The 72089-nt window shown below is 38.0% G+C and overlaps 4 protein-coding genes across 4 annotated transcripts; all 4 read right to left on the reverse strand.

The window, feature by feature from the left end:
• Positions 1 to 1290: 1290 nt before the first annotated feature.
• Positions 1291 to 1861, reverse strand: LOC116567434 (keratin-associated protein 26-1). The gene has a single exon (XM_032302490.1). The coding sequence runs from the start codon at positions 1840 to 1842 to the stop codon at positions 1291 to 1293; it is 552 nt and encodes a 183-aa protein (XP_032158381.1). The 5' UTR covers positions 1843 to 1861.
• A 19928-nt stretch (positions 1862 to 21789) lies between these two features.
• LOC116567442 (keratin-associated protein 27-1) lies at positions 21790 to 22542 on the reverse strand. Its single transcript, XM_032302501.1, has one exon. The coding sequence runs from the start codon at positions 22535 to 22537 to the stop codon at positions 21920 to 21922; it is 618 nt and encodes a 205-aa protein (XP_032158392.1). The 5' UTR covers positions 22538 to 22542; the 3' UTR covers positions 21790 to 21919.
• Positions 22543 to 29985: 7443 nt separating this feature from the next.
• LOC116592324 (keratin-associated protein 13-1-like) lies at positions 29986 to 30558 on the reverse strand. The gene has a single exon (XM_032345581.1). It carries the CDS (start codon positions 30511 to 30513, stop codon positions 29986 to 29988), a length of 528 nt encoding a protein of 175 aa, XP_032201472.1. The 5' UTR covers positions 30514 to 30558.
• Positions 30559 to 49880: 19322 nt separating this feature from the next.
• Positions 49881 to 50471, reverse strand: LOC116567451 (keratin-associated protein 13-2-like). Its single transcript, XM_032302511.1, has one exon. It carries the CDS (start codon positions 50469 to 50471, stop codon positions 49881 to 49883), a length of 591 nt encoding a protein of 196 aa, XP_032158402.1.
• Between the last annotated feature and the right edge of the window lie 21618 nt (positions 50472 to 72089).

Raw genomic sequence — 72089 nt, forward strand, 5'->3', positions numbered from 1 at the left:
TAACAAGACAGTAAACAACGTGTGTTGGAGAGGATGTGGAGAAAGGGGAAACCTCTTACAATGTTGATGGGAATGCAAGTTGGGGCAGGCACTTGTTGATGGGAATGCAACTTGGGGCAGAAAACAGTGTGGAAATTCCTTAAGAAATTAAAAATAGAGCTACCCTATGACCCTGCAATTGCACTACTGGGTGTTTACACCTAAGATACAGGTGTAGTGAACAGAAGGGTCATCTATACCCCAATGTTCATAGCAGCAATGGCCACAGTCACCAAACTGTAGAAAGAGCCAAGATGCCCTTCAACAGATGAATGGATAAAGATGTGGTCCATATATACAATGGAGTATTATGCCTCCAGCAGAAATAATGAATACCCAACTTTTATATCAACATGGATCGGACTGGAGGAGATTATGCTGAGTGAAATAAGTCAAGCAGAGTCAATTATCATATGATTTCACTTACTTGTGGAGCATAAGGAATAACACAGAGGACATGGGGAGATGGAGAGAAGTGAGTTGGGGGAAATCATAGGGGGAGACAAATCATGAGAGACTGTGGACTCTGAGAAACAAACTGAGGATTTTGGAGGGGAGGGGGTTGGGGGGTTGAGTGGTGGTCATTAAGGACATATTGTACAGAGCACTGGGTCTTGTGCATAAACAATGAATCTTGGAACACTGAAAAAAATGATAAAATTACAAAAAAAAAAAAAAAGAAAGAAAGAAGGAAAGAAAAGGGGATTTTGGTGGAAGTATGTTCACTGGATGAGAGAGATAAGGAAAATGTTCCTCATCTTGTCTTCTCAAAGTCACTTCCACCAAGGGCTTTTTAGGTCTCTTAAATAACTAGGATCAGAGATCTATAAAGAAGTGTAAGGAATAAACCATCGAGCTATTATGCTACTGTGAGATAAGGACATACGGCTGCATCTCCCATGTCCTAGTCACTTATCTTGCAAGCAGTTGAGGTTGGTCATATCTGTGTTCAAATGAAATAATGAAAGACAAAATGAAGACCCAGATTCTTAATTTTGACTTAATCCCATTTATTGTAACATGAATCAAATCAATTCTTTCCACACCTGAGTGACACTGAAGAGCATGGTAAATCAAAAAGTTTTATGCCAAGGAGAGATAAAAAAGAGATAACAATAGGAAAGGAGCAGCTTGAATTACATCAGACAGAGTAAGAGCAAGAAAAGGCACTACTAGGAAAGAAGCACAAGTCCATAGACTTTGAATTTTTGTCCTGAATCCTTGGCGGGATTATTGACTGGAACAAGGAAGCTACCGGCCTCCCAGCGCAGAGCAAGATCCAGGGCACGTACTGAACACATGGCTCAGAGGCTGGCATCCAGTGAAGACAGGACGCAGAGGTCTGAGGCTACTAGGCACCATACTCAGTGGTTGAGGACCACAGGGCAAACAACCCAAGGGGCGGCATCCGTAAGTGAGGAGGCTCAGGGGTCGGCTGCTGCTGGACACATAGCTCAGAGGTCTACAGGATACGGGGAGGCAGGAACCAGAGATGTAAGAAGCAGCAGGAAGAAAAGTGGTCCCTTGGCAGGGTCTGGACACATAGTACGTAGTAGGAGGGCAGCAGGATGTTTCATAGTTGCTGGGTTCACAGTGGGCTGGCTGGCAGTTAGTTGGTTCGCTGCAACTCTCTTGACAGTTGTCCAGAGGCCGGAGATGGTCTTGACAGTTACTAGGCAAGCAGAGGACATCACCACAGCTCACACCTGGAGAGCAGAGGGCAATGGAGGAGCTGAGAGGAATATGGCAGGGATTTCTGAGGGATCCCAAGCTGTAGGTCGCAGGGCAGTTGTGGCAAGACATAGTGAGGCTTCAAAAGCAGGTTGCAGTTGAATGAGAAGAAGCGAGTATCTCCCCTCATTTGGCTCGATCCCTTATATATCCCTAGAAGGTGGTGATTGTGTATACAGACTCTTCCTCCTTGTGGGAAGCTGCATCAGAACTCTCCATTATAGCCCCGGAAGTGGTGCTCCCATGTCCCATAAACCTGGATGTTCTTTCCATTGATTGAGTATATCTACAAGGAAGTGTGACTGGATTTTAATAGGCTCTCTCCTTCTTAAATTATCCAATGAAAACAGATACGTTTGAAGGTTCATTCACGTAATCCAAGCATAACCATCACTACGTAAACATTCCTAGAATTCCTCTCTTGGAATTGCCTTTAGAAGTTATAGCAAAACTCTTTGGAGGAGGAAAAAAAAATTGTGGCAAAATTCTTTGAAACAATGACAAACTTCTCTCTTTGAGGGGAAATTCTATTCTTTTTGGAAATTGTCAATGGTAAGCAACTTGAGAGTAAGTATTTGTAAAAGATGGTGAAAATTCTATAACCTATATGACTCCGGGCAGAAAAAATTTAAAAGCAGTATAATATGAAAAATTTCAATGTGACCAAATTTGTATGTTGCTTTATTTTAGAATGTTGGTAGAAAATGACTTCCCACAAAAATATTTTTATTTTATATTGTTTTTTAGAAGGTTTTAATTTTTTTTTTAAGATTTTATTTATTTATTTGAGAGAGAGAGAATGAGAGAGCATGAGAAGGGGGAGGGTCAGAGGGAGAAGCAGACTCCCACTGAGCAGGGGGCCTGACATGGGATTCGATCTGGGGACTCTAGGATCATGACCTGATCTGAAGGCAGTCACTTAACCAACTAAGCCACCCAGACACCCCCAGATATTTTTATTTTAAACAGCCATACTCATTTTATTCATTTCAATAAACAGAGTCATGATGGAAGCTTGGTTTATATTTAAAATATTCTTAATATAGATCAGTAAGATGGGCTCAGGTAAAAATATGGATACTACTGTGAAAAAGCAAATAAATAAAACCCCTCAAAGAAAGTTGAACAACACGACAGGTTTGTCTCCCTCCCAATCCCATCTTGTTTCATTTATTCTTCTCCTACCCACTTAAGCCCCCATATATATTCTTAACAGCTAGTATAGGTTTACATATTCGTGCTTACTTGTGTTCCAATCAAAAACCAATGTTCTTGGTAAACAACAACAACAACAAAAGAATAATGAATAAGACTTGGAAATGGGTTTGGTTTTGCTTCTCACATTGGTTCTGATGTCAATTTCCAAAAAAACAGCTTCTAAACCAATTTACATGGGAAATTGTATCAGAATAAATGTACAGTTTTTCTAAGCATTAGTAATTCCAAGGTTATTTGGGATTATATTTTCTGGTAAAAATTGGTTTAAAAATGTTTCATAATGTTTAGCCTCTTCCACTGTATTTTTATGTCCCAACATATCTAGTGGCTCCAGTGGCTACTTTAATGGGAATTTTAATTACCTTGATGGATCTACTTTCCAATTCCCTTCAGCCAGAAATTCTATGTAAATCACAACAGTTTCTTCTATTTTAATGTGCAATGGATACACCCACTCTTAATGTCTCCCTCTGTGCAGGAGGAGCCAAATCTCTCTAACAGAAGATTGGTTTCTCTATGAGCCAATACAGGACTATTTTACCACCAAGGATAGAAATGCGAAGAGAAAATGATATAGTCTCAGAGGTCCTGTACTAACATGTCGAACTTATCTTAGTACTTTAGGTCAGAGAACATTACCCTTTGATGACTTATACCTGAGGAGTTCGAAGAGTTCCTCTAAACCCCATCTCCACCCCTCCAGCTTTTGTCACCTGACGCTCTCTGTACACACATTGCTAGAGTCTTCTTGTGAAATCCTGGATGCATCAGCTGAATGGCGTCAGTAGTAAATATAGCCACCACATTCACCTGAATGCTTATCACATTTATATGTTGATGTTCTTGATGCCTCTTCTCTAAAGTAAGCAAGAGCCCAACACTCGTATCATTCGTACATCAGTTTGTTTGTGTTTATACATGAACATGTATTGTTTATGCTGTGTGTATATATGAATGTTTTCCCATGAAGTGAAGGAGTGTGGAATAAGAGAAAACTGGCATTCATTTAGTGTCTCCACTGGGCAACACTTGTAGTGTGGATACACACATGTGTCACATCACTTTATCCTCACAATGCCTTACAGTCAATTTTACTATTTCAAGTATTCATATGAGAAAACTCAAAATGCAGAAAGTTATAGTAATTGATATGAAAAACATTTGAACAAAGGGGGTTCAAACATTTGAACATTTTTTCTCCCATTATCCAATATGGCATTATTTAGAAATATATTAGTAGCATCATTTATTAATCCTCTTCGATTAGCACAATTCCTCTGATTCCCAGTCTCTATTGGTAATAATATTCTATTTTTCAATCTCGTTTTTTGGATGCATTGAAATGTAAGAAAAACTTAAAACGTTAAACTGCAAGACACTGTACCAGAATAATTTATGTTCTTGCTTTGGCATTCTTAACCCATTCCAAAAAGTACCACCTTGAGTTTAATGAGTTTAGAACACTACCACAGATTCTCTCTTCTTTTTTTTTTTTTTTTCTGTTATGGGTAGGTAACACTGAAAAAATATTCATGACATTTTAGAAAATAGGATGCCCGGAATGTAAGTTGTACCTTAATTTAGCAAATGTAGAACTGCTGTTATTTGGTCGTGACCAGAGAGTTCATGTGGGCACAACAGCAGGTATCTCATTAGCAGGCTCCTAGAAACTATAAACAGGTCTCACACTCTTCTTCTAATGTCAAAGTTGAGGGATATATTTTCTTTTTTTTAAGATTTTATTTATTATTTATTTGACAGACAGAGATCACAGGTAGGCAGAGAGGCAGGCAGAGAGAGAGGAGGAAGCAGGCTCCCTGCGGAGCAGAGAGCCCGATGTGGGGCTCAATCCCAGGCCCCTGGGATCATGACCTGAGACGAAGGCAGAGGCTTTAACCCACTGAGCCACCCAGGTGCCCCAGTTGAGGGATATATTGAGGAACTAGGCATCCTGTGTGCTTCTTCAGAGTTACCCACTTTCTTGCTTTTTCTTCAGTGAACCAGGGGTCCTTACCTTTCTTACTCTATAGGAACAATCCTGAATTTCTCTTTGTCTCTGGCTCAGACCCAAAGATTCCTCAGAGCATTGCAACAATATAGTTAAGCCGGTAAATGACTAGTCTGCATTCATTTAGTCAATAAATATTTATTGAGCATTTCGTATGTGTTAACATAATGATAGATACTCTCAGTAACACCAACATACTACTGATTCCTGCTCCCAAACACATCCAGTCTTGTAGATGTGATAAGACAAGCACCCAATCCAGGCCAGTGTTTACTAAGTTCTATAAATGGTATCCAAAGGAAGGCTAACGTTGCTTATTGGCTTTGCCTAGAGTTTGCATTTGATATTAATTTCAGAGCATGGGAGGAGATGTCAGGGGGCTTGGAAAGAGGAGACACTTCAGGCTATATGGTGGCAAATGGTATAAAAGCAGAAAAAAGTGACCACACAGTGCTTTCGGTGGAGAATTCTTAGAGGCAAATAGTAGCAACTACACTTAGATTCACATGCTGAATTGAATTTAATCATCAAAGAAGCAGTTAAGGTTTTGTTCTACAGGCATGGTGCTCTAAGTAACTGATTTTGAGAGGAGAGTGCTATGATTAAATTGAAGACTATATTGGAAAGAGGGAAGATCTATTGTAATGCTTTTCTCCCTTGTTCCACTAAAATTGTGTCTTTTCATCCATTTCCCTTCCTGTTATCACTGCCATCACTCACGTTGGATTTTGTTCCCCACTGGTGAACACATATACTTCTTATTGCCATCTTGACTCATAATCGCTATTGTCTTCTCTTTAGCTTGAATACTGTATTCAGATTAAAACTCCTCAAATTAATTTCATCATATAACTCTTTGTCAAGAACATCAATGACTTCTTTTCGTCGACAGAGAATTGTCCAAACACTTGATCACTCCTCCTCTACTTCCCAATACGGATTCTCCTCTGTATTGGGCATTTTCTGTTCATGTAACTCCACATCCCTCCTCATTTCATATCACCTCCTCACCCATCCTACCCTTCCTCTCTTTTGAAATAATTCTTTGATTTTATCCATTACCCAGACCTCAGCTAAATTAGAACCTTCTTGGGACCTCTGGGTAGCTCAGTTAGCTAATCATCTGTCTTTGGTTTAGGTCATGATCCCAGGGTCCTGGAATCAAGTCCCGCATCAGGATCGTTGCTCAGTGGGGAGCCTGCGTTTCCTTCTGTCTGCTCCTCCCCACTTGTGTTTGCTCTCTCTCTCTCTCTGTGACAAATAAATAAATAAAACCTTTAAAAAATAAATAAATTAGCCTCTTCTTTGTAAATATCTTCCTTCCAACATAAATCTCTCTGGCCTTAAATCTGTATGGCTATCATTATCTAATGCACACACGCGTGCACACACAAACACACGTGCATACACACATTCCTTTACATTGCAGACAAAACATTCTTTGTCTATGTGCTGTAGTGTCTTATATTTTGACTACATTACAGAATCCTTATTAGCTACTATTTACAATGTCCTTATTATATATCAGACACGATTCTATAAGTTTTACACGTATTTACTGATTTAATTCTCACAACATTCCTATTTGAGTAGGTGTGATCATTATTCTTAATACATGTGAGGACACTGAGTCAATTCTTAATAACTATTTGCTGACTAACGTCATAGCATTCACAAAATATAACATAGATTTTTCTCTATCAAATATAAAAGTTGACCTTTACTTAGTCAACTCAATAATCTCTTTTATATACTTTTCTCACCATCCATCCATTTTCACCAGGGTAAGTCAACTTTCAAGGAATATAAAAGAATATTAAGATAGAAAGAGGTGCAGGAGATCGGAAACTCTTCCTCAAGTTTTCCTCTTGCCCCTTTTATGATCCCTGATTAGTACTTCTCTTAGCAAGCCTTAGAGAAGAGAACCTATTATCAGGAGTCAGTCCACTTCAACCTACGACCTAATGAAGGGGCCTGATTATAGCACCCCCTGGTGGAATCCATGTGTAAAATTATTTAAATTATAATCAGAAGAGCAAAGTTAATTCACTGAACAGTAATATAGAGTCTTGGATAACTAATAAGGCTGTAATCTATTTTCAACAGAATTCTTATATATTATAACATTCTTGAGTGGAAACTTGGTTTACACATGAGTGGAACAAAATTTGCTCCGTTACATTCCCAATTTATTCTTATAAAAGAACTTCACCTATTGATGTTAGAAAACGGTCTTCTAGTAGCATATCCTCTCATCTGTATTGAAGACAGTGGAGGTGGAGGCATCCCTTCCACTATTCATAGTTAAGCCCTTGAACTGTGTCCTTTTCACCTTTACAAGGTCTTTTTCAACTTCCTTCCTTTGTTTACATATTTTATAAGCTTTAATGAAGTAAAATTGATACAATAAGCTGAACATATTTAAAGAGCACAATTTGTTATGTTTTGGCATTTGTGTCTATCAAAAATCAAGGTCATAATCATATTCATTTTCTCCCATCATCTCTTCATGACTGTTTGTAGTCATTCCTCCTATTCTTCTCCATATCACCCTACTCTTACCTGCATCCCCAGGCTACCACTGATCTTCCTTCTGCCATTTTGGATTAGTTCGCATTTTCTAACATTTTACTAAGTGAAATGAAATGATACACTATATACTCTTTTTTTTCTTCCTTCTTTTACCCAAGTATGCTTATTTTGGGATTCATCTAAGTTGTAGCATGTATCAATTGTTCATTCCTTGTATTTCTGATTTGTTTGTTCATTCATCCACTGATGGACAATTGGGCTGTGTGCAGGTTTTGGGAATTACACAAAAAGTACTATGAACATTCATGTACAAGTTTTTTCTAAAATATTTTATTTATTTATTTATGAGACAGAAGGACAGACAGAGAGAGAGAGCATGAGTGGGAGGGGAAGAAGGAGAGGGAGAGAGAATTTTAAGCTGTCTCTGTACTAAGCACAGAGCCCAATGTCGGGGATCAGGGGGCTCAATCTCATGACCCTGAAATCATGACTTGAGATCATAGCCTGAAATCAAGATTTAGATGCTTAACCAACTGCCAACAGTCACCCTTTGTGTACAAGTGTTTGAAAGCACATATAAAATCATTTCTCTTGGGTAAATACCTATAAATGGAATGATCTGATCACATGATAGGTCAATGTTTAACTTTTAAGGAATTGTCAAACTGTTGTTTAAACTGACTGCATCATTTTATATTCCCACCAAAACTGTATGAGTTCAAGCTCCTTTGTGTCTTTCAACATGTGGTATATTCAGACATTTGATATAGTCAGATTGTTATTCTGTGTCAGTATTTTATTGTGGCTTTAATGTGTTAGTCATTGATGATACCAAGCATATTCATTGCTTATATTCCATCTGTACATCTTCTTTAGTAAAGACACTACTCAATGGTTTTTCCTTTTTTTTTTTTTTTTTAATTTAGTGTCTGCTTTCTTATTGTTGAGTTTGGGGAGTCTTTTAAATATTTTAGATATATTTTTTTAATTAGATATAGAATTTGCAAATATTTCCACCAGTCGGTGGCTTGTCTTTATTCTTGTAATAATGACTTTTTTGAGGAACAAGTATTTTTTTAATAATTTTTTTATAAACATATAATGTATTATTAGCCCCAGGGGTACAGGTCTGTGAATTGTCAGGTTTACATACTTCACAGCCCTCACCATAGCACATAACCTCCCCAATGTCCATAACCCCACCACCCTTTCTCTCCCCCCCTACCCCTGGCAACCCCCAGTTAAGAGCAAGTATTTTTAATTGTGGTGAAGATCAAATTATCAATTTTTAAACTACAGATTGTATTCTGTAGCTAAGAAATTTTACCCAACCTCACTGATGTCTTAAAGGATTTTTTCCCTATGTTTCTACAACCATATTTTTGAAATCTAATTTTTATCCTCACCAGTATTTTCAGCTGTGACCTTCAAGATCACTGCAATGGCAAATTTTGCCTTAGCCTTAACTCCATGGCCGGCAACATTGCTCTCCACACTCTGTATTTTGATAACTTGTCCTATTTTTATTCAGCAATACTCTGATTTCTTGATTCTGTTTCTATCATTTCTATCATTCTATCCACCTCCTTTTTCTCCTTCTATTCTCAATTCTCTTCTGCATTCTCCTTAATCTGCATTTCATTAATCATAAGGGTTTAGTTAATAGCTATAATAAATTCCACAGTATTTCTAATTACAGTCTTGCTCTCTTTCCTGATCTGTGTTCCTGCATTTGCAGTTATCGGCTAGATCATTCCACTGAGACAACTTACCCTTCACATTAAATATTTACATATAAATAGTGCTTTCTCTAAAGTTGGTTTCTCCTCCCACGCACTTTATGTCTACTTATGGTGCCATATTCTCTTAGTCACATAGGCTTAAACAATTATAAAACGATCCTCAGAAAAACTTCTATCTTTAGCGTATTCTCAAGGACAAGATTAGTAGTGAAATACAGCCCAGGTAATGTCTCTCCCTTGGCTGCAGTTATCTTGAATACCTCTCCATTGTCCACAGAATAAAATCAAAGGTCCTCAAGCTCTCACTCCAAGCTATTCAGAATATGGATTCTCCATACATGGCCAAGCCCACGTCCTTCAGGTCCTCTCCATGACCCTATTGGCCATTCTTGGTGAGCATCTCACATTGCTGGCTTCCTATTTGCTGTCTTACCTGCTTTCCCACCCTCTCTAATTATGCCTATCCTACTTATTTTTTTACAGCTCAAGTCACAATATAATGAGTACCAGGAAGCTCTCATTTCTGCCCAACCAGAAGCGATTCTTTTTCTTGGAACTTGTTCCCACTTTACATGTCTCCTATTGTACAGATCATTTCATACCTTTTATTTATTCAGTTTACATCTAATTTTTCTGCTCAGTCATAATTATATTAAAGACATTGTAGCCTTATTTCTATTTGTGTTGCTAAATAGGCCCAACATACTCTTTTTGGAAATATTTATTCAAACAATGAATAAAAATACTTTGGTCACTGTTTTCCTCTATTTAGTTCAAGATTTTTTTTTCTTTTACTTTATCTCAAGTATTTCTCGCATCCGATGAAGACTCATGTATTTCAGTGTATGTGATGGTAAATGGCTGTTGAGAAGGATTGATCAGAGACTGATAGATTCTTCCTTAATTTAAGTCATTAGGTCAGATAGTTCTTAACCTATTCACTTGTATGTACATGTATATCTGACACCCTTTTGACCCTTAGTTTTATAAACTAGAACCAATTTGTATTTGGTTCTTTGAGAGCTATTCACAGCCAAGGCAAAGATTTACTATAAACCTCCTAAAGAAAAGGAAGCCTGGGTCTATTATAGTTTTTGTCCTGGGTTTTTCACATAACACACTTTACAGCCCGTGGAAGAATGCAGTTCACCTTCAGGTCACAGAGGATCCTTGTTCAGTTATTTCCTTGCATAGCAAAAGCACCTCTCCTGGCCCCTCTTTACTCCAGACTCTGTGGGCACACCAGAACTCTAGGGAGAGTCTTTATAATAAAAAATATCATTTTAGAGTATAAAGATTTTCTAGGTTTTTTTTTTTTTTTTTTTAATAGAACATGAGATCAAAATGTCAATGCTATGACTTGTCAGCAACTCAGCAGTCCCACTGAAATCAATAGGTGCCCTTTGGGAGTTTGGCCCTAACAAACCCTTATCTTGCCACATAGAACAGAACTTAGGGCCAAACGAAGACTCCGAAGTTGCCTGAAACATTTATTTCCCCTGAAGCATTATTTTATAACATTTCAAAAAAGATAGAGAGTCACTCTTCTTCCGTCTAAAGACTGACATTTAAGGAATTCAAGTCTTTATCTTGATCTTTATCACGGGCTACTCCTAAATTCTGATGGAAAGTTTTTTTTTTCCCAAATGGCAGAGACCCTACATCAGGCTCCCAGCTCCATGGGGAGCCTGCTTCTCCTTCTCCCTCTGCCTGCTGCTATCCCTGTGTACTCTCTTTCTCAAATAAGTAAATAAAATCTTTTAAAAAATATCCTAAACCAGCATGTGTCTTGAAAGTGATGTGAAACATCCCTAATACTATAGAATACTTAACTTTATGATTTGAAAAATAATTCCTGTCATAAAGATCATCCACTGTCTAGCATTTCAGTATTGGGCTTGAGAATGAATGAACTGACTTTAGGTTTTAATGGTCATGTCCTGCATAAAATCCAGAAACCAAAGAGGCTGAAGTTGGAGTGACCCTGGGTCTTTCAGAGCATTTACCTTGCTTGCTCAGTGATGAGTTTCTTTGGAGGTATTGACTTGGAATCAGAATATTGAGAAAATAAAGTACTGCCAAACCTAATATCTAAATCAGAAGAAGTGGCTGAGTTATTCCATGAGAAATTTAAATAATTTTCCGTCAAATAACAACAACAAAGCAAAAACGAAAACAGAGAGTGGGAATGAGTTAGATGTTTTAAGTAGTCACAAGAATGCAGTAACTACCCAGGATCATTTACTCATTTGATATGAAGAATGAAGGCAAAAGAAATAGAAAAAAAAAATCCTTATAACTTACAACCCATTGACAAGTGCTTAAGACACGCAGAGCGACATTCCTCAAGGAGCTTTATTATCTCAATGCAAGTATTTTGCTAGAGGCAAAAGGCAACCTTAGCTTTAAGTTAGCACAACCTCCAGGATCCTATAAAAATCCCTTTGGAAATTTCCTTTGTCTGTAACCCCGCAAGATGTGTGTTAGCAGCCATCCTCCAAACATCTGAAGGATCTCATGATCAGGGTTTTACTAGATAGTAGTAAATGAACGTTTCTTCACAATAGCTAGCCTCTCCAGGTACTGGAAACCTTGCTTCCAAATTCCTTAGAGACTTACCCTATCCCTAATTCCCTCCCAACTTAAAAGTATATTATCAGTTGTTTCTCACAACCCCAATGTAGCTCTCTCTGCCCACAGGTCCTGTGTTTTAACAAAACCACCCTTTTTGCAGTGAAGACATTTCAAGAATTCTTTCTGGACAGTTTGTTTGCTCCCAGAACCCAGCATTTCACATCCCATTCATCTGTTCCATTCCCCATAAACATTCATCTACATTATCATTTTCCTCCTGGCAACAAGACAGGATGTTAACAGAAATACAGCTTTCAGAAGAGGGAAGAACATGACCTCACAGGTTGAGAAATAGAATTTAAAGGAAGCCCATTGGAATCAAGTAAACATGTTGACCAGCTTGTATGGCTAATAGGGCAGTATTTTATTGTCTGTTAACTGTCTGTTACTTAACACTTTATTGGCAGTTAATAAGGGGGAATTGGGCAAGCAATTAAAGGCCAACTCCAGGGAAACAGACTCACAAAGAGCTGACCAATGGTGCCTGATCTGAGCAGGAAGAAGTTTACTCAGGTAGTCAGTCCCAAGTTCTCTCTAATACAATCACCAGTGCAAAGATTCAGCTAAGTGGGCAGAAATTTCCACCCTCTTTCAGATGACAGTTATAGAGATGTGTACCTACACTGAGCTTGAAATGAAGAAAATTCACTAATGCTATGATCAGAAACTGGCTAAAATGTTAGAACCTCTGCTGGTTCTGTTGGGGGGTTAGATGATATTCTCTTTCCCATGAAGGATGAGTGAACAGTGGACCAACTACCAGCTCAGCACCTCCTCCTGCAGCCTGACCACTTGGAGGTGTAAAGTCAAAGAGTTTTTAGAGTGTGTTCTCACTAGAAGGAGGCCTTGGTTTTCTCAAGGAAATTTCCACATAAACTCCTGTGGGACACCCAAGATGAGACACTGAGTGGCTTGAACTGGGTTTATAATGATGATAAAGGTGACCCACTGTAGAATGAAAAACTGACTTTAAGAATTCTAGGTGAATTCGTATAGTCCACCCACCATGTTGGAAATCTCCTTTAGCCCTTGTGTTAAAATTGGACAAGTATTAAAGAGGTGTTATTTTAATAATGGGGCAGTAGAGGCCCCATATTAAGTTGTACTTCTTAAAAACGAGTTTCTATTATGTGTCTCAAATCTGAGGGAGCCAAAGCTATAAACCTTGTGATCCACAGCTGGAAGCAACCTGGCTGTGACTGCTGAGCCAAGGGATTCCCAAGGTTTAAATAGATAGAGTGAGCATGATGATATTGTTGCCCAAAATAGGGCATTGGATGTACTAAAAACATTAGAAGATTGTTTGAGCCGCTAGCTGGTGTCTCATTGCTAAAAATAAAAAATAAAGGCGCCTTGCTTACTGGTACTGAAATACATTTTCTCTTCTCTTCATCTCCACACCTGATGTTTCTTCCCTCCTCCATACGCTGACATCAGTCACTTTGATGAGATACATAATTTAGGGTAGGATCCATAGGACCTATGCCCCTCTTTCCCCAAGGAAGACAGAGGCTCTTATGAACTCCTTCCAATACATGTGGAACTTCTGGAAAAGAAGGACTCACACTATAGCTCTTCTTGATACAGATGCCCAAGCCATCTTTCTAAGCAGTCCAGGGGTTAGTGCTTGGATTCAGCCAGTGAGATTTTGGAAGGATAACACAATAGGGAAGAATAGATAATGTGACCTTTTGGGTGGGACTTTTGGGGACAATTCTATGTACTTTTGTTGTTACAAGGGTCATTGATTTAATCTTTTCCATTTCATAAATTCCAAGGGGGATTCTCCTGATTGTGAAGATCTATGTTTATAGAATTGTTAATATTTGGGAACTGTTTTGAGCTACACATCTCTGTGACTGATGATTTCACTGATTGGAGCCTTTGGGAAAGGGAGACAACCTCTACCCACTGAATGCTACTTGGAGACTACTGATAGTAGGTCTTAAATACTGACTGAGACATATTAAATAGATTTGGTTGCAACTTCAGACTAATAAGACTGATCGAGTACACATTGGAGTGCTATACTCCAAGGGAAATTCATCAGAAGCAGTGCAGTGTAGACATAAGGATTAGATATTGGGTGAGGGAGATGTTCCCTATAGGGTTTTAGTATTTCTGCGTGTCTGGAGGATAGAGTTACTGATTCCTTCTGTTCTATTTTTTTTTTTTTTTTTAGCCATGTTTGTATAGTAAAGAGTTTTGGAAAATAAATATAGTATTTTTCTCTGAGGCAGAAGATAAACATGCTTACCCCCCATTATCATATCCCTGACCCAGGCTTCACAATCTCAAGGTTTCTCTCCTGTGAAACACCTCACTGCAAATGCAAGTGTTATGTGGCTTCTTGTTGTACTGTGGGAATTGAGGGTCAGGGAATTGGTGCAAATGCTAATACTTTGGCTTCTGCTATTACCATGAATAATAAAACCTTTGTCTCTGAACCAGGGGTGCCATGTCTTCTGCCAGCATCCATGAATCTGAGCTAGGCTAACTTGTTAGCTTGCATGTAGGGTTAAAGCTCATACTTTTCATGGTTCTCATTATCCTCTTCCAAAAATTTCTGTTTCCTAGTTGAAGTTGTGGCATTGCAATGCCATAACTAACTCTATTTGTTTCAACGATCATTTAATAAGGCAGAAATTTTAGTAGAAGTATAATAATTATAGTGAAATAATGATGAAAAATTAGACATTTATGCAGCAGTCAGGAGCACAGATTGATCAAATTTATTAGAAAATAAAGAAAACAAAAAAATAAAAATAAAATAAAGAAAACAAATTGAGGCCATATTGAAAACATATTTCAAAACATATTTCAAAACCTTAAAGGGCATTATAAGAAGAAGAAAATCAACAAACACAACAAATATAAACCATGACTTAATTAATAAATAATCTTAAGTCTGAATAGTAAAGCGATATATGGGTATGCTAGACTTTTCTTTAAAACAATGCAGCCAAAGGGAGTCTGAGTGGCTCAGTAGATTAAGTATTTCAACTCTCCTTTCCAGCTCAGATCATGATCTCAGGGTTGTGAAATCACACTGCACGTGGGGTTTCACACTCAGCAGGAGTCTGCTGGAGATTCTCTGTCCCTCTCCCTCTCCCCCTCCTCCCTGTTTGCTCATTCTTTCTTCCTCTCAAACAAATAAATCTTAAAAAAAAAAAAGCCATATAGCATAATATTTTTTTTCCATTTTACTTTATTTTATGTATTTTCAGTGTTCCAAAATTCATTGTTTATGCACCATACCTAGTGCTCTATGCAATACGTCCCCTCCATAATACCCACCACCAGGCTGCCCCATCCTCCCAACCCCCTCCCCTCCAAAACATATAACATAGTATTCTGAAAGACTGTCCTCCTCTCCCAACAAGGCCAGGTAGAAATGTGGAAGTACTTTATTGAGGAATCATCACCTATGAGGGATTACTCAAAATACCTCAAGGTATGAGATATGGAACTTAAAGACAAAGGTGTTGAATATGTAGCTCATTTGTTAACAAGAAAAACACTCCACTAGGGGTCAGCAGCTGCTACAACCAATCATGGATGAGCCACAAAACCTGTAATCCTAGGACAGTAATTACTGTCCTTAAGGTCAAAGTTTTGAGTGTAGGTTGCTGGGTGGTAGGGACTAAAGACTTTGGAGAGTAGACATAGATGATAATTACGTGGCAGGGTCTGGTCATGCCACAAATGAAGAGATGTAGCGGGTGGTTCTTGGGAGTCGGGCATAGGCATGCTGGTTGGCATCTGATGGTTCCCTTCTGGTTTCTTGGCAGTCCTTCAGGAACTGGTTTCTGTCACAACTGCTACTGGCTAAGCAGAGGTCACCTCCACGGCTCATGTGGAGGTAAGAGTTATTTGAGGAGATGACAGAAACAGCAGTAACCCCTGAGGGAATCACAGTTGTAGTTTGTAGCTGAGTAATTATTAAAAAAGACAAGATGACCTTAGTGTAGATTCTAGGCAAAGTACCCACACTTTGTGCTATCCCCCCTTTTGTACTGTGATTTCTAGAACTTTTTAAGGAATGAGTATTGGCATCTAATGCAGGCTTTATTCTGACTCACAGTTCCAAAGCTGGTGATAAACATAACTCAGTTATTTAAATGTCAGGAAAGATAGCTATTTACAGCTAAATCTCCAAACCAAGGGGCCTATAGCCTTATTTACCATTCAACAAGCCATGCATTTAGAAAAACAATATTCCAACCTTCTTTAAAAGATATTTGAAATTCTGTGGATAGATTAATGTTTATTATAGTTGGCATATTAATTTAAGATAGGTCACATTTATGGTCCAATAAAAGTTTTTATGTGTTATGTGCGGCCTTTAATGCACATACAGGGCTCATTAAAAATTATCGTGCTTAGTACATTTAAATATTTTTAATAAACTTCTCATGAGGGACACTTTGGAGTATGGTCAGTGGGGCACTGGAATGGGAATCACTAGATTTGAGCTCTAGCCGTGACTCTGCTTGAGTAAATCACATAACCTTGGCAAGTATATTTGCTCAACTGTATAATGAGTGAAGCTCACTAAAGATCCTTACGCACTGAGAAATAATTATGATTCGAAGAAGATGTAACTATAATAGAAATGAGGGGGCATAAGAAGAACCATGTAAGAATGGTTGGCTGGTCTTTGCCACAAATACTGTGGCCACCAGCACTTTGCTAAGCTACCTGAAGGACGTTATGGGAAACACTTGACTCTGATTGGACATCTTTCAGAACAAACACAATTTTGGATGATATTTGTCCTCCAGAGGAAAGTTCAGTGGGCTAGAATGTATCACATTGTTTTTTGATTGCCTAGCATTTCATTTGTAGTCAAGGGCCCTTGACAACTGGCTTTGCATTAGGAACCCCTCCAGGACCACCTCAAGATGAATTCGTTGATTGTTAGACTCATTCACAGTAGAAAATTAAACCAGATTCCTGGGGACCAAGCCACCTTCAGCTGCAGGCCCGGGGAGGCAGGACTCAGGAAACAAGGAACAAACTGCCTTTGAGCAACGTGCTGAACCAATCAAGACTTCAAAAGTGATAGAATGGCACTTATGCCTGTTTTTGTTTCCTGAGAAGCATTTTTAAAGAACATTTCCCTCATTAGTCATGGATGTTCTTTTATCTGGTAAGTACACTTGTGGTCATTCCAAACCTTGACTGTGATTTAATATAAATCTGGTCATTAGATAAATACATTATAGCACTTGGAGATATCAATATGGCTAACATCTAAAATTTATTTAGTTCACTCTGTCCTACAACCTAATTTAATAAAATATGAAGTCTAGAGGAAGATACTTTGTTCTTGAGACTTTCAACATGTATTATTATATTGGTTTCCTAACCCAGAGAGTGTCCGAGTGACTGTAGCTCATTTCAAGGGGAAACAAGAACAATTAATAACCCTCCTGTAAGGGTTGACAGGGTTTATGGTGGAGAGAGCTTTTTAATCCAGATGTTCCACTCTGCACATTCAATTTAAATAAGTAGTGTGCCACTTTCCACAAAGCCCTGATGACAAGACAGTGCCCTGATAAGGGAAGTGTTAGACTTTTCTTTGGTTTTCTGTCTCCTTTGTCTTTATCTTCATCAGTTAGTAGTTACTGGACTCCTGCAAGGGCATCAGCCCTGCACTCGAAGAAATACCGTATTGAGTGATGGAAGAACAGCAATGGACTTAAACATTTCCAGTTTTCACCTCTGAAATTCTTTTGTTCTTGTGTCTGGATGCAACTATATTGGTTTTGCCTCTGGGCTCCAAGGAATAACTCTCTCTGAATCCCATTAGTGAATCTATTTCCATGAAGCCAGAGAACATTATACAAAAAGTTGGGAAATTCTTAACACCATGCAACCACAAAAATGTGGGGTTTCTTAATTCAGAATTTCATTTAATTTCTAGATCTTTACTCCATTTGTCCCTACCTCCCTATGGTGTATGTTATTGCTAACCAAAGCCTGGGTCTAATATAACCAGTATTAGTGAGTTATCAACTGTCTAAAAAAAAGTACTCTTGCTTTGTGTTCGTTGTTCCCTTTATTAGCTTTTTTTTTGAAATTTATCATTATTTCCACTTGGATGTCAGGACAAGAATATGGAACAATTCTGAAGTGAAAGAATCTGAACTGAGGGAGTAACAGGAACTCTCTGAAGGGAGAAATGGGAAGCAGATGTAGAGAAAGATATTGTGGCTTCAAGAAAGGTGCCAGGTACTCTAACACCACATGGAACAAAACGCTGTCCTTGTATCCCATAAATGCCTAAAACAGGCTCAGTGTTTTCAAAAGGAACATATTTAACAGAAAGATGATAGGGACTAATGGAATGAAAAACGATTACTAACATCAAGAGAGTCAATCTTACTGATAGAAAAATCTGACTCCAGGCTATCTAAACACCTTCCCTGAAACTTAGATGATGTAATTTCACATGATTTGAAGTTCATGGTCTTTTCTAAGATACTGACAATCTATAATAATTCACAAATCCTAGTGAAATACACCTAATTACTTTCTAGCACTTATTCCTGAGTTGTGATTAAGCCATTCAATCAAGCATACTTAATTTTCTGGTGGTTTCCTCTACAGACTTACAACAATACAATATAGATGGACCAATAATTTTCAAATTACTTATACAGACCTTCCATAGGACACAGATATTCCCTATATTTGAGCTGCTCTAGAGACAAAGCATGTGATGTTACCAGGTAGTCAAGACTTATAGCTCCATCTCTGAAGTCCAACTCATTGAATTAAAATCCTGGATCCACCGTTTTCCATCTTCCTGATCTTGGACAACTAATTAAATGTATCTGTGCCTTTACCCTCCTTGGAAAAAAAAAAAGTGAGTATTAAAAAATTATACTCATCTGACTCGGTTGTTTGAGTTTCAAGTCAAAAAATACATACATAGTGTTTGGTAAACAACTAGGACCAAATTAATAAGATCTACCTTAAGGCTTTTGGCATAGTACTGCATAGGCAAGAAAATGTTCTTGAAATTCATTATGCTTGGCTTCTAAGAGAAAAGTATGCTTTTAATCTAAACCTATGTCTTGAAAAGTGTGGGGTAAGTGATACCAGTGCACAACTCCTACCATAGCCTTTCTGTTCAAGCAAGAGGATCTATGATCTATGAAGAATGTTCTGTAATGTGTACCCACTGAGTCACTTCTATAGTTTTTGAGAACACTCCCTAGGTTATGTTCCATATTGCTTAATGGAAGGATTTTTCTTGGTCTTCGTCTTAAAATTTAAGTCCAATATAGAGAAATCATGAAAGTAAACTGAGACTGTGGCCCAAGAAGCAAATATCGGCCGAAGCATCAAATAATATCTTACATATACTGACACAAACACATCATTAGGCATTTAATGGCCATGATGGCATTTCCTTGCCACAATCATCCAAGGAATTAGCCATTATCTCCATTTTCTAATAGAGAAACTGAGCCTCAGAAATGTTAGCTTGTCCCAAGGCACACAGCTAATAAATGGCAGAATTTGGATTTGAACAAGGCCCAGTATAATCCAAAGCCAATTCTCTTCCCACTACACTAAATGGCCTACACAGCATCTCTTCATGTCATCACACCATTATCTATTCCAATACCAAGAATCTGTAGTTCCTGAATCCACACATTTTCTCTCTGTAAAGAGTTCCAACATGCTCCATGATGATTCAGATTAGATGGATACTGACATCTTCTTCAGCTAACTTCTCCTTACTGTAGTGATCCTGGTCAGCCTGGAAAGAATGAATTAAGGTCCACCAGCACCACACACAAACCCCATGCTTAGCCGGCCACTGGTCACCAACACCCTGTCACCCAACAAGCCACACCCATTAGAGGAACATATCCTTGGGAGACAAAAGAAATGGTTGTTCTCCCTCTTGTCTTCAGAAACAGTGGCCAAAACACATTTTACTCTTTCCAGACCCTCTGATTTGAGTTGCATTAGTAACAGTCTTCCCTGTGCATGAATTTCAACTTCATTTGCATGATTGGCTGTGACAGGAATACTGAGAAGCTGCCACGCAGATGAAGTCTCTCCTTGTTGTTGCCAAGGCTCTGTCATTACTGTGCCCAGAAGCTTTGTGTCAATGTCTCTTGCTGGAGGAATGCTCTGCTGGTGAGGCTGCCGTATGCTCTGTTACTATTGAGATCACACAGTGTTCTTTCAGCCTCTTTCAGGCCTACCTCAACCACTTCTCAATTCCACCTCTCTATGGAAACACCTGTGTAAGCGGTGCTTTATAGAATTTAGGCTTGAAACTTCCTCTTTAGGATGACCTGTCTCTAAACCACCCACAGAACTGACAGGTAAATCAATATTAGCTTTGTCATAAACTCAGCTACTTGCCAGCCCACTTCAGCGAGGCTTGGCATGTTTCCTGAGCATTTCCCTTGATAAAAGGTGTTTCTTGCATCATTCAAGATACAAAACATACAAAACAGCTAGTCTTCCTTTTTTTTTTTTTTTTTTTTGGATGACTAGCTTTTCTAATCTATCATAGATTCTGGGGTTTATCTATAAATCCCTGCCTCTGCTCTTCATATAGAGCCTCTGAGCTAGCTAATCATGATTCTGTATCTTACCGAGTGTTTCCTTCAAGGTCATGTGCTGAGAACTTTCACATTATTAACTTATCAAGTACCACGGTGGAACCATCATTATCATCTTGGTTTTGGAGTTAAGGAAACTGAGGTGAGAGTGGTTAAATAACTAGTACATAGCCACGCAGGTGGGATTCAAACAGCCTTCACCCAGCAAGGCGAATATTCAGACCCAGAAAAACCTGACTTCAGGGTTCATGCTCTTTACCACTACCTTCTGACACCCTGAACAATGAAAGCTCCATTTAAGAGCACACCCACAGCTGCACAATAGCCAGGCTACTCTAAACAAAACTCATCTCTCTTCACACCTTCTGGCTCCATGGCCTTATGACTTTCATGTCATGTTCCCCATCATGTCATGTTCCGCATCTTCTGCTGACTAGCACAAACATGCTCTTTTATTCTGCTTCATACCATACAAAAAATTTTGGAAGGGAACATGTGCTCCCTTCTTCTTCCAAATATTTATTCGATTTTCATCTGGTGAAAAACCAATAACATAAAACCCACAAAGGTGCTGAATAAAAATAATAGTGCGACCATTAAGTTTGTAATTCTAAATGAAGTCAATTTATTTAACACAAAGAGTATTTTCCCAACTCAAAAAAAAAAAAAAAAAACAGTGAAGAAATAGTGAAAAGAGGAAAAAAAATCGGAGAAATGTAGTGAGTATACTAAGCTTGAACTCATTATATTCAAAGGTCTCTGGCTACTATGTGATTAAGAAGTCCACAGAGGTGAAATTGAAAATTTTCTTACACTTTTCAAGCAATAGATTCTACCTCACAGTTGACTATAAGTGTTCTGATGCAGCAGATAAAATCATGGACGGACAGGGAGTAGACACAGATTTCAGTTGTGGTTCTGATGTTATTAATAACAAGGACAACACCTGATAAGAGTTAAATCCATCAGAATTCATGGGACTAGATAGGGTTCAGTGTCCCTTTAAACTCCAACATTAAATGGATTTCTGATATTAGTAGCACATTATATTCATACATTATTATAAGCCAGATTCAATGCTAAGTGTTTCCATTGATAATAACCAGTGACCAAAGTGTCATGTTGACTTAAGCACTCATGTTAGTTCCTGGTTGCAACTCCCAGTTCTCTATAACATATAGTCTCCTAGTGACCTAAAATATTTAACATGCTTTCCAATTCCAGCTTACTACCAGAAATGCCCCAAAGAGCAAAAAAACAGAAATTATTTTCTTTGAAGACAGAAGACATGTCCATTCACTCACAAACCCATGCACAATAATATGTATTAAGAGAAATAAAAGTTTCTAGATATCATAAGAAATCAATTTATCTCAGTTAGAATTTGTTATCTCCTATCCACACATTCCACCCATTCTTCACTTACGGGGCAGTTGCAAACCACCAGTAACACAGCAAGTTGGCTCATAAGTTTGAGAAGATTCCAGGAGTTGTGACCCTGGTGCCACATAAACCGGAGGCCTACACGAACTGGATTCAGAGCTCTGAGACTGACCTGGGCCAGGTTCACATTCCAGAGACTGACAACTCTTAGACACACATGTCTTGGGTGGACAGCTCTTTGCCACAGAGCTCACAGGCTGGCAGCTCTGGACTACAGAACCCACTTGCTGGCTGCTTCCTGACTGGCAAGGCTGAGACACACACTCCGACACTGCTGAGGAATGTCCTGATTGGCACATTGTCTTTTCAAAGGCCCTGGAATTAGAGCAAGTTGTTTGGACAACTCTGGGGAGGCCAGCACTTTGCGCACAGCTCGGTTCTGTGCACAGTTCCTGTTTATGGTTGGGCACTTTGCAGCTGGTAGTCTCACTGCAGGTTTCTTGAAAGTTGTCTAAGAGCCAGGTCCTGCCATGGCAGCTGCTGGGTAAAAAAAGTCCATCTTCAAAGTCTATAAGCTTAGACCCATGTACGATGGCAGAGAGTGGTGGGACATTGTAGGAGCTCCTGAGCGAGTGGCCTTGGCTCTGAGGCATACTGTTTAAACCCTTGATTGAAGTTGGTCTTAAGGACCCAGGGTGCCAGGTCTGAAGATTCTTTTTTGGTGAGATTATATACTCAGAAAACTGGGTGTTGGCTTCTTCTCAAGACTCCTTTCCACCTCATTGCTTAAGCTAATTTGAAGGATAACATCTCATTAGCACTTTGTTTAGTAACATATGAAGATGACATCCTATTAACAAAGAAGCCAGTCCATTCCGAATCTTCAAAATGGCTTTCATGTTAGCCCCAAAGCTGATTCATCAGGGCAGAGTTTCTCAAATATGAGTCCCAACATGCCACCCAAGCTAACATTTTTTTTTTCTTAGTTGCCATGACTCTCCAGGGAGAGTCATGGCGACTAATGGAAAAAACCAATTGTAAACTAATCAATATTCAGCACTGGAGTTTGGAGGGATGCTCTTTTGGCAAAACAGAATAATATGATCAAGACATTTTCAGTCAGAAGGCAATCCAGTTAAGCTCACCCTCATTCCACTCAGATCTTGGTCTGTCCAACTGGTCGGGATGTGTGAAAGACTCAACAATGGAATCTCTTCTTACTCTCACCCAAAGTACTGTAAGTGGCCATTGCCTTATAAATATCATTCCCTTTGTTTAACATTTTGTATCCCTTGTCTTATTGAAGGTCAAATATAAACCGCCTCTTTACGAAGCTTTTCTTTGATCTTCCTATTTACAGGTTACAACTTCTTCCTCTGAATTACCAGTGGACTTTGACACATTCTTTATTATTCTTTATTCTTTATTATTTATTATCTTTTGTGTCTCAGCATAAGAGCAACCCTCAAGAGTGGCTTTCCTTCGTCACCCTGTTTGAAAAAAGATTCCATTCTCAAAGTCTGTTTTTCTGCTTTTACAGAACTTAACTCAGTTTATAATGAATAATAATAATAATAATTCTTTATTAATGATGAAGTCATGTATTTACTTTATTTGTACTTCTCAGCTGTTGATAATCTGGCCTTGTAACAAACTTGTCTCAGAATTGCTCCTCATTTTTGTTTGCTGTGGTTTTCTTTGACTGCAGACTGATGATCAGCACCCACATTTATCACATTAGCAGCTGGACGCAGTTTAGCTTCATCCTCGTAACACAGGACCTGCCAGCACAATTTCTATAGCACCTTCTATAATTCTTCTAGCTCAGCTCATGAAAGAGAAACAACTGAAGTGTATTCTTAGCACAGTGCTCTGGCCCCTTGCCTCAGATCTGAAGAAAATCAAGAACATTCAGGAACTTGGAACAGCTCTGATTCAAACTCCTCCTTAACATGTGACAGACTGGGAATAGCCTCTCTTTCAAAGGACACATGCGAAGGCATTCAGCCTGACAAGCAGCACGCTCGACAGTGTGTAATGCCTTCACAACATATGCAAGTTACTTATAATGCTGAATTACCAGTCCTGTGTGTTTGAAGATCCCATTATGCCCTCCTTATGACCCCAACAGGACCTCATTTAAATCATAGGCATATTTGTATTTATCATCACAGAGGCTTCCACTGTAGCTTGTTAACTCTCAGGCTTAGAAGCATTAAATGGATTTGCATTGCCCTGAGAGTAAGATCCATCCTCCTTAGCCCAGCCTACTCAGCACTTGTAAAACCTGGGTGCTCCCTATTTTACTAAATCTAAATCTGCCCTTTCCCTCAGCCTCACATCCTCCATTTGCACAGGCTTCTACTGGGCTCTTGAGGATGTCAAGCCTCCCTTTGCCTCATTACTTTGCATGTGCAGCTGCGTGTCCGTCTCCCCCTTCCCTGCCTTCTCCCACGCCACCTACAGCTCCTTTCCTCATCTTTTGTGTCTCAGCATAAGAGCGACCCTCAAGAGTGGCTTTCCTTCGTCACCCTGTTTGAAAAAAGATTCCATTCTCAAAGTGTGTTTTTCTGCTTTCATAGAACTTATCTCAGATTATAATGATTTTATTTGTTTCTTCACTGTGCCTTTGCCACAGCATGTGAGTTCCATAAAGGCAAAGAGCATGTATATCTTCCTCACTATTGTATCCCCAGCACTGAGCACATGGCTGACATATAATAAGAGTTCCATAAATGTATTTCAAAAAATTAATGAATAGAAACTGCATTTCTTTTTAATAAATGGAAGTTGCTAAATGTGCTCAAATTATAGATAATGTCTGAAGGGATAGAGTTCTGAAATCTTGACGTACCCAAGATTTTTGAGAATTGGCCAGGGTACAGAGTTTAAAGAGAAAAAATAATAATAATAATAATAATAATAAGACCCATGCTTACCTTTCAGCTACCCGTTTATGAAATAAGAGCAAAATCATTAAGGAAGCCACTTATTAGCATGGCACAAGCTGAGTCAATTATTTCAAAATATTGTTTGATTGTATGTAGGCATGTTTTAAAAAGCTTTTCCCATGAAAAAAAAAGGGCACCACTTTTCACTGTCAGCACAACAGAGTCCTGTTGCAAAACTAGACTCGGAGGGGGGCAGAGGCAGGACATCACCCAGGCCAGCATTCACACAATTGTCTCCAGCGGACTGCCTTCTTATTAACCTCACAATGTGTAGCAAATTAGCGAATACCTGCGCAGTTCCCAATCTCCAAATGTCAAATAGTGAAGCTAGGTCTGTCATTTGTGAATAAGGCCACCGCATGAATTCTTTTCTCTTTGGGATGAAGCCTTAACTTGCACATGTTATTTAACTGAGTGCTGAATTAATAGGTGTTTCAGCATGCAATTTTAGCTCAATGAGTAAATACAGATTTTGGCTGGTGCTAGATTTATAGAGGGAGTTACTAGGTGTATTACTGTGGCATGATGTATGCTAGGAAAACCGGTCACCTTCAGACTGCTTTAGTGCAACCAACTAAAAACTAAGTGTTCACTTTGTAGGCACTTGAACAATGACAATTATGTTGTCTATTGCCTAGTTTTCTTGTGACAGAGGTAGAAATAGTCATGTGAGTGTTTATGGTGACTGGATACTTTGCTGCTAAATCGTTGAACAATTCCCTGGTCTCCCAGTCTTGAAATAGAAAAATGATTGCAGCTGCAGTAGCACCCCCTTACCACCAGAGGGTGGAATATTAAAAATGGGGGAGGAGAAAGACGTGAAATACAAGGAAGGATTTTCCAGTTATGATTCTAAGCCAAGATCTAGAATCACAAACCTTGAACATTTCCCTTAAATGTCTATGCCTTGACTTATTCATTTTTAAAATGAAAATTGTGAGAGTATCAACCTCATAAAATGGTTTTACAGGTGAAATGAGATGATACATACAATACCTGATTACCTGCCACCTATGGAATAGGAAATGAATAAAAGTAGCAATTATTTCTGATCAGGTTAAGGATCTTTGTGCAGACCAAAATGTTGTTCTGATGGTGATGTCGATCTTGGATTGAGATAAAACTATAAAAAGAAAATAAACACAGGATAAAATAAACACAGTATCTTCTTCGTGTGTTTCAAATTTTTTTATGTCCATAAATGTAGCACATTCCATTTTTCTAAGGGTTGGATTATATTCATCAGTCCCATTAAAGGTCCAGTCAACCTGTTTCTATCTCTCAAGGGCTTGGCAGTTGATGATTATAAGGTTGAACAGTTATATTACTTCTATATTTGATTATGTGGCTATGTTGGACTTCTGAACACTTGTTCATCCGTATTAAATAGTAAAACATAAATAAACAAAAAATTAGAGTAACATAATTCAGCTCAGTTCTCCCACAGTTTATTTCCTCTATCCTTGTCTTAGTTTTATCTCACCAACCAAATGACTTAAGTTAATTTAAATCCATTCCTCTTCTCCAACCAGGAAGTCACTCATATAGACAGATTGTATAGCAATGGAAGACTACTAGACCAAGAGTGAAGAGATCTGGCATCTAGCCCTGTTTCTATTAATTCATTGCATGAGTTTGGACAAGTCACTCTGCCTCTCTGGATATCTTCTAAGATAATGAATTCAGATGAAAAGATCTCGAAGGTCCTTTGTAGCTGTCACATTCTATGATTTTCTATCAGAATCTTAATATCTTAGAGTTGAAAAGGACATGAAATGGCATCTTGTCAAATCTACCTGCTGAATGAAATCTGCACTTTCATTTAAGCCATCTAATTTTTATTAAGATTACTTATAAAAATTTTAACAGGATGGAACAAAGACTGAAGTCAGTAGGCTATTAGTTGCCATGTATGGTGGTAGAAATCCATCACTTAAAATGAATAGTCCTATTGTATTTGAGACTAACTCTGAGAAATACAGAAAAAGTATATTTTTCACTGGTCCACCTCAAAAGAGCGTGCCAAAGGGAATGACCAACTTCCTTTAAATATAACGTTTTGTAAAATAAGTCAAGTATTATACAACCCCTTTCAGACACTGTAATGCATACAGAAAAAAAAAAAATCTTAGTCTCTGGAATACTCAGAATTATGACACTATTACTATAATAATGATCCCATGTGGAATATGGGAATGGTCTCATGTCAGCTTTATCTATTTTGAAATTGATTCTCTTAGAACACTGTAATAAATGGATTTACATGTGACATCATTTTTTTTCTATGAAACTATCTCTAAATAATTTTGCTTCTTGGGACAATTCTTGGTCGTTTACAATTCAATGCCATCAGACTTCGATTTAAATAGCAAAAAAGGAAGAAAGAAAGAAAAGGAAAAAAAAGAAAGAAAGAAAGAAAGAAAGAAAGAAAGAAAGAAAGAAAGAAAGAAAGAACTACACAGTATTTAGCCATTAACAAAGAGTATTTGGAAAGAAAGAATAGACCATAGTATCTTGACCATTTGAGCATTTACTCCCATATTTTTCAACCCTTTGTTCCACTATGTCTTGGATGTGAAAGTGTCATGGTTTATTATAGTAATTATACACTTGCTTTTGTTCCTTTCCCCAGATGTACTTACTCTGGTCTGTCCTTGAGGTTAGCTTTTGGTGAAGTTATTTTTCTGCCTTTGTGTGACCCAGAAGTAGGAATTTACTTGTGAGATCTCACACTTTTCTTATGACTACTGCAGTTGTGATAATATGTCATTAAGATGGTACTAAGTCATTTTTTATAATAATGGTGACCAGAAGATTAATGACATTACTGACAACTAGCTTATCCAAATTGAGTTCAGCTATCAAAAATGAATGACTGTGGGGCGCCTGGGTGGCTCAGTGGGTTAAGCTTCTGCCTTCAGCTCTGGTCATGATGGGATCAAGCCCCACATCAGGCTCTCCGCTCAGCAGGGAGCCTGCTTCCCCCTTCTCTCTCTGCCTGCCTCTCTCCCTACTTGTGATCTCTCTCTCTGTGTCAAATAAATAAGTAAAAATCTTTTTTAAAAAAATGAATGACTCTTTGTTTATATTGACATAATACATCCTGGAGACTATCGTCCTAGATCCATTTCATTCTTTCATCTACTAAATTCATATTTATTGAGTATTTACTACTTTCCAGACCCCATCAGGTAAGATTCCATTGTGTTCATTGAGAATATAACCAGGAAGACCAAACAAAATAGAACTGATAAACAAAATAATGCTCCAAATAAAATATAAAACAGTGAATTTGTAATTAAAAAAATGAGAAATATTTAGTGCTAATGTTGGGTAGGAACTAATCAACTCTATTGATTATGGAGTCTTCCAAAAAGAAGGGAGAGAAGAGGTAATATTTCTGTGGGTTTTAAAGGGTTAGAAAGACATGACATTCCTAAAATTATGAAACCATTTAAGACTTCAGTTCTGTACAATGTGTTCAAGGAAACAGGAGTAGATAGCATTGGTGGAGTGCAAGTTGGTGGAGTGAATGCATGTGGGAAGTGGCGGGAGAGGGACTAGGACAGGGCAAACGGTCTTTAATATTACACGGGGTCTTTGTTGGGAAAGCGGGTTGTTTCAGCTTTTAAATGAATGTATCATATAGGAAAACATTAGCTACAAGTAACTGAAGTTGTTTTTCAAAATGGTTTAGGTAATAAGTTTATTGGCTCATATTTACTAAAGTACAGAAATGAGACTCTGTTCCTTGCATTTCTCTTGGCTTTGCTGTTTTTCATGTAATGGCTTATTTTTAGGCCACATACAATATGGGTATAGCATTCCACACATGATATCAGAAAGTCCAGAAGAAGAGATGGTTACCTCAAAAAAACTCCGCAAGAACTTTACCAGAAGTGCCTGTTCATGCCATTCCTTGTTTCTCATTGGCTTAAGACAGATGACATGCTCCATCCTGAACCAACCACTTTCAGGGAAGATTGGGGTGTCCCTTGAACTAGCCAGAATCCATCTTGAATGCAGGAGCATGGTCACTTTACTTTATAGAATCATGTGTAGATAAGGAGAGGTACACAAACAAAACCCAGTTCTTCTGGAAAGAACAGAGAGAAACACCTTGTGAGGGCAATGAACAATTAGTACCTATATTCACTTACATATTTTTCTTTCCGCTTACGTATTTTCGAATGTAGATGACTCTGTTCCCCAAAACAAGAGTTTAGTAGACCATATAGTTCTCACATCCATCTAACTCAAGGATATCAAGAGGTAAAGTCTCCATTCTCAGGTAATATCATCTATTTATGATAGTGCGATGTTTCCAGAAGTTCCCAGGTGACTTCTTTGAAAACAATGACCAGATTGAGGAAGGAGAGAGTTAAGCACCAAGACGAGAAATAAGTTAGAAATGGAAATAATTTTATTATAATCAAATGCATAAATGTTTAATTTCATCCATATTTAGGATATTTGCTCCATCATACCAGATACTGCTGTTAGTTAATATTGAGATCTCAAAATTCCATTACCACTTGTATAAGTCTACAAAAGGGCCTCATGAAAATCATTTTGACATTTCCTCATCTAAAGCATCCAGAATAGTACACTTGAAGCATCACTGCCATGTGAAGCTTTTCTTCCTGGATTAGACTCAGTAGTAATTTAACCAAATAAGATGCCTAGTAAGACTGAAATGATTACACACAGAAGCATTTAGAATGACCCCCTGCTCTGAGCTGTGATTCCACTTGCCAAAAATTCTAGGGAACTAATTCTGTGTTGTCAGAGAGTTCTGTGTACCAGGGAGCCTAATTCTTAAATATTTCTTTTTAGAAAAAGAACGGTAGGTTTGAAATTCCCAATGAATAGCTTTTTCTTTAAATTAACATTAACCTGTGATCTAATATCAAATTACATGAGTTTATTTAAAGGAAAAGAAAAAAGACCTATTGGTTCAGTTTTAACTAAAGAAGAAGGAAAATAGGAGAAAAGAGATGGAAAACAAGATGGGTATTCTATGAGAAAAAAATTTTCATATTAATAGATTTTTTATTTATTTATACATTTCTAGGTAGTATGATATAGACTCTAGCCAGATGACAGCTGAGATTGACTTTGAGGGACTGTAAAGTCAGGGTCTAGAATCCTTAACAAGTTGATTGGTGGGAGAAGCCAGATCTGCAGATTAGTTGGCAACAAGAAGTTTGGCAGTTCCTGAAAGCCAAGTAGGTTGGGCTGCAGAATCTGGATTCAAAGCCCAGGAAAGGGAAGCCATAGACTCCATAACGCAGGGATCTGAAGCCATGTGATCCACAACCCAGGGAGTAGGAGCTTCTAGGTCCATAGCCCAGGCAGTAACTTCTGCTGGATCCACAGCCTGGAGACCCAGGGTAAGCTGACTGGCAAGGATCACAGGGTATTGAGGTCCTCTGGTGGTAGGAAATTGTCTGGAAGGGGCTGGACACCATGTAGGACATCTGGAAACTGGTAGGATCACAGTAGGTCTCCTGACAGCCACCGGACAGAGAGGGGCCCAGCTGGCAGGTGCTGAGAGAGCAGAGGTCAGTGAGGTAGACAAGGCTGTTGGGACAGGAAGAGCCACAGGAGCTTGGGTAGCTAAGGTAACCCCCAAGGGACTGGGAGGAGAAGAGTCCAGAGCAGCAGCTATAGGACATGGTGGCAGGAGATGTGAGTTCAGCTGAGTGACAGTGAAGAGATGCTCTGATATCCCCCCTTTCTCCCAGACATATGTGTGTGTGTGTGTGTGTGTGTGTGTGTGTGTGTGTATATCTCCTCACTGTACTAGATGTGATTCAGACCCTTACCATTCTTGTACATGTCTTGTCATGAAAATAACTAATTCACCTAGGCCATAATTATAACTGAACACATTCATGTGTTCTTAACTGCTGTTTAATTATTTGGGTTTATAGAAGACACTCCTCTTCCCACTTTTTTTTTTTTTTCTCTTTTTCTTCCTGGAACTAAGGTGTGGTTTGCCTTCAAAAGATACTTGTCATGAGGCCTATAGTACCCTCCCTTCTTCATGAGCTTGACTATGGGGATTTTTGAGCATGAACATCTTGTTACCAGCAATATACTCCTAACAGTCACCAGCACCTCCATCCCAAATATTTGTACGTATTTTATTGAACATTTACCATGTGTGCAACTTGAAAATTGTGTTATCATTTAATCCTTGCAACAACCCTATAAGAAAGGATTATTACTAATATAGTAACCCAGTGTGTGCCTGTCTTCAAAGCCAACAGGAACATCGTAGGTATGCCAACAATTCAAGAAGCTTGTCCTCTCCACTCCCACAACCACATGAACAATGAATGCCTGGGCAGAAAAATCACATTTCAGTGTGATAACATTTGCATTTTATCTGAGGTGCCTACTTATAAAGTCCTACCTCTTTTTTGAAATTCCCAAATGCAGCCACTGAAGGAACAACTTCTTAATTTTTTGATTAATATTTTTTAGTATGCAAAGTTACCATAAATATGGTTGTTTCAAACTACCTTTGTCCTGTCATTTAGCTTGTCATCAATAAGCAACTCATGTTTTATCCAGTATGGAGTCACTGGATCCTTTTTCCAGGTGAGGCAGAGAATTCTTTGGCAAACACTTAGACTATCACTGAGAATAATTGCTAAAAACTGATACACCTTTTGAGTGAGTTGACTACCAATGAAATACATTTGCAAAAACTTGAATTTTAATAGTGTGCTAACCTTTGCCAACTCAGTTGGGAGTGAGAAATGAGACACCTCAGAGAGTGATTCATTTCACTCCCTGCTGAGCTTCTCTTTTGCTCATCGTTCTAGAAAGACAAAGAAACATAAAACTTACCTTCATACTAAGTAGTTAAAATCATCCTTATCACTATAAAAAAAAAATCAATGGTATAAAGAAAAGTCCTGGAATTAGAGATGTCTTTTTTCCCACTTACTATAATATCCAGCTTCTGCCTTAAAGCATCTTTTAGAAATTAGAAACAAAAAAGCTATTTCTGTGACTTGATCTTTCCTGTTTGTTTCCCAGGTGATTGTTTTTTTTCTAATCTCCTATAGTATTTGCTTATCTGGCACCAGTAGAAGAGTCCGCCCATTGTTTTGCTTACGAATTTTTAGCAAATATCTTTCTCACTTCTCCAAGTCCTTTTCATTTCTTAAACCCTAAATCCTAAATCAAATTCATCCTATCTGACAGGTGCTCATCTCAGCTAATCTTTGACTCTTCTGACATAAAAGACTCTTCGTATGTTATAAGCTATCCGTTTGGTACACACACACATTCACAGAGGAGGAATTGCAAGAGATGTCTTTTGTTATGGCCCATGCAGAATGACTAAGACTTCAATTTTTTGTTTTTTGCTTTTTGTTTTAAAATTGTATTTATTTATTTGAGAGAGAGAGGGAGAAAGAACAAGCAGGGGCGGAGAGAGAAGAAGAGAATTCTGGCCAAGTCGGGAGCCCTAGTTGGGGCTCGATCCCAGGACCCCAGGATCATGACGTGAATCAAAGGCAGACACTTAACCAACTGAGCCACCCAGGTGCCCCAACTTCAGAATTCAAACAAAAGAATTCAAATTCTTTTGAATTTGCAGAAGGATCCCATGTGGGGTTCAGCAACAGGGCTTAGCCCTCTTTGACCCAGTGACCAGCACCTGGTGGGTACTTCAAATTATTTATGAACTGAAAGAACATATCAAATCATTAATTTTCTATTTCCATATTATACAAAATAAATATATACATGTAAACTAATTGTTTTATTCTTTTGAAATTTATTCTTAAGAAAAATGCTAAGTGAAAATAAATATCTCTTTCATAATTACATATAATCCCTACGTTCAGCATATCAGCTTCCGTGTCCCCCACCCCCACTCCACACAAAGCTGGCTTTGGGGCCTTGGTCAGTTATTATTTCTTTCTTTTTCTCTTTCCAACAATTTCATTCCCCTCCATTCTAATAGTTCTGTTTTCTCAGTCTTGTGACATGGTCAACTTTCTTCCATTTAAAAGTGTCAAAGAGTGGTATTTCCTTCATGACGGTATAGCTCTTCTAATTTTTAAAGATAGAATTCTCTAAGAAATTTGTCAACTAGCTCTCTTCTTATTCACTTATCAGTAACCATATTGTCTCTATCTGGTTAAAACTCTTCTGAAACCTCACTGCCATGCTTAGCAGTGGCCCTATGCTGTTAAATGCCATGGACATTGTTAGGATGATCCTACATGAACATTTGGTCACATTCAACACAAGTGACTTCATCTTGACACACACTCTTCTACGTTGTTCCATGACATCCACTCCTCATTTTCCACTTAATTCTCTGTGACCCTTGGTTGGGTACTGGTACATCATGTCTCCTGAGGTTTGGTGATCATCTCTTCACATACGCTCTCTGTAGGGGGGGAGGACCTCCCCTTCATGCCTTAAAATAGGATCCATATTCTGTGCCACTCAAATGTGTATTTCCATACACACCTCTTTTTAGTTTTTAATTCTAGACTCAGATATCTAATTACCTACTAGACATTTCAGTTTGGAGGTTTCATAAGGGCGTCCAAATTTTATGTGTATGAAATTAAGCTTTTGCTCTTCCTTAGGGAGAATAAAATATTTCTTTTTTTATCTGACTAAGCAGCATTTCCATCCATCTAGTTGGACTCCTCCTAATAAGTGAATAGCATCCATCCCAAACCTGGTCCCTTCTGTCTTCCAAATTCTCCATAAATCTATCTAATACTCTTACTGCGTACCTTCCAGTCTAGGGTTTCTCAACCCCAGCATCACTGACATTTTGGAATGCATAATTCCTAGCTGTAGGGACTGTCCTGTGTATTGTAAGGTATTTAGTGGTACTATTGGTCCATTAGATGTCAGTAACACATGTCTCCCCAACTCCACCAACACACACACACACACACACACACACACACACACACACACACACATCATAACAATTGACTATGTCTCCAAAAGTTGCATGGGAGTGAAAGCAATTTCTGGGTGTTTCCTTTCTTGGCAAGCTATAGAGGAGTGCCGACATGGCCTGTCTCATTTTCAGAAATTGTTCCCTCCATTCTTTTCTCCTTATCCCTGCCTGGTAAATGTTAAAATGAAGGGGTACCTGGGTTGCTCAGTCAGTTAAGCATCTGATTCTTGGTGTCAGCTCAGGTCATGATCTCAGGGTCCTGGAATCAAACCTTGCATCAGGTCAGTGCTCAGTGTGGAGTCTGTTTGCCCTTCTCCTTTTGGTCCTCCTCTGACTTTTTCTCTCTCTCTCTCATAAATAAATAAAATCCTTAAAAGAAACTCTTAAAATGGAAAGCTGGTCAAATCGCTCTCCTGATGAAACTCTCTGGCACATGTGTGATAAGATACAAATCCTGTATGTGATTTGCAAGTCTGCAGGGTCGTGGCTCTGGCCATGTCTCTAACTTCATTTGCACCCTGAACCCTTTCCCTCACAATTAAACTATCTCCAGCTTTCCCTTACCACGAAGACTGGTTATTTTCTGTGCCCTGCATGTTCTTCCTTCATCTGGATAATTAAGATAATTAAGCCTTTGCTCACTTTATAGCCACTTTATCCCAGAATAAATTAGGCTTCTCTGTTATGATATCTATCATCCTTGCACATCATTCTATCATCTTTATATTTATTTTTTAAATTGTCCTGTCGACTAGGGCAATGCTACTGAAAATGACTAGTCTGTGGAGATCGTTACTATCTACCATAAGATGGAGCGTACCAACAGATAAATCAGTATATCGCTCCCCTTATTAAGAACACTAAGAACATTAAAAATGTCAGCTTAACCAAATCATAGGTTCAGTAACACCACTGATTTACTCTGGGTTATGACTCATTGTCTGAATGGCTTGTCTCTGACTGTAATCTCAGGGGGAGGGGAAGGGGCAGGCAATTACTCTTTCTTGCTCAACACGGAATCCTCAGCTCAAAAACAAAGTTACACCATTGTTCAATAAATACCCCTGAATGGATAAATTAGGAAATCAATGGTTTTATCACTACCTAAATATCTCCTATCTAATTTTGTCTTTAGACTTCCAAACTTTTCCTTACTTCACCCTAGGTATTTCACAAAAAGAGCAAGCGCAGCAGAAGCTTGACTACCTTTGTAACCAGTCTCCTGGCCCAGACCTTCTTCTACCCCTTCACACCCACCTTACTTATAGTATACCATCAACACAACCCTGAAAAAGGGATGCCCAGGAGATATCTATGACACTGCTATTCCTCACTTCTGCTCTCCGATCTTGGATCATCATGTCTTCCTTTCTTCTTTTTTTTTTTTTCTTTAATCTCCAAAACATATTAGAATACTTTCCTTTCCTTTCTTGCTGCATCTCAGCTCTTCTGCCTTTGCCCTTGGATCTTGTCCTCATCATGGCCCCAAACCTCTGATTTTGCCTCTTTTAACCTACTGTCCTCTGCATTTCTCTGAATGTTCTTTCTAAAATTGTAGAAATTCGCCTTTGCAAACTTAAATTCAATTTCTAAGTATTTTATGCAAGCCATCTTATGATCTGACCCCCAATTATCTCACATCTGATACCTTAATGCCCTAATTTTATCTTCAAAAGATAGCACCTCTCTTCAGCTCAGTTAAGGATTGAAGGCAGAGAAGTTAGTCAGGCAAAGGGGTCTTATTTCAAGAAGTGAAGCATCAGTGAAGAATGTCAGAAGAGAGGATATGGAAGATGAATCTGGAGAGAGACAGGAGCCAGATTACAAGGGGCTCTGGAAGTCATGATGTGGGGAGGGTTGTTGGACATTCTTCAAAGGTCACCAAATCTCTGAAAATCAAAAATTCTTTGGAATTAATTTAGAGGTGAAAGACAGCATGATATATTCTCTTAAATGGAATCACATGGCTCAAATTAATGGAAATAATACATATTAATTTTTTCTTCTTCTTCTTAGTGTGTATATCATATGCTGTGCCTTAGAACCAGGTGGTGGGTATTATAGAGGGCACGGACTGCATGGAGCACTGGGTGTGGTGAAAAAATAATGAATACTGTTTTTCTGAAAATAAATAAATCAATTAAAAATAATAATAAATAAATAAATAAATACGTTTGATTATGGGTTGTTGTCTCAGTCACTACCTGGGGTATTATATACTATATAGCTTACCCATTCCATTACTTTCCTAAACTCTGAAAAACTCTGGATTCCAAATTTTGTCTGTCCTCACTGGCTTAGACAAGGGAATATGAGTGTAGCAATGAGAAACCATCCATAGGTTATAAATATAGATCCAACTTGATCAAATTTGTCTCCTACAAAATGATTCTGTGAAGAATGGATCAGAGGGTCCCCTAGCGGTAAGGGTGGGCCCCAGGGTTCAGACGATGGCAGTATGATTCAATAACCTATATTCTTAACCACAGTGCTTGACTGCCTCCCATGAAAATGATGAAAGACCAGGAACATGTAGAATGAGATGAGAAGGTGCCTATGGTGGCACCTCATGAAAATCTTACATTTAAGGAACTGGCAAAGATGAGCCCACAAAAGACCTAGAGGGAATAGTCAGTGAAGTAAGAACAAAATCGGGAACACAACAAACAAAATCAATTTGAAGATATGTTACAAATAGAGAAATGTAGTCAAAAAAGTATCGAATGTTGGAGAAAGGTCAAGTTAGTAGATGCTGCCCCTGAATTTTAAGCATCTCTCCTTACTGCATACACTTTGTTTGGTTTTTTTTTTTGGTTTTTAATTTGGAAATGGCCACAATTTCAACAGTGCCTGGTACATAGCAGATACTTAACAAATGCTGGTTAAACTGAACCACCTTTTCCAATTTTTAAAATGATTACAGCTCAATTTTATTGAGCTCTTCCTGCACGCAGAGGAATCTGTGTACATTATTTCATTCATCCCTAAAAAAGAGCCCTGTGAGGTAATTATCATCAACATTTAGAGGCCCAGAGAGATTAAATATGACGCCCAAAGTCATGTGACTAGTGAGCAGTAGAGCGGATATTTGGATCTATGACGCCCAAAGTCATGTGACTAGTGAGCAGTAGAGCGGATATTTGGATCTAGTTTGAATTTGGAACTCATGCCCTTAACCACTCCCCTGCCCTGCTTCTCCAAAGGATAAAAGAACACAAATTTGCAGATCATGGGGGTCTCTGGAGTACCAGGCTTAAGCCTCAAATTCAGTTCTAAACCTCTTGGATGTCAAAAAGAAAGGAAAACAGTTAGTCCACAGTACTAACGCCCTCACAGCTTCCAGGTTTTTGCTCAAGTTTTTTTTTTTTTTTTTTTTTTTTTTTTTTTTTTTGGAGTTTTATAGTGTTATAGGGTCACTGGGTTCTTGTCTCATGGAGCCAAAGAATGAATCTCATGGACACAAAAGGGTGAAATGAAGTGAAGTGAAAGTTTATTAAGTGAAGGTGAGAACAGAAAGGAAAGAAAAAAGCTCTCTAACATGAGAGGGGTTCTGAATGGGTCACCACTGAAGGCTTTTAGTGGCAGTCTTTTATTGAGAGCTGACCAGGAATCTTGTGACCTTGATATTTCTTTGCCATCCTGGTTTGAACAAGGAGTATTGACAATGTAGTTAATGACTTACTTACTTACTTCTTTGAGGTCTGGTCATTTTCTGTGATTATGATGTTGCTGCAGAAACAAAACAAAACAAACAAAAAAACTCCCTAACATTTAGGTCCAGGTGGTCTGGTTTTTTCCCTTATCTCTCCTTTTGAATGTTTCAAAGAAAAACATGAATTCGTTCAAAATCCATAAAAGTTTAGTAAACAGAGACATATCTGTCACATTGTGGAAGAAAAAAATATGAAATAACCTTGTAATTTCTTTTATATAATTTCTTATCATCTGGCATAAGGTAGTTTCCCAACTTTGACTCTTTTTTTCACTGTTCTTTGATTGTATAATGATGATGGAACATGTATCTGTCAGAGAAAATAAGTAGTTGGTGGTCAGTCAATTCAGGAAGTGAGGCGTTTTAGTAAATGAATATAATAGTAGCATTTGCTTGTAGGAGTGTGAAGAGGCATGAATCTGATTTATAAAAGCCCGTCCTGGGCGGGACTGGAAGAGATTCTGCTGAGTGAAATTAGTCAAGCAGAGACAGTCGATTATCATATGGTTTCACTTACTTGTGGAGCATAAGGAATAACATGGAGGACATTGGGAGATGGAGAGGAGAAGTGAGTTGGGGGAAATTAGGGGTGGGGAGACAAACCATGAGAGACTGTGAACTCTGAGAAACAAACAGGGTTTTGGAGGGAAAAGGGGGGTTGGGGTTGGGTGAGCCTGGTGGTGGGTATTATGGAGGGCACGTATTGCGCGGGGCACTAAGTGTGGTGCATAAACAATGAATTCTGGAACACTGAAAAGAAATTAAATTAAATTAAAAAAAAAAAAGCCAGTCCTACAGGGTGGTCTGTATTAAGTTATAGAGAAACAGTTTTCATGGCAGAAGCTGGGAAGGTAATTCAGATTTTGGCAATCACAGATCTGTAATTTAAAGATTGGAGACTGTTAAATTCTTGGTCTCTGGGAAAAGGATAGCTCCTGAGTGCTGGTGGGCTTCCGGCAACTCTCTTGTGAGTCACTAGAGAGAGACCTATCTAGCTGGAGACTGGGGGAGCAGAGATCAATGGGTAGACACAGTAGCTGAGGTTAAGAAGGGCCAGAAAATAAAACAGGGTAGACCAGGAATTCTGTAAGAGAAGAAGAGAAGTTTCCAACCCAGCAGCTGAAACATATTATCATTATGTCTCATTCACTTGTTATCAATGTCAGAGAGTGTCACTTTTCTCTGCTGGCTTAGATGGCTTACATGCTCATCCTGTTGCTGAAACATTCTTGACAGCCGACTTCAATATTCTTCTACACCACAATTTGCGTAAGAGCAAGGTGTATGGTCTAACTTCAAAGAACTAGAATAGTACTATTATAAATATGCTGACTAGTATTTTGTAGGTAAAAGCCAGCTAACAGTTTTGCCTTGGATTTCAGATGATGGTTGTATACACAAAGCAGTGGGTCATCATTGCTGGTTTAATTTGTGATTCTGAGGGTCATTTATAGGATGCTGAGATATAGCTCTCTTTTTTCCTCTGAGGTTATGGTACTATATTTTGTTGTGATTCCTTTCTCAGTCATTCCTAATGTGGCTTGCATAATATAAAGCATGTACTTATGTCCAGTAACAACTAATGTGTGTGACAGAAATGGTTCATAAAAGACAAAGGTCACTCTATGATCATGATACTCCATGAGAATCAAATGAGTTTTATGGAAAAATAATTCTGCTTGGCCCTCTTTACCAGCTGGATGAATATGGAATGTCTCATATAAGTGGACTTAAATTATATTAGCAAAGAAAATGGAAATTTCAGCCCAAATACTTTAAAAAAGTAATCTACCATCAAACTTACAGTGTGTAAATTTTTAATAGCCCCTTAGGGGCTGTGTTTATAAGCAGTAAAACAAATACCAAATTATTTTCCTCAAGCACACTGAAAATTGCTGAACAAATAACTTCCAGAGTGATGTTATAGATATCACATTCTCATGTTATGTGAGCTTGGTTATTACATCTAAAGATCCCTGATTAACCTTGATAGAAGAATGTGGTGGCTTAAAGACCAGACAAGCTCCAGTGAAGACCAGGAGTCAAAGGCAAAGATGTAAGACTACCCAGAGGGGGCACAGTATAAAAGAAATATATATTTTTTAAGATGAATAGAAAAAAAACATTATAAGGCAATTCTGAGCTAGGTTGTAACCAGGATTAAACATATTATCAATATATTATGTGTGTATGCATATATATATATATATATATATATATATATATATATATGCACCTGGATGACTCAGTTGGTAGAGTGGTTGCCTTTGGCTCAAGTCATGATCCTGGAATCCTAGGATCAAGACCTGCTTTGGGATTCCTGCTCAGTGAGGAGTCTGCTTTTCTCTCTGCTCCTCACCTCCCTTTTGTCTTCTATCTCACTCTCTCTGTCTCAGATAAAAATTTCATATATATACATATATACACATATATATGTAATTCTTTATATATATATATATAGAGAGAGAGAGAATATATATATTTAGAATATATATTCTAAAGGTATTGGGTTAGAATATGTTTATTTGTATTTTTCTGTTGTTTGGGAAGGAATACACTATTGTGTACTTTAGTGGATATTTAAAATGTTTAGGTATTGAGAGAATAAATATTTGGTTTTAGACTACATAAAAGATGTGATGGGGTTGCCTGGGAAGCTCAGTGACTTAATGATCTGACTTAGGTCATGATCCCAGTGTCTTACTCAGGGGGGCATCTTCTCCCTCTCCCTCTACCCCTCCTCCTGCCTGTGATCGTTTCCTCTCTCTCTCTCTCTAGCTCTCTCTTTCTCAAATAAATAAAAATCTTAAAAAAAAAAAGAATGCAATGTTTATGGCTCACGCAACCAGACATTTAGGCCAATGGCCCCACATGCATTGATTTGGGGGGATATAAGTTCTATACATTTATAGTCTAAATAATAGTTAACATTTATAGAGTGCTTTCTCTATCCAAGGAACTCTTTTACTTGCTTTGGCTATCTTATCATCCATTTCTCATTGTAAACTTGTGATATAAATACTATCATTATCTCTTTTTCACATTAAAGGAAATTGAATTTTTGAGAGGTCCTGCAGTATGTACAAAAGAAGTAGCCAATACGTGTTAGCATCGTGGATTCAAATATTCATGGTGTTTCCTCAGGAGTCACATGCTAGGACACTTTAACTAGGTTCCCTCTTACAGCAAACAAACTAATTCCCAAGTGAAAAAAAGTGTGATTATCTAAATGCTCAAATGTTCTAAGAAATGATTCTGAAGCACAAAAACTCAGACTTTCTAGGTGGAAAAACCAAAGTGGAGATCCCAAATGTGGCATTCTGATGACCAAGCAATCCCATTGCCTGGAGGGTGGTACAGATTGTCATGTCAGTTGGTTAATGGATAGGAAAGCCCAGCCTCCTCTGTACTGACTCCGTACCTACCATCAGAAGGAGCTATCCTGGTTCTAATTGCATTTGGTGAAGAAGGGGTTTCTGGTAATAATCAAGTCCTGACTTCTAAACAGGCCCCACCATTCAGAAGTCAAATGCCCATTGATAAGCAGGAACTCTGGAGACAGTGTCAGATTTACATGGTTTCAGCAGCTTGAAGGCAATGTGTCTTCATTCTGTACCCATGTTGGCAAAACTTCAAAGTTCAATGGGCAAAGATACTAATGTATGTTGCTCATTCATTTTGAGTTTCAAGACTATTAGTAATTTTTTGTTTGGCATTTCCCAAAGAATCATTAGTAGAATAATGGCTGAAACTATTACCCTGAAGAAGAGGTTCTGGTGGGCTAATGGGTGCCAGGTGGCTCGTTCTTTCCATATTCATGTTTGTCAGACTTTTCAGTGACTCTCATCACATTCTGCAGTGACTTACAGGGGTTTATCCAAAATAGTATCCCAGCAGGTAAGGACTCTATTAAGGAAGGCTTGCACATGTTTGCCTGTTTTACTCTGACCCTGCACAGCAAAGAGCGAAGATTTAAGCAAGGCAATATATTAAATCAGTCACCGGTAAGCTGGAACACAAAACTGGTATTTCTCCATACTAGAAAAAACAACCACTGTTTTGCTTCTGCTTGAAATAGCAATGTCCTTTGCATACATTTTGGGATCCCAGTAATGCAGAACAAAGTCCATTCTGTGCTGCTCCCACTTGCCAAGAGACAATTAATATGTGAACATTAATTGCCATGCATCCAACAACTGCATCGTAGAGCAAGGGGAATATACTCAGAACGAAGATGTCCGAATCACAGTACCTTCGATAAATTAAAAATCTCCTACTGCATATTACATAATTCTCATATATATCCCTCATAATCGTCCTGTGAATGAACTGATATTATTTCCATTTTTCATATAAAAAGAGTGTAGTGTTATGTTAAGTCATGTGTTAAGAATTTTTTTAAACTTTATAAAGCCAAAAAAGTGAGACTGGGTCTGTCTGTCTCCAGATAATCCATTACTCACTCTTACCTTCCATATCTGTTAAGCCACGATATGAAGCTACAAATGCCAAAGACCAATGCATGATGCAGTTGAGGTACAGTTTTATTACGACATCTTTCGTCACTTAAAACCCCTCAGAAGACCGAATTAAAATGGAGGTGATAGGAGACAATCTCCGGCAAAGTGTTACACCATGTCCAGAAGGTACAGAGCAGGAAAGTAAAAAGTAAATCATTTTAAAATTCACAACCATATTCTTTCCCTTCGAGAATTTGAAAATGAAAAACCGAAAAGAATTCCCTTGCATGACTTCGGTAAACGCAGGCTTGCGGTACAAAAGCCTTCCCCTCCGTGTGTTGACAATCGATTAGGAGAACATTTCCACATCATTCTCCCAGAAGGGAGTTTGCAGCTCCCAAGGCCGTGCTAAATGTGGTTTGACTGTTTGTTTTTCCTGTTTTACCTAGCACAATAATGGACCATGAGAAATCACCCTAAAATTGTTGAAGCTAAAGCATTTTTCAAATTTGGTTTATAAGCTAGAGAAGATGAACAATCAATGACACCTCTTCACCTTGTGGTATCCATAGGACACAGAAGGTGAAGTTCTCTGGAATCAATTTTATAGTCAAGACATTAACCTCTGTGGTCATTTGCCCAGCAGGAAGAGTAAGCTGTTAAAAACACAGAATCAGCCACTATTCACTATTTTTATGATTATGAGTGTGATAACAGCTTCCCTTTCAATTACATGACTGGGATTATTTTGCTAGTAAAGTACCAAAAAGAGAATGTACGTCAAAAAATAAATTTAGATGTTTTCCATTTACAAAAATTCTCCAAAAAAAGGACAATACTCGTTGCCTGGAGTATAGATTTGACTAAAACTGATTTTGACTAAAAATTATAATATTATCTGGTCTAAAGAACTTGGGAAAACTTACGGGGTGTCGCTGTCAACTCCATCATGGACAGGGGACAGGGGAGTGGTTAGGACTGTAATCTTCTTTTTTTTTGGAAATTCACAACACCCTTAAGCATATTTTAAAACTCTGAAAGGGGAAAAATGCAAACCTGATTAACTTGGTTAGTCCTATATTCATCACATAAATGTAAATTTATATCTAATCTATTATATGTCCCTTAAGACTAGTGTTCCAAGAGATAAATATTGGGAAGTGAGGCTTTAGTCATTTGGAGTAGAGGAACTCTAGTGATTCCATCAAGAAGCAAAATGGAGATTGATGAGAAATCTTACAAATTCTGAAATAGACACCTGGTGAACACAGAAGAAAAGTACAACCTTGGTTAATTTCTAATCCTTCGACTTAATTCTCAAACTGCATATCTACCCATAGCAAATAAAGAGCTTCCATGCATCAATGATGGCTGCATCTTGTCACTTTAACTCACAGACATTCGCATGACCCTATGAATCTTCCAGAAATTCCCATTATGAACCTCATATCACATCTTATCAATCAATAGTCTACTTCTATTTTCTGCATATGGTTAACTTTCATTTAGCTGGGTTTTTGTTGTTGTTGTTGTTTTCAAATAATCATAGACTCACAGCAAGTTGCAAAAATTACACATAGAATCCTTCAATAGTGATCACCCAGTTTCCTTCAATAGTGATGACTTAATTAACTGTGTTACAGTATCGAAATCAGGAAATTGACATTAGCTCGAAGCTGTCAGACTACAACCATGTTCAGTTTTACCAATTTAAACATACACACACGTGTGTGTGTGTGTGTGTGTGTTTGTATAGTTGTGTGTAATTTTATCCCATGCATAGACTTGCATAACCACTGTTGCCATCAAGATGGAGAACTAGTCCAACAATGGCTAACTTCTTCACGTTAGGGGAAAAAAAAATGGTAATAAATCTGAAATATGGAACCCGTGTTGTGACTATTATATTTATGTAATATTATTCAATTTAATTACATCTGAGGTTTTAAAAGAGTGAGGCTTGTTTTTCCTAAGCAATGATGTCAAATAGTGGTATGACAATTGAGGTGAGGTGATGGGAGGGGCAGGGAAGAAAGAAGGACCAAGTCAAAATATCCCACCACTTGGGTGCCTGGGTGGCTCAGTGGGTTAAGCCTCTGCCTTCCACTCAGGCCATGATCTCAGGACTCATGATCCCAGGGTTTTGGGGTTGAGCTCTGCCCAAGGTCCTGGAATGGAGCCCCATGTCCTGTTGGGCTCCCTGCTTAGCAGGAATTCTTTTTCTCCTTCTGCCCCTCCTCCCCCTCTTGTGTTCTCTCTCTCTCTTTCTCTCAAATAAATAAATAAATAAAATCTTTACCCCCTCCCAAAAAATCACACCCCTATGTAATATCCCTTTTCCTCAAGTCACAAGTAGACACAGTGCCATTAGAAAAGCATAAACTGAAAGATAGAGTAGATCTTTCCATGTAATAGTGTATATAATTTCCTTTTCTTATTTTCTATATTAAGAAAAAAAATGTGGTTCACATGTATTACAAGTTTTAAAATGTTTTACAATTAACGTTTCTGATTTCACATACTGTTGTCAGAAGTCTTGAAAGACTGAATTAGGGGACCTGGGACTGAATTACTTTGTGGCCTGTCTTGCACACCTTTCAGGGTACCTGCACTTTTTATTGCTTTTGATCTGTTTTGTTGTAGAAAATTGATAATAATAATAAAATGATTCTTTTCCATAGAAATGAAAATGATTTCTATCCAGTGCCGTTGATTTTTCACCCATAGAGTGACCACTTTGCATCGATCTTTGTAAATTCATTTCAGCATTTCTGACAGTCTACATAACTGTGTCCCTTGACTTCTCCTTCCAGCCACTTGTACCTTTCCAATGGCCCTTTCACTTATTAATGGGTTCAATAAGATATTTCATGTGTTTTTTTTTCTTTTTGTGTACTTGAGAATCATGATTCTACTATCTGAAAAGTTATCTCAATATTATTACATTTTATATTGCATCCCATTTTACATATTAGCCTTCTGTCCCATCCTTTTCTGGCCACAAAGAAGAATCCAAACTGTAGTGGGGGCATTAAGAGCCCATCCCCACAACACACTATTATCATATAATATGAATAGGTCTATAACGCTGAAAGAAATCTTAGAGATCACAGATTATAAAGGACTATCTCATTTTGCATGTATGGAAGACAATACACAGAGAAGGAGGTGATGGATATAAGATCAAAGTCTGGTTAATAAGAGAATCAGCACCAGAACCCAACTCTCAACATATTTTTTATTTGCTCTATTTCCCAGTTGATAGTGTCATAAAAGGAAAAAGAAATTACAAGATTTCAAAAGCCTAGTCTACTGATAGTAATCCTACATATAGCAACATTTTTCTAAGTTGGAAATTTAGTGTCTATTTAACAAAAAGATCAATATTTCTTTAAAACCTAGAATATTCAAAAGATATACCAGACCACACACACTAATGAAAAATAATAGAGTGCACAATTTTGGTTCCAGTAAGTTAAATCTCTACAATCTCATTTTTCTTCATTATTTTATACTTGCTTAAAGGATATACTTCATTGCAAAGAATAGGCCTTGAAATGTAACATTACTAAGATTTAATAATTTTTAATGGGTGAATCAAATGGAAGGAGTGATGGGCAAAGGCTATTTTTCTCTTGGTAGATGGTTGCTTATCCAATCTCTAGGGGTATCTTAGGAAAGGTACAGTTTATCTGGGAAAAGGTCACAGTCCAATAAGGAAATATTCATTATTTGACAATCATAATTGTGTAGCGAGGGCTCAACATCACCAGAAGCTTGTGTAGTCTGTGCGTGGAAAATATGATCATGCAGCAGTTTGATGAGTAATTTATATAGAGAGACTGGTTGGCAAAGTATCCAAACAATTTACAGAAGCAGATAGGTTGGGTGGCAGAAACAGGGCCCACAACCGAGAAGTAGCAATTATTATGTCCCTAGACCCAAGACTCGATGTCAGCAAGGTGGTGGGGCCTGCAGAAAGCAACAGATCTTGGCTGGCATGCATGTGACCATCAACATACATGGTAATTAGAGAGTAGATGTGAACACATTCTAGGACTGGGGCTTGGGTGTATGAGTGGAAACCCGGGGTGTATCCTTCAAGAAGGTAGTCCCTTGCACAACTCTGATGGTGAGTGTACTCTTAAGAATGTGATGCCACAGTAATGCAAATCAGTGGGATGAGAACAGACACAGCAGAACAGCAGAACACTAGGAAATCAGACAGCCCCTATGGGGTCAGTGAGGGAAACTCCCAAAGCAACGGTAGGTAAGGTGCAGTGAGAAGTACGATTTCCTGTTGAATAGCTGCATAAAGTATTTTGAGCTTGAGAAACAATTCACGTTTCCTTAATTCTGAGTGCAGTGTCTCTGTAGTTATAGTCCACATCTCGGAACTCTACCCTGTGTGTGTTAGCATTTTATTAGATTGTTAATTGCAACTGAATGAGTCCCCAGTCACAGAAATAAGCACATTAATTTTGATTCCCAAGAATAACAGGAGCCCAAAGAACCATTCCCGTGTATCAAATATGAAGGCTCTTTTTTATCAGCGATGTCTCGTCACTCCAGACACAGGCTCAGGCTTTCTTTCTCAAGCACTGGTGTGGCTACTGGCTCTATTTCTGGATCTGTAGTGTTGCACCAGCTCACTTTTTATTATTATGTAATCTCTTACCTTCTTGTGCCCATAAAAAGAGCCTGCCACTTTCCTCCTTGAACCCCGCACAATACTCTTCCAGGTGATTATGCCATTGCTTATGCAGTTACCTCTCCTGAGGCTCCCTTGCCACCCCCTTAAACCCACCGCTCACACCAACATAATGGGAGGAAGTTTGTCTCTTCCACTACATGTGAATTAGCTCTTAATAGGCCAAAGTCTTTGTCTTTTCTGAGTTCCCAGCATTCTTCACAAAAGAGCTGTAATGCAAAGTTCAAATTCCAAATACATTTAGTGAGCTGAATTCAGAGCAAGGAGCTGATGTCATCTAATGTAGTAAGGGCATTAGAAGTGGGGTACTTACGAATGAGCAGACTTAGCTTGAGAGGTAAGTGTCCCTCTTCTCTCTTAGCTTCTTCCTAGCCAATGACAGAGCCTTGCCTACCATTACACCTTGTCTCCATTCATCCAGAAAACCAATGTTACCTCGTGCCCAGACTCAACAGGGCACCAGAAGGTGGATGTGGAAGAAAGCAGGGTGCCCATAAGAGGTGAAAAATCATAGAGAGAGGCAGGTCAGGAGGGAAGGAAAGAGAAAGAGATGGAAATAATGGAAATATGAGAGAGAAAGATGGAGATATGAGGGGAAGAGAGAGAGAGAGAAAGATGCAGCAGTTGAGAGAGAGATATGGAGATATGAGCGTTAGAGAGATGGAGATATGGGGAGCAGACCGAGAAGAAAAGCAGAGGGCTGAGAGAAGAGAAGGGGAAACTAGCAGTGATGAGATACTGAGAAAATCACAAGGCAAAGAATGAAGGGTGCAAAGGGTATTCATCATGCCTGCTCCCTGAAATCTGAATGTTCCTGCTCTATTGGGAAGAGCTTGCATATTAAAAGTATACTGATGTATATATTTCCTCTTCCCTCCTTTGCCTTTCTGTTTCAATTTGTGGCCGTTCACCTCAAAGATTCCATTATAGTGGGGGGAAAATCTCCAAGTCATTCCAGAACTAGATCCTCTATGTCACTGGATCCTTCCATCGTGGGGTTGTTCTCAGTTTTAAACATTATCTGTACTCATCACTTTTGTGGGGCCTCATGCCTTCCTTGATTGAAAGTAGAATCACGTTTGCTGACTCTGTCCCCAGGACTTGCTCACTGGCCATACTACTGTGACCCTCTTAGTTTGCTTTCCCAAATGTTTTCTTTAATCTACATTTTATTCATTCTACATTACTTTAGGAAGGAAATAGTAGTTTGCCCTCACTGCTAATGGTCATAGAGTCATAGAATCTTTTTATCTTACTAATAAAATTTTTAAGTGCTTCTTCACACCATAGTCTGTACTATGAGTAAGTCTGCACCTAGCTGGCACATTTTTATTAATTATAACTCTTTGAATGTGAGTGACAGAAATCTTACTTTAATTATTTTAATTAGTTTAAACCAAAAGAAGACTTTATTGGCCCATATAATCAAAGTACATGAAGGGCTAGTAAAGCTGGCTTAAGGGATGATGGAAACCAGAGACTCCTGTGTCACCAGCAACTTCTATGTCTCTATTCCTCTATTTTCTGTTTCTTGGGCACCTTTCTGTGCACAGAAAACTGGGTTCCCATGCAACCACGCTTAGTCCATGATTGTCTTGGATATAAGAGAAAAGGAACAGGGCACCTGGGTGGCTTAGTCAGTTAAGTGGCTGCCTTCAGCTCAGGTCATGATCCCAGAGTCCTGGGATCGAGCCCCACGTTGGGCTCTCTGCTCAGTGGAGAGCCTGCTTCTCCCTCTTGCTCTGCCTACTTATACTCTCTATCTCTGTGTCAAATAAATAAATAAACCTTTAAAAAAAGAGAGAGAAAAGGAACCCTCTTCTCTCAGCTTCAATTAGAAAAAGCTTGAGGAAAATGTGTTAGGGAAGACAAATCAATAAACACTCATGACGCATAATTAGAGTACGTGGTAAATATCTGTTGGTGATTTCTCCCACTCATGATCAGTTGTCACTAAATATGTTATGAAAAAGTTTTAACTGAATTGTAATGCTACATTTAGCCTCTGAAACAAAAACTTAATCATATTAAAAATAAACACAGAGGGTATTCTGCCTCAGATCTGTGTAGTATCCTACAAGGATATGTCTGCTTTTCACTACCACTACTGAGTAGTGGGTCCCAAGGATACCTGCATGGGTTATAAGATTCAGAACATGGAAAGTTATCTAATCTTACCTCCAATTGAAAGGCAGAAGTCACTAAGACAAACAAACATGGGATTTATTCATCTTCTACTTGTTGAGAAACTGAATAGCTTCAAAGTACCTGTGTCATAATAATTATGTAAATTTACAATTCACAAATTTATATTTCTTTATAATAAGCCAAAATATTTCTCCCTATAACTCTTTCTATTCCTCACAGTTTTAAACTTTTAAGACTCTGTTTATCTGTCTCTCTCTTCCACACACACACAAATACACACACACTGAATAATCCATATTTCTATATATTTAAAGACAATCATCATGTCTTATAACCCCTAACACTTCATATTTTCACTTTTTCATGTCAGTATATCAGATTCATTCAATAATTTGTATATTTTTAAAATGCTTTTTCACCCGGTTAACATCACAAAATAAATTCTAATTCAATACTGTTTTAAAAATGTAAACTGAAAACCAAATAAGCATAAGATGTTCAAAACTAGATAAGCATACTGGAAACATGATAAGAATGTTGACTTTATATGGGCCTACTCTCAATAATAAAAACCCTAACAGCTTCGGAAAACATGCACACTTAATAGCTCTCAGTCAGTAAACTGCCCGGAGAATTTCACCATACACTGGGCCTGACACCATTTCCTAAGAAAATCCAAACCTATTTCCTAAGGAAAGTATTCTGAGGGTCTGGAGCCCCAAAGATAGATCGCAAATCAGACTTTGAAAATCAATAAGAACAATGAGAACATTCCAGATGCAAGAGTAAATGTGTTTATTAGGTCAAGCAAAACTGAACTTCCATACATTTTATAGGAAGAATTTATGTAATTCTTAGTCAATTGTTCAAAATTACAGGCACACACTTAATATTTTCATCATTTGTTAAGTTCACTGAAGGAACTAGTCTATGAGCTGATACCTAATGCCAGACAGAGGGTGAAGAGCTGGCGATAAGAGGCATTAGCTGACATTACTGAGAACACTACAGTAGCAGCTCTATGTAGAGACTGTAACATTTTACTCTAAGTGTCTGGAAACTCAACAAGTTGGTCTACAGAAGGCTGATCTATAGGTTGGCCTGTAACAAGAAGACTGGCAGCTCCTAGAAGCCAAGTTGGTTGGATCCCAGAATCTGGATCCATAGCCCAGTGAAGGGAAGCCACAGACTCCATAACTCATGGATCTGGAGCCCTGGGATCCACAAGCCAGTGAGTAGCAGCTTCTAGATCCATAGCTCAAGGAATGGCAGCTGCTGGACCCAATGCCCACAGACCCAGAGCAAGTCGTCTGGCAGGGATTGCAGAGTGTGGAGGTCCTCGGACTGTTGCAGGATGTCTGGCAAGGAATGGACACCATGCAGGATGTCTGGCAGCTGGTGGGCTCACAGCAGTTGTCCTGACAGCCACTAGCAGGGGAGGAACTCAGCTGACAGGTGCTGGGAGAGCAGGAGTCAGTGCGGTAGACCAGGTTGCTGGGGCAGGAAGAGCCACAGGAGGAGTTTACATAGCGCATGTACCCCCCAAAGGAGCTGGAGGAGACATTTCCAGAGCAGCAGCTGTAGGACATGTTGGCAGGAGATGTAAGTTCAGCTGAGTGACCGTGAGGAGATGCTCTGAGTTTCAATGCCATAGTCTGGACTCCAGGTTATATATACTCTTAGAAATGGGTGTGTCATCGTCCAGATGCTCCCTCCTCCTCGCTTGTCACTTTATGCAAGAATGCCTCACTAGGTTATTGCCTAACTCTAATTTATCACATCTTCACATAGTTAATTGTGCTTCAATCATTCTGATACACCTTGGAAGAAGCTACTCAGTTTCTTTCCCAAGGAATTCTCTATGAATTGACCTTTGAAGTTATACATCATCACACTTCCAATACCCTTCCTCTTTTTATCTATGTGGGCCTTGAGTCCTTATCACACCAAATGGACTTGCATAAACTTTTCCTTCACTTCTGCAAGGCTATCAGGAGCATCAGTGGTTACTATTCAAAATACTTTTTCCTTTTCTTCATAAGCATATAACAATGGATTTCTCCAAATGCTAACTATACTCAGGAGACTCAACAATCTATCAATCAAACCTTTTACTCTTTTTCTATTTGAATTAATCCATGTAATTACTTATATGTATTATTGACTTTCTTCTATCTTGAGCTCACCACTGGAATTAAGGGATATGGATATCATCCTTGCTGACCATGCCAGTGGACTTCTTTAAAGGGAATGGAAGCCTAAATCTCTTCCTTAAAGGACGCTCTTCTAGAGACAAATCATAAGAGACTCTTAATCTCAGGAAACAAACTGAGGGTTGCTGGGGAGGGGAGGGGAGAGGGAGGGATCGGGTGGCTGGGTGATGGACATTGGGGAGGGTATGTGCTATGGTGAGAAAAAAAATTAAAATTAAAAAATAAAAAATAAATTAAAAAGAAGAAAATTACTCAAATAACTTCACAAATCTCCCAACTTGGATTCTGTTTAAGGTAATAGCTTTATACAACATAAATACATTTTAACTATCAAAAGAGCAAAAAATAAATAAATAAATAAATAATAAAAACAATAAACACAACCCTTTGGGTGAGACTTTAAGCAGAAGTGTTTGCTGGAACTGAGTTTCTGCATGTTTTTTCTGAGAAGCCTATGTTGCTGTAGGCATCTTCTCTGCTTTATCCTAACCCAACTCACAGTTTTGTTTTGTTTTTTGTTTTGTTTTGTTTTGCCTTATTTCTTGGTGAAGGGACATATTCCTAGTTCTGCTTACTAATTTATATCGGGAATTAACACCAAACATTTTCTGAAGCAGCTAACTTGAAGTATTAGAGCTACATGGGTCTTTAATATCTGTGGCGAACCCACACATGGAAAAATTATGCCTTGGAGAGGTTCAGTGAATGCCTCCTAACTGCTAGGAAAGATAGAAGCGGAAACCACAGTCTCCTTATGCAGAGTCAAGACCCAAATAGTCTGCAAATATAAAAAGCAAATTTAACTTTAACTTGTCTCAGAAAAGAATCTATTAAGCTTATTTACACTAAGATATAAAAGGCTAATAAAGCTTATTTACCTCTCCTAAGAATATTTGCATTGAATAGTGTTCAACAGTAGAATTCCATGCATCACTGATCTTCATGCATTTAAAGTATATTTTACCTTCTAGCCCAAGAAAGAGAAAAGAATCTGAATAACCCCTATTTAGATTAATGAAAAACAACAACAAAAAAGGGAGAAGAAAAAGGGTTTCTTCTTATCCAGTTTGTGCCCATTCATCCTCCTTCAAATCTGACATTTTATTTGGTTTAACTAAGGGGAATGGCATTTACAATTGTCATTGAAAAGAAAGCCCCTTAACGACCTGAAAATTAACTTGCCGAATTCCAAAGCACGCAGCTTCGGAACACTTAGTTAGTTTGTTTTATGATTATCTCTCCCATGCAGAATCCAAAGTGTGGCATGCATCACATGAAGTGCCCTTGTGCAATACTTAAACCATCACTCTGATTCACTGAAGTAAAGTAAGTTATGCTTTATGAATGGACACCTATTAAATTTACCAAAGAAGTATGCGCCATCCCTAACATATGGGATTCCTTAAAATGTCAGCCTTTAACTCCTTTAGAATGCACAATGTTTCTCTCTTCCTCCTCATAGTTGATTCTGCTAAATATAATTAGGTAAATAAAAAGACTTTCTAATACCCGGAAGTTCTTGCTTCTCCAGGCAGGATCCCCATACCTGGGAATTAACATGAAAATAAGTCGGGAATAAGTCAATTCCAATTAACATCGCCCCACACCCATTCCTAATTAGGTGAACACTTTTCATTACTCATTCGTGCACTTTGTACAGATACTAGTGAATACCTCATAAATGCTAATAAATGTGTCCCACTGAAAGGAAGAAAAAGCAAAACAAAACTACAGTGGTTTTAGTAGTCCATAAGTGGATCCTGGAACTAATAAAACACTGTGTACTCTACAAACATAGGCAAAGTTTTTAAGAAAAAAAAAATCCCTATCTGGATATGTCTGTAGAAAAATGCTATACTGCAATACTTTTTTTGGAAATGGAGATATACCAATACTACATAGAATAAACCAGCATTAGAGAGCTCAGTAGCCACAAGTAACATCATGATCTGAATTACTTAAGTATTCATTATTTTTCCAGTTCATCCCATTAATGTAGTTCAGTCTTCAAGCTGACAATCCCCTTTTGCAATGTTTTCAGAAAATTTTGAATACCTTTTAAATCAAGTGAATATGACCAGAAACAGTAAAAATCCATATATGCTGGCCGATACCTTTATCCTACCTCTTCACTTTTATAGTCTCAAAACTGCCTTCTTTAGACCTATTGAGCTATCTGCAAAGGTTCTGTCTGCTTCCTAGCAGTTTTTCCTCAGAAGGATTTTACTTTCCAAATTCTCTCACCTAGGGAGTGATTTATCTGTTAAAGATTATCACTAAGTACAGGCTGAAAGACCATTTCTGGGGAACGGATGAGGAAAAACAGTCCACCTCTCTGCTCTGGCTTCTGACCCAGGAACCAGGCAAGTTGGCTGTGAGCTGCTACTTTCCCAGAGGTCACCCTGCTGCCTTGTTTGACTCTCTGGGCACTGGAGCTCCGCTAATATAACCACAGCCTCTTCCTGATGCAAACTGACCATTTTAAGTCTGCAGAACCACATCATCCATAACTTTGATTTTAAATGAAAAAGCCACTGTAGCTGATTTCTAGACTCCGCTTCCAGACCTTCCTGATCTTCTGACATTTGCCTTTACCTAATTTATTTGGAAAATGGGGGAGGGGAGGAGAAGAATATGCAGAGTGATATGGCAAACTCTAGGGCAGTTTTCTGAAATGACTACACTCCTAACCGTTACCATTTTTTCATGTTTGTTTCATCTCTCTCACACAGTTAAAGAGATAAAACGTTAGAGATAGGCTCCCTCGTGGGCCAACCTCAGTCTGCTGCTCTTTCCTATCTTTCTACTAACACATTCAGTTTGAAGGAGTCTGCTAGGAAGTTTTCTGCACACATATTTATAAGTCTATGCACTTTGTTGTTTTGTTATTATTATTTTAAGATTTTATGCATTTATTTGAGAGAGAGTGTGTGGTGGGGAGAGGGACAGAAGGAGAGAGAGAGAATCCTCAAGCAGACTCCCTGCTGAGTGCAGAGCCCTTCGCAGGGCTCGATCCCAGGACCCTGAGATCATGACCTAAAATCAAGAGTCTGATGTTTACCTGACTCAGCCATCCAGGCACCCCTGTTTCACTATTATGGTTTGGAGGGTAAGAATGTAGTCTTTTTTTTTTTTAAGATTTTATTATGTATTTATTTGACAGACAGAGATCACAAGTAGGCAGAGAGGCAGGCAGAGAGAGAGGGGGAAGCAGGCTCCCCACTGAGCAGAGAACCCGATACGGGGCTCAATAACAGGACCCAGGGATCATGACCCGAGCCAAAGGCAGAGACTTTAACACACTGAGCCATCCAGGTGCCCCAAGAATGCAGTCTTATTGCACATATATTTATAAATGTGTTTTTATGAAAAGTTACTTATTTTTAAATTTTTAAAAAATCACTTTAAAAATAAATCCATGTTGATATTTGTATATTTGGGTACTGTTCTATTTTCACTTTAGGGACACTTTTAAGTCAGGGACTGTTCTAAGTACTTTATTACAAATAAAAGCTCATTTGTAATATTAGTTCAATCTTCATAATAATCCCATTCAGTACATATTGCTATTGTTTTTATTATAGAGATGATGAAGCTGAGACAAATAGGTTGAGTTTCTTGCTCATGGCCACTCAGGTAATAAGTAGCAAAAATGGGATTTGAACCCAGATAGTGGACCCATTGTCAGAGTTTGTACAACAAGTACTTTATTATAATATAAAGATATAGTTTCTTTCTTGTTACTATTGTATAGAATTCTTCTATAACAATATCACATTTTATTGACTTACTTCTTTATTATTTTTGACTTCTTACTATCACAAACCGTGGGACAAGGAACATACTTGAACTTACACACACATCTAGGGTTCCTGTCAGGTATACACATAGAGGTAGACTTGCTAGATATTTTCAATTTCATTTTCAATTTTGGTGTAGTAATTGGGAAGCACGGCCTTTGGACTCCGAATGGCTGGGTCTGAATCCTGACTCCCTCATTTGGTAGTTATACAACTCACACTCCTACAAGGTTATTCTGTTATTATTACCTTTTATCAACTATTCTATAGAATTATTTCTTCTTTCAGGTTGATTATTCAGGAATTCTTTGTGTGTTCTTTATTTTATGCCTTCATCTTTTTAAAAAAAAACAACTTATTTGTCTATTTTGGAGAAAGAGAGCAGTGGGGAGAGGGGCATAGGGAGGAGGGAAAGAATACTTAAGCAGAGTTCATGCTGAGCATGAAGCCTGACTCAGGACTTGAACCCACAGCCCTGAGATCATGGCCTGAGCCAAAATCAAGAGTCAGGTGCTTAACTGACTGAGCCACCCAGGAGCCCTGCCTTCATCTTTCATATGTCACAAAAAACACTTCACTGGGTTGTTTGACTGCCTTTTTTAAGGTCAGCTCTGCTGAGGTAGAATTTACACATAATGAAATTCACCTCTTTCAGGCATACAGTTCAATGGGTTTTGACAAACATATACAGTCATGTAACCACCAACGCAATGGAAATACAGTACATTTCCATTATCACCCAAAGTTTCCTTGTGCCCATTTGTGTCAACTCCGGCCACCATATATCTGAATTTCTGTCCTCACAGCTTCAGAAATGCACTGTAAATGGAATTGTCTGTTACACAGCTTTGGGGGGCTAGTTTCCCTCACAGAGTACAACGCTTTTGAGATTCATCCATATTCTTATACAGATCAATAGCCCCTTTCTTTTTATTGCTAAGTGGTATTTCTCTGTATCTATGTTATCCACTCACAGCATCCACGGACATTTCAATGACTTCCAATTTGGGGCTGTTAGGGACCAAACTGCCCTGAGCATTTACATGCAAGTTTCTTCATAGGCATGTGTTTCGTTTTTTTCTAGATAAATGCTTGGCAGTGGGGATTGTTAGTTTATATGGTAACTGCATGTTTAGCATTGCAAAAACACTGCATGGCCATTTTCCATTTTGCATTCCCAACAGCAAGGTATGAAAGTTCCAGTTGTTCCAAATCCTCAATAGCGCCATGCATATTATTATTATTATCATTACCATTATCCATTATCATTTTGCCTACTCTAAGAGGCATGTAGTGATGTCACATGTGATTTTAGCTTTCATATCCCTCATGATAATAAGAGTGTACAGCTTTTGATGTGCTATTTGCCTTCCATAGCTCTCCTTAAATGGTGCATATTTAAAAATGTTTTTATCATTTTGGGATTATTTCCCTACATACTTGAGTTGTAAGAGTCCTTTATATATCCTAGATCCAAGGTTTCTATCACATATGTGTTTTTCAAATATATTCTCCAAGGTTGTGACTTGTGGCTTATCATTTCATTTTATCAGACTGTTTTGAAGAGCAGATGTTTTTAGGCTTAAGTTCACTTTATCAAAAAAAAAAAATTCTGGTATATGGTACAAAGTTTGAGTCAAAGATTTTTTTTCCCTTTTGTGTCATATAGATATCCAATTATCCTAGACCATTTGTTGAAAAGACTGCCCTTTTCCTACTGAATCACCATGACATCTTTGTCTAAGTCATATATGCACAGACCTATTTCTGGAATCAGTCTTCTATTCCATTAAGGTACACATCTACCCAATACCACCATGCCTTAATTACTATAGCTTTACAGTAAGCCTTGACATCAGACTGTAAATCCCCAAACTTTGTTCTCTATTTTCAAAATTATATGCCTATATGTGTTCCTTTTTATTTCCATATAAATTTTAGAATGAGTTTGCCAGCCTCTACAAACAACGTGGTACGCTTTTTTCATCAGGGTTATGTTAAATCTACATCCAGTTGGGGAGAATTGAAGTCTTAATAGTCTCTGTTTCAGGAGCATGACCTATCTCTTCATTTATTTACTCATTCTTTGATATCTCTCATTAATGTGTTGTGGTTTTCATTATACAAATCCTGCATATGTGTTATTAGGTTTACAGCTAAGTACTTTGTGAAGTTTGGTGCTATTTTAAATGGTATTTTAAAATTTCAATTCCTATTTGTTCATCACTTTTACATAGAATTGCTTTTTTTTTTTTTAATACAACTTTGTATCTTGGAAGTGTCCAAAGTTCGTTTATTAGTTCTAGCAGATTTTTGGAAGAAAAGGTAAAAATTCCCTCTCTAACAAAGTATAAGCAAGATTCACAAAGTCCATGATCTGGTCTTTTGTATTGGCTATAATGTCATCTGCAAATGAAGACTATTCTTTCTTTCTTTAGATATATATGACTCCTTTCTTTTGGTCTCATTCTACTGGGTAGAATTTCCAGTGCAATGATGAATGGGATGGTCAAAGCAGACATCCTTGCTTTGTTCCTGAGCATTCATTCCATCTTTCTCTATTCACTATGATGCTACTAGTATGGTTTTGTAAATGTCACTTTTTAGGCCAAGTAAGTTCTCTTCTAAATCTTGTTTGCTGAGAGCTCTTACCATTAGTGCATTTTCTAAATGCTTTTTCATGCATTTGTTGAAATTATTGTATAGTTGAGTTTTTAATCCTTCGATGTGACAAATTGCACTAGGTGATTTTGAATATTAAATCAACTTCGTATTCCTGGGGAAAACATCCTTGATCATGATGTATTATACTTTTAATATATTACTGGATTAGATTTAGTGACATATTTTCCAAGGTTTGTTTTTTTTAAAAGCCTATTTTGTGAGGGGTATTGGATTGTGATTTTCTTTTAACAGTGTCCATGCCTAGTTTTCTATGAAGGTAATGTTGATCTTATAAAATTAGTTGAGAACTGTTTATGCTTCTCTTTTCCAAAATATTTTATATAGAATTTTTTTCAAAAAAAATTTTTTTTAAAGATTTTGCTTATTTGACAGAGACACAGCAAGAGAGGGAACACAAGCAGGGGTGTGGGAGAGGGAGGAGCAGGCTTCCTGAGGAGTAGGGAACCGGATGCAGGGCTTGATCCCAGGACTCCATCCCAGGAGGCTGGGATCATGACCTGAGACGAAGGCAGCCACTTAAGGACTGAGCCACCCAGGTGCCCCTTTTCAAATATTTTGAATAATTTTCCAATGAAGCTGCCTCAGGTTGGAATTTGCTTTTTGGGGAAATTTTAAACTGTCATTTTAGTTTCTTTTATACATACAGGGCAATCCAGGATGTCTCATTATTTCTGATAGAGCTGTTAGTATATATCTGCCAAGGAATTTTCCCATTTCACCTATGGGATCCCAGCAAGTGACCTCAGAATCCAGCAACAGCGATCATATAAATCTGCTTGGGCTATAATAAAGGCAGATAGTGGTGACCTATCTCACCACCACATGGACAGTATGAGCCATTGCTAGGGCCACTGAGGCCAGAACACAAGGTGAGTTCAATGATACCAGTTGGAGCAAAAACTAAATCCAGAAGGCATAAAACCAACACTCACATGTACTATCCAGTTTTTTTGTTTTGTTTTCATGCTAATCATTTCTGCCATGATACATACTGTCCTCCCTCAGATGTTCATTCAAATGAAATTTTATTGCTTCTTTTTATTAAAAGTATTTTAAGGAAACCGAACATCTTTTGAATCTTATTAAGCTTGCCTGCCTCAAAACAGAATGCTCATTCAAAACAGAATGAAAAAAATGCCTTCCTTCTCTCCTTTCCATAATTTTGTGTGGACATGTATGGCCACTTTTCTACCCTATTTTGCTCTCAGGGCCTCCATTAGCTGTGTGTTACTAAGGCGACAGAATGTGGTGATAGCTTTTACCCTGCATTTGAAGTAAAGCTCGTTCCCTGGATGCTGACTGTATCCTTTACCTGGTGGAGGTTCCATCTTCAGTTTGTCAGTTGATAAGCCCAATTTTTCTAAAAGAATAGAAAATACTCAATTCATCTGTTTCCAAGCCCTAGTTCTCAAATCCCCATCTTGAAAGTTTTCAAATATATGCGTAATCTAGGGGGGAGAAATTAAGGGACTGAAAAAGGAGTCCAGTATTACATTCAACTTCTATGTTCCTTATCATTTTATTTGTTTGAATTCAACACCATAGACAAAAGGAAACACAGCCAAACTAGGAATTGAACAAACTGCAGATAGTTTACAGAATCAGATATCACTAAACTTACCAAGGAAATGCTAGTGTGTGAAAGTACAGATTACAATGTCTGATTTTTTTACACTGATAAAGGTGTAAGTTTTAGTGTATGATGGTGGAAAGAACACTGAATAAGAGCAGTTTATGTTGTTACGTAGATCAGAGGCAGGACCAGATGGTTGTTAAAGGTCCTGACAATCGCAAAATTCAATGAATTTAAGGTAAAATTCACTTTCTGATAATTCAATCTCCATAATGTTTCCACATGACTCTATTTTGTTACTTAACTTTTGTTCTTTGGCTGGTTTTGAAGGAAAAGGTAAATTCCCTCTCTAGCAAAGTATAAGCAAGATTCACGAAGTCCATGATCAATTTGGTTAGAAAGGATACTGAGAGCAAATGTGAAGAAAGTCATCTATTTCTCAGAGAGTGTGTTAGAGTACTCCAGAAACAGAACTGTTCGTATGTGCGTGTGTGTGTATGAATAGCATATGAATATGAAGTATGTATATATACATGCATATATATGTGAGTGTGTGTGTGCGGAAGCAGAGAGATTTATTTTTTTTTTTTAATTGTCTTGTGAAGTTGTGGGGCTGGCAAGTTTGAGATCTACAAGACGAGACAGCAGGCTGGAAATTCATCCTCTTGTGGCAATCCTATGTCTGAATTCCATAACTTGGCAGGATGAAAACTCGGGCAAGGTTTCTATGCTGCAGCCTTGAAAATTCCTTCTTCGGGAAACCTTATCTTTGCTCTGAAGGTCTTCAACTGATTGAATGATGCTTACCCATACTATGGAGATAATCTGATTTACTCAAAATCTACTGATTTGTATGATAATCGGACCAACATTTTAACTGGTGTTTGACAAATAACTAGATACCACAAGCTGAGTGGAAACATTATAGTTACAACCATAACAGATAGTTATTAAGGCATTAAACAGTATCAGCAAATAAGGCATTATCAGACATTAAAGTATTAGGCAAACAATTCTTTCATCAGAAAAATATAACTGTCATTCTGCTATTTACTTCTGTTGATTTATTACTTCTTCATTTATTCAATAATATTAATAATATGGAACTTGTGAATATCTCAATATCTTTGAGTCATTCTGGATTAAATTATATTTAAAATCACAAGCTTTAAAATCTCAACAGCACTTAAAGGAAATAAAAATTGCTCTTAACACAAGTGTTTTAAAAGGTAAAGCACCCTCTGGGAAAGACATTCGTCTTGTCTTTTCAGAAAAGAAAGAATGAAAAACAATCTGAAGGTTTTGAAGGGGCGGGGGGTGGAAGGTCGGGGTACCAGGTGGTGGATATTATAGAGGGCACGGATTGCATGGAGCACTGGGTGTGGTGCAAAAATAATGAATACTGTTATGCTGAAAATAAATAAAAAATAAATTAAAAATAAAAGGTAAATCACCCTCTGGGAAAGACATTCATCTTGTCTATTCAGAAAAGAAAGAATGCTTAAAAATATTCATATGCCAGTACTATTCAATGCAAATTAAATCTCTATATATTCTATATCTTATCATGATGACAGATGTTTTCTACGTATTTATTTACCAAAAGTACGAATTGATTTCCTGTAATATTGAAATGTTCATTATAATAGTTGTAAGAACTCTTGACTTGAAACATGAGACTATGAATCTGTTACAGGAAACCACATTTGTTAGGATGTATTTATTCACTTAAATTTATATACCGTGTTTGCCATTTGCTGTAAGATATGAGTTTTTACACACTACACTTGTAATTATTTGTATTTCAGTTATGGCATCACTGAGTTAGCTATCCTTAACTCACTCTAGCCATGTGAAAACCCTGAAGAGTTCCCTGGAACTAGAAACATACCTAAAGCATTTCCAGATTTTTTTTAAAAATATGCTGGTAAAATAGAGTAGAGGGCTTAATGATTAATTTTGAAATACAATGCCGAATATCAATTTTCTCTCTTAATAAAATAATAGTGAGTAATATTTAATAAACATTTTATATGGACGAAGCATTGTACTAAACATTATACATGGTACATAAGTTCTCCTATTTAACTCACAGCAGTTTTCCAAAAATTTCTGTCCTCTTCTAGATGAGTTACAATGTAGCAGAGACTATGAATCATCATAGCTTTATCTGAGCCTACACTTAGTTCTTAACTGTACTGCGTCAGTAATAAGGAAGGTAGGTAAGATGGTTGGGAAAGGTAGAGAGTGAAAGATTAGAAACAGGGTAAGGAATGAAGAAATATTAAGAGAACAAAGTGAGATATATTGGAATGATTAGGATTCAGGCTTTCTTGGGACCCATTTTTGGTTTCAACTATTCAGTTCTGTTGAAAATAAGTTTTAATTACCCTGTTGTCTATGCTTTATTAATCCACAAAAGGAAAATCAATACCTAAGATCTACTACAACTTCATGCCATCTCCCTAGACTTCAATGATACTCCAATCCTCTATCTCCCCTAAAATAAAAAAATAAAATTTTCACCTTGGTTATATAATCTTATACAAATCCTTGTATCTTTTCTAAAACATGTCCTTCTTCTTTTAATTTAACTGTAACTCCCAAGGGTTGGACTTTAAATGTCTTTCAAATAATGGTTTCCATGAAGCCTTTCCTAGCTTTTCTGTGACAAGATCCCCGTGGTTCAAAAATGTCCATCATTTTTCTATGAGTCAACCCTGAAAATTCTTTTATTTTAATTTCTACTTTACATGCCATAGATTATAAGCATACAAATCCACACAAAGACAAGCTGAAGACTGTTAATAATCATAAACAAGCTTATGTGGGTATAGGCACAGGTGCAAATACAAAGAAGTTGAGAAAGTTTGGTCCAAAACGTCACCCTGGTTTAAAAAAAAAAAAAATAAATTTCCTGGAAGGGAGATCAAAACGAAGAGCTTAGAAAAGAAAGCACATATGATCAGCATCTATGAAAAAAATCCTATACCAGGAATTTTATATATACAAATTTAATTCACCTAAGTAAGATGTGCCATTATCATGTACATTCTCCAAATGCAGAAGAAGAGGCAAACAAAACTTTTATAAGTTCCCTTCACCTAAGTAATGGAATTAAGTTTCAAGTTCATGTTTGTCTCACTCTAAATTCCATTCTTTTCATTCATTCATTCACTATTCACTTACTCCGTCTGTTCATTGTATTTGCTCTCATAAGCATGAGTTTCTTGAACAGAATAGATATTTACTAATTTTGATTAGACGAGTTATAATGTATAGATACATAAATAAGTGAACAAATGAATAAAATCTATGAGGTCATTACAGTCTGATTATTAGTACCAAATCCACTCCCAAATTTTCCAAAACTGACTTTGTTAGGAACCTGAAATATATTTTTGGATGAAAAGAACTATATTCCAATCTTAGTTTGAATTTGGATTCTGTTTCTTTGAGACAATACTTAGGTCTCAAATAGAACATGTTGCACAAAAAAGAGAACTTTTCTCAGGATATATCTTAGGCTGGACTCTTTGTTTTATCTCACCAGGAACAGGGAGAAGTTAGTCATTATTGGGCTTTTAAAAAATATATATATCTTGCTTGGGGCTTCAAATTTGGCTAGAGTCCAAGAAAAGTAAAAAGAGAAAAAGGAGACATAATTAAGAATCTAACTATAGCAGTGATTTCACTATCTAGGGCACCTGGCTTGCATATTCTCCAGAAACTCTATGCCTTGCATTAAAATGGTTGGTGTACCTTAGGGAAGCAGAACCAATACATTTTCATGCCAAAAAAAACTGAATAATGACACATAAAACACACTGAAATAAATAGAAACATGAGCCAGATTTCTGTTAAAGAAATTATTGTTAAATAAGTTAACATCTTTCTATTCCTTTGTGTCATCCTAGAAAGAGATGATCCAGAAAGTAGATAAAATAATATGACTTTTAATCATAGGAAACAAACCTAAGGTTGCTGGAGGGTAGGACGGAAGTGGGGGATGTGGTAACAGAATGATGGACATTAGGAGAGCATGTGATGTAATGTGCACTGGGTATTACATAGGACTGATAAATCATGTCCTCTTCCTCTGAAACCAGTTATCCTAGTTAATCCTAATTTATCTTAGTTAATTGCATTTAAATAAATCTTTTTAAAAAAATAAAATGTGTTCTAGAAAGGGAGAGGACAGGGGTAGGGGTGAGGTAGTGGAGAAAGAATTTCAGAACAAACAAAAATTTCAGAATTTTCGGAATTTCAGAATTTATAGATTTCTAGTTGTAACATAGATTATTGGTGAATTAAAATGCTTCAGTTAATGACAAGATGGCTTTTGAAGGTCTCATTTGATAGGTGGTTCCTGAGTTAGAAGATCTAGTATGTCCTTGGGAATAAAGTTTTTTAAAAATTCATAGTTTGAGATCTTAGAAAAGCAACATGCTGATTTACAGACCTCTGAACACATATTGTTTAGGAAAAAGGTGACTGACCTCTAGAAAAACAACAAGAATGTCAAAGAAGCCCAATTCATCATGAAAGGTGGGAAAGTCCCAGATGCCCAGCTTCCAAGCCCACAGTCCATCCTCTGGAAAGACTGGTGAGGAGAAGCACTCATAAGTGGGCACAGGATGGCTAGAAGGTCCTCTGGTGGCCAGCGGAAACTTGGTAAACATGGACAAAAAGGTCTGGTAATTCAATTCCTGGGGAGACAGGACTCCACTTTGACCAATGGAGGATGTATTAGACAAAGTGCCACAGACTCGGTGCTCAAATAACAGAAATGAATTGCCTTACAGTTCTGGAAGCTGGAGGTCCTAGACTAAGATATTGGAGGGGTTGATTCCTCTAAGGGCAATGAGGGAAGAATCTATTCCAGGCTGTTCCCTTCACTTGTAGATGCCCATCTTCTCCTTCTGTGTATGAATGTCTCTGTGCCCAAAGTTCCCCTTTTTATGACGATAATCATACTGGATTATAGTTCACCATAATGACCTCATTATATAACTTGATTGCTTCTCTAAAGACCCTGTCTTCTAATAAAGTCACATTCTGAAATACTGGGGTTTAGGACTTCAACATATGAACTTTGAGGGACACAATTTAACTCATAACAAGTGACACACAGTCATTAAAGTGGAAAAACAAAGAATTTAGAGTTTGATTAGATATTGTCTCCTAACTTCAATTTTCTCTGGGTTTAATGAGGAATTGCAGTGAATTTTCTTCTCAGGAACTTTATAAACCTTTTCCATTGGGTGTGATGTGTGAGGAAAACAATGTGGTAGAGTCCTCTGGAGTTTCACTAATCAGTTATCTAATTAAAATGAAATTGATTTTCCTCTGCACAGAGATGGTTGAATATATTTTATTCATTTACTTAAGAGACAAATATTATTCCTTTCTCATATATAGGATGGAGGTGACTGCTTCCACAGCCAGGAAGCCAGTAATCACCATGCAACGCTTCAGGGCTCTGGCCACGTACCACTCCCCAGAGTCTCATACTGACAAGATACCACGCTTTTCTTTTTCCTCTTCTAAGGAGCCAGGCAGCAGAATCTCAGTTCTTAAAGCAATGATCATGTATGTTCAATTGCTAAAAAGTAAAAATAATAAAGTCGATGCTAAGAATGCCTGTATTCATCTTTTTAATAAACATTACAAGTCCTCTGTGAGCCAGTAAACGAGGGAAGGATGTCGTCCCTTCTTCGGGGTCTTCTCTGGGAGATTAAGACAGGATGCACAAAACTCAGGATTCCTAAAGTACTCCATAAGAGGATCAGACTAACAGCTACACAGGCCAGATATGTAGAATTGCGGCAAAGTTTCATCAAGGCCACATTTGCAAATCATCTTGAAATTGTCTTTGGTAATAGTTGATTGAAAAGACACTATAACATGGAGATTCCAAAGTTTTATTTTATTTTTTTAAGATTTAATTAATTTATTTTTATTTTATAAAGGTAGAGCGCACAGACATGCATGAGTGCAGATGGAGGTGCAGAGGGGGAGGGAGCAGGAGAGAATCTCAAGCAGAGTCTGTGCTGAGTGCAGATCCCATGCAGGGCTCAATCTTACAACCCTGAAATCACAACCTGAGCAGAAACCAAGAATCTAGGACTTAATTGACTGAGCCACCTACCTGCCCCTTGAGATTCCAAAACATTTTTTAAAAAGATTTTATTTATTTATTTGACAGACAGAGATCACAAGTAGGCAGAGAGAGGCAGAAAGAGAGGAAGGGAAGTAGGCTCCCTGCCTAGCAGAGAGCCCAATGTGGGGTCGATCGCAGGACCCTGAAATCATGACCTGAGCCGAAGGCAGAGGCTTTAACCCACTGAGCCACCCAGGTGCCCTGAGATTCCAAAAATTTTAATGGGAGTCAGAAACCTTTCATTCAAAGACATCTGATCTAAAATTAAATAAGATGACAACAAAACTAATGAAACTGCAAGCATTTTAAGAGAAATGAATAGAAATGCTTAGCTACTCTTGAAAATAAGCACCAAGTTTAATGAATGAGACAAATGGAAGCACTTCTTTGGTTTGACAGTATTGCCAGTTTAGAAGGCTAAATCACAATCGGTGTGTGAAATACAAAGATCGGAGAAAAGAGAGAAGGGAAGGGAAGAAAGAAAAGGACGGATGGAGATGAGAAAGAAAGGGACATTCCAGAAGGATAAGAAGCACAGCATTTGAGTACAACATTAAGCCATTAAGTTAGGAGGCCATCTATCACAGGCCTTGTGGTGCAGATTAGTCTTGTGAAGGCTTAAAACTCTGCTTTCTGTGGAGGGCTGCAGTCACTATGCTCTTATTTTTAAACAAGTGTACTTTTTGAAATCCCCAGTTTTTCCCAGTTATAAACATTTTTCTTTTTTGTTAAAGAATGACTCAGGCAATAAAAAAGCATTCAAGATATTTGCAGCACTGACTCTCAAATTTGATACCTCAGAAGCACTTAAGAAGCGTTTTCTTTGATCATTTAAGCAAAGATTCACATATACTCTTTACTAATTTCTAGGCAAGACTGTGGGCATTTTGCTTATATTTTTATCCCAGATAATTCTCATAATAGCCAATGCAAAAGGAACTATTATACCCATGTCACACACAAGAACAGTGGAACATGAAGAGCTCAAGTCAATGGCAGGAGATCACAGTACTGGGAACGGCAGTGCCAGGAATCACCTCCCAAGCATTCTGACAGCAGAACAGAGGCTATGAGTTTCCACGTTACCTTCTACCTAGATTGCGAAGCCCCCTCACTACAGCCGCGCACTGTGCTGGTGGCATTCTGACGTGTATGTTTTAGTACACATTACTGAAATTTACCAGAGTTTAAGATCCTGAGTGATCACACACAGTCCATCCCATAATGTCCTAAAATTACATTGTTTTAAATTCCAAATCTCTAAAAATAAATCAAATCTGTGGGGTGCCTGGGTGCCTCAGTGGGTTGAAGCCTCTGCCTTCTGCTCTGCCTTCTGCTCTGGTCATGGTCCCAGGGTCCCACATCAGGCTCTCTGTCCAGCAGGGAGCGAGCCTGCTTCCTCCTCTCCCTCTGCCTGCCTCTCTGCCCATTTGTGATCTTTGTCTATCAAGTGAATAAATAAAATCTTTAAAATAAAAATAACAATAAATCAAATCCTAGTATAGGATAAGTTAAAAAGCCATTGTCAAGAAAAGTAGCAAGCAAGCAAGAAGGAACCCTGTGTATAGGGAAGCCACAGGCTAGACTATATTTTACAGTGTTTAATCCCTCCCATCAGACTTTAAGTCTATTCTGAATGGGCCAGAACATGCAGGGGAAATTTGCCCATTAGTCTCTGGGCACTAGAACCAGATTTTAATATCATAAAATCTATGAAATGCTAAATCATAAAATGCTATGATTTGAGCATAGAAATGGGACAAGGAATAAATGGAGTTAAAGAGTTTACTCTGTCACAAAGTGAGAATACCACAACAAAGCCCTGGATAGAGGTATCCTAGATGTTGGCACTCTAGGTTTTTTTGCCTCCAGCAGACATTGGGAAACCACGACCTCTGCTATATTTGTGCCTCCAGCCACCCACCAAGACAGAGCCCAACCAACAGAGCAGTACTAATAAACAAGGTCTCCTCCAGAGAAAATCAGGCTGTCTTCCTGTAAAGGGCTCCTGCCTAATTACCAGTTTGAACAAACTCAGGAGACAAAGAAAACTCAAGTATCCTCTACTTTGAAGCCTCTAAAAATCCGGAAGTACCCTGAAATAACTTCCTCCTCTTTCCCTTTCCCTTTCCTGTTCTCTTTTCCATGCTATGCCCCATGCCCACTCAAGTACCTCACCTCTTATCCCTGCACTGGAGATGAAGAAAGTGCCGAGTAAATGTGGAGTTGCCTTCTGTATTCCACTCCTTGTGCCTTTAGTCAGCAAAGGGCTGAGAAGAGAAAAAAATGAGGCAGGAGATGCCGACACCCCAGAATCAGGAATAGGCCAGACCTCAAAGTAGCAGGAGAGAAAGGTGAGCGCACACACACACACACACACACACACACACACAAACACACACATCTATTAGCCTGTGCTCTTTCTCCTCATCTCACTACTTTCCAGTAGGTCAAGACTTTATGTCACCCGGGAACATTAAAGCCCATGAGTCTTAGCTGACCCGTGACATCTGAGTGGAAAAGCTTCAGTGTCTATTAGATACACATAGTTAACCTTCACTCAGCTGTCAATCAAAGAGAGAACACACACAAAAAAAATGGTTAATATTTATGTAATCTTCCTAGGTGACTTACTTCAAATAAGACATTGAAAACATTAAGACAATGTCCTTTTTCATTCAATCGACATATGTCTATAGAATGCCTACTATGTACCACAGACCATTTTAGTTCCGATCACAGATTTAACATCTGATTTCTAACTCAAAGCCTGTTTTCATTTTGCCTTCCAATTTTAACTATTATAGTCTGTCACAAATGCTATTCTTCTTTCCTGTATTTATAGGGAGTCCTTACCACTCATCATGAGGCCATCAGCACAATGTCACTGGGTAGTGACACGCAGCCTTTGTTCAAGCCCTAGGATGCTGCATCTTGCCGGATGTATATTAATGCTACTAAATCCATCTTCAACATTTCCAAACAACAGCATTTGTAACAGCTATTATATCTGCACAGTAGCAAGGAGAGAGGGCGAAGCATATTATTTGCAGGAACTGCCCATTACAATAGAATTATGACGTTATAAACAGAAAATGGATTTCCTTTTCTCTCTTTGTAATGCTGTACTTCATATTCTTGGCAAGACAATCCCTGTACAAAGGTGGTTACAGGTGTCAGGCATGTAGTAGTGTGATGTCACATGGCTATGACCTCTCCTGAGGATTCCTAGCTAGATGTTAATCCTTTAGTTTAGTTTAATTTAATTTTGTTAATCCTTTGTTCTAACCATAGTGAGTAGTATATCAGAATCACATGTGGAGCAACCTGAGGAGGAATTCAATCATTTGTTTTTTTTTTAATTGTTAATTTATTTTCTGGTTGGTTTGTATGTTCTAAAATGACCCATTTGTTACTTCTGCTGCATATTCAGAAGTGAGACACCACTGATTTAAGTCATTGCCCAGTATATAAAAACCATGTCAAGTTCTGCTGTCATGTAAAATATTTTTGGTCAGAGGATCATAAACATAAGTGAGGTGGTCCAGTTAACCTGTGATTTGTCTCATGATTAGTGTTTTTATAATCCAATTCCACCAACATAGACGCATTATATTTTCCTATTAAACAAGGAAGAATATCCTTCAAGTGCACAGGAAGTTTATTTTCACAAAATGTCTTCAAACGCAAAGCCTCTTAATTTATTACAGTGACTTTAACTAACACAACAAAATAATAGCACAGGCTTGATGACTGATGACAATTAAAATTGGGCCCCACAACTACAAAATAAAGAGGATTAGTTGAACCTGGGAATTTCAGGGAGTACATCCTCCATGAATGGAGTTCCAGGCAGCTGCAAGCAAGGGAGCCCAGCAGAACCAGATTTTCAAAATTTTATAAGATGTCAGAAACCCACATTTTGTATGAATTCTTTTGATTTTTAAATATTGGGGACTAATTTAGAGTTTAATATAAAAAAAAAAAAGAAAAATCTATGGGGGTGGTTCATGCTTGTGGGATGACCATACATCTGTGGGCTGGATTCAGTGACAGGACCTGAGAGTTTGTGATATGTTATTTCAGCTACATAAACACTACCACATTGATGTGAGGAGGGTCAGATGGACAGGGAAGAGAAGGTCATCACTGTGTGCCTGGGAGGGCAACCAAAATGTTGCTGACCTTATTATTTTGATTAACAGTAATCCTATCTCCAGTGAACAAAAAGTCACTCTCACTTGTGGTAAGACAGCTATTTCCAATAATTTCTTGGAAACACTCTAATTTGAGAAAGGCATGGTGTTCCCAGCATTGAGTGGGCTACGACTTTTATCTCAGTGGCTAGAAACCCATAAGAAAAAAAAAAAAATAGAAATTTAGAAGATCATAAGATAAACTTTTTAAAAGTAGCTGTTTGATGAGAATGAACTAATTCATTATTCCTTAGACTTACTGAGGTCTTATATAGTGCTTCCTTTTGTAAAACTGCAATTAAACTTACTCTTACATTGAGGAAAAGTTGTTAATTTAAGCATATACAGTAAAATTGTATTGTAGTTTCATCAAATAGAGTTGCAACTCCATGCCTTATGCCACAGCACTATACTTTCTGAGTGTCTGATACCACATAGTTGAAATTTGGTTTATATTATACCAAATTGACAAGAAACAGCCATATGCTCAAAGAATGTGATAAATCTATCAGACATTTTCATTAAAAAAAAAACAAAAACTTGGAGTTAAAGAGGACCAGGGGCAAATAATAAAAGTAAAAATAAACCACAATAATCCAATTATTGAAAATTAGGTTAGAACTCTGGACAGAGACATTTCCATGGAAAGCATACCGAAGAGAGCCCTGGGCACTCTATGTGGGTCCCTGATATCTCAGACAGAAGGTCACTAGCACATGTTCAAGTTTCTTAGATAGAGCAGCTTAGTAAAGACAGAGAGAGAATTAACCTAATGAAGATTCAGTGTCAGGGTCCTCTTCAGGGTACTTTTGTCTAACATTTTCCAAGGCTCCACTGCAATCTTCCAGAGACATGTGGAGGGACCCACTGCTCCATTTGCGCTGCTGTAGCCTGGGAGTCAATCATTCACCCTTGAAGTAGTTCTGGGCTATGGGTAGATCCAAAAAGTTGACTGTACTACCTCTAGACCCTAGAATCAACCTGATGAGCCTCAGAACTTCAGGGAGTTTTGACTTTAAGAAGAAGGACTAGAACCAAAACATTACTCTGCTACCAAACAGATTACTAAAACTGAGGGTCCACAGCCATTTGTAGCTGATTCAAACACAAGACCGAGCCTCTAGGGGTAGCAGACTGGGATGAGAAAATAAAGCAGGGACAACAGGCTGAGATCAGCATAATCCCAGGATTGAAGCACCAACTGAGAATGACACAGGATGTTATAGACGTGGCATTACTAATAAATAGCAATGTTGAAAGGAACTTTTCTGTGACATCAAAAACAATTTATTTTTTGATTTTATATCCTGACACTTTACTGAATTCCTATACAAGTTCTAGCAGATTTGGAGTGGAGTCTTTTGGGTTTTCCACATATAGTTATCATATCATCTGCAAAGAGTGATATAGTTTGACTTTTTTGCCGATTTGGATGCCTTTAATTTCTTTTTGTTGTCTGATTGCTGAGGCTAGGACTTCTAGTACTATGTTGAATAGCAGTAGTGATAATGGGCATCCCTGCCATGGTCCTGACCTTAGGGGGAAAGCTCTCAGTTTTTCTCCATTGAGAATGATATTCGTGGTGGGTTTTTCCATAGACAGCTTTGATAATATTGAGGTATGTACCCTCTATCCCTACACTTTGAAGAGTTTTTATCTGGAAAGGGTGATGTACTTTGTCAAATGCTTTTTCAGTATCTATTGAGAGTATCATATGGTTTTTTGTCCTTTCTTTTATTAATGTATTGTATCATATTTTTTGATTCATAATTTTGGAAGAAAAACTGAAATATACTCTATTGTTTCTACTGAAAATATGTTGACAAAAGTATTGTCATATGTAAAAGCAATCAAGGACTATGCAGCCAATAAATACAGAGGAAATATTATAGGTGGCGGTGATAATTATGATGATACAATTTTATTGTCTTGATTTTGTGATATTTGTGCTTTTTGTCATCTCAGTTTGTATTTGTTAATTTTACTTTATTCTAAATTAGCATCCATATTTATACCTACTATTATGTTCACAATGTTGTATTCTTTTTCTTAAAGAAGTGTCGGGGCACCTGGGTGGCTCAGTGGGTTAAGCCGCTGCCTTCAGCTCGGGTCATGGTCTCAGGGTCCTGGGATCGAGTCCCGCATCGGGCTCTCTGCTCAGCAGGGAGCCTGCTTCCTCCTCTCTCTCTCTCTGTCTGCCTCTCTACCTACTTGTGATCTCTCTCTGTCAAATAAATAAATAAAATCTTTACAAAAAAAAAAAAAAAAAAGAAGAAGAAGTGCCCCCAAATTATAAACTTCAAGATTCACACAACTTGGATCCTCTTTAGTAAGAAAGCTGGGACAGAAGCATGTACCAAAATTAGGGAGAAAAATAAAGGATCTGCCATGAACTTGGGAATATTCAGAGACGATTCAAAATTTTGAGGTCTTGTGGGAGGGTAGACCCCAAGATGTTTTGAGCATATAAATATATTGCACAAAAGCCATGAATTAAGTTCATTTTGAAAAAATTTGATATGATTGAACTAAGAAGTAGAATATCCACAAGTCCTCCAATGGGGTAGAAGAAAATCTGGACAGTCTTTTCCCTCTCTCTACACTGTCCTTTGTTTCCTTACCTCATCTCAACATCATTTC

Source organism: Mustela erminea, chromosome 1 (genome assembly GCF_009829155.1).
Source record: "Mustela erminea isolate mMusErm1 chromosome 1, mMusErm1.Pri, whole genome shotgun sequence".
Taxonomy (NCBI): domain Eukaryota; kingdom Metazoa; phylum Chordata; class Mammalia; order Carnivora; family Mustelidae; genus Mustela; species Mustela erminea.

What these genes read in the sequence shown, in the direction of transcription:
- LOC116567434 (XM_032302490.1), bottom strand. Translation starts at nt 1,842, where the DNA reads ATGTCTTGCCACAACTGCCCTGCGACCTACAGCTTGGGATCCCTCAGA.
- LOC116567442 (XM_032302501.1), bottom strand. Translation starts at nt 22,537, where the DNA reads ATGCCTCAGAGCCAAGGCCACTCGCTCAGGAGCTCCTACAATGTCCCA.
- LOC116592324 (XM_032345581.1), bottom strand. Translation starts at nt 30,513, where the DNA reads ATGTCCTATAGCTGCTGCTCTGGACTCTTCTCCTCCCAGTCCCTTGGG.
- LOC116567451 (XM_032302511.1), bottom strand. Translation starts at nt 50,471, where the DNA reads ATGGCATTGAAACTCAGAGCATCTCCTCACGGTCACTCAGCTGAACTT.